Below are 72,089 nucleotides of genomic sequence, written 5' to 3' on the forward strand. Positions count from 1 at the left end.
ATGTCACTTTAAAGTCCCACTTTTCAGGTAGAGCAAGTTGGAACTTTAAGTTTGAGTCCTCCAAATCATATTCTTTGTTGACAAGGGATAAGTCATTCAGCAACTTTTGAAATCTGTCATAGATCTCAGTTAGGGACTCATTGTCCCTTGAGTCAAAGTGCTCATATTCTTGAGTAAGTACTGTCATCGTGTTCTTCTTGATAGCGGTTGTACCTTGACACTTTACTTCTAAAGCATCTCATGTCTTTTTTTTCTTACATCCAATAAATCTATTGGACATAACACTATCAAGACTGTTGTGCAGGATATGTCTGACCTTAGCATCCTTCATAATAGATGAGAGATCTTCAGGAGTATAGTCCTTCCTGTCTTTGTCTATCATCTTCTCTAGTTCTCCTGCAACAGAAACGGCTACCTTCTTTGGTTTATGAGGACCATCATAAATCCTATTTAGATATTCAGGATCTATGGCTTCCAAACACATGGCCATCCTGACTTTTCAGATTGGATATTAATGTATCTTCAGGATCGGCACCTTGATTGCTTCATACCTACTCATGTTGCTGCTAATCTGTGATGTGGCTGGGGGTGGTGGTTTTGGATCCCGTATTTCTTCTTCTTTTTCTGACATTGTTGATTGATTTTCATATCTTAAACTGTTTGTACGTTAATAGCAAGCTCTGATACCAATTGTTAGGCCCTTAATCAACTATAAAGGGGGGGGATTAATACAGTTAATACAATCAATTCGATAAAATTTCAACAGAATCAACAGTTTTTATATTAATAGATAAAAACTGATTACAAACGTACTCTCTCGAAAGGATAAACAATTATCCTTGAGAGCTGCTAGGTTATGTGAAAGATATAACAATGTTCACAATGCTTATAGCATGAACCTAATATGTGCTTTATATAGAGCACATCTATACAATGTATAAGGAATCTTATTCTATCAACAAGAAAACCTAATACAATGCTTCTGAGATAAAGTCCTTCACCGTCTTGAGTTCCTGTTTCCTTTTCCATATCAAAGATCAACTGATGTGACAAATACTGATTACATCATTCGTTGACATCATCACCCGTCGATATCATTATCCGTTGATATCATCATCCGTTGATATATAAGTTCTGATGTGAACTTCTGATAGTTTCTACTTGATATTATCAATTGCTCCTAACATTTAATATAAAAGTTCAAGTAGGTTCTTATAAATATTTTTCGGTGTTTTCTAATGTGAATTAATTATCACTGCAAATTTCATATAGCATGTTGAGTTCCAAACCCTAAACAAAAAAAACTGATTTTCTTAAAAGCAATTTACAAACTCCAAAAGAAAAATGAAAAAACACACATTCACCTCCTGTGTGCATTTCATACCTAATAAAATACGAATAACAAGAATAGCTCTTGCATCATCTATATTGAAAATATTCCTTATCTTACTAACCTTATCACTTCGAATTGAATTAGTGTACTCGATATCCACTCACGAATCTGACTTTCTCTAATTCAATGGTCTCTAAACGCCTCTATAATCTTGCCATTCCCCAGCACCCACCTAAAACCTTTCTTCAACTCCTCCTTACTAGGTAACGCAATCGCGTTGTGTCGGCTTTGAGAAGATTCAAATCCAACCCTGAATTTTTTAAACATACCTGAATCCAGAAAATACCTAAAAATGAAATCTAAACCCACCTATTGGACTTTGTATCGGATTGAATTCCGATAACACCCGAAACTCGAACATCAAATAAAAAGTTGATTTTTTTAAATAATTCAGAAAATTTTTAAAAATAAATGAATAGTTTAAATCAATTTAAAATCTCACATGCAGAATTCAGTTTTTCTTAAAATAGTTAAATATAACCTAAGACAAGAATCATGAATTTAGAACAACGAATAATAGATTAAAAATTCTCTTCAACCTTCAGCAGTAATCTAATCATTACTCAATAGATATATGGTCTTGTAATCATGAAATTAGGATATGATCGTGAAATCATGCGAGCAGTAGAGAGAATTATGTAAATACATTATTTTATTACTCTCTCTGTCCCACGCATTTCATTACGCTTTCTTTTTATGAATTTCCTTTACAATTCTCTATATTTCAAGAGTATCCAAATGTATTAAAATTTGGTAATGTAAAAATTACATGTTTCCTCTATTTTCCTCCACTATACTCACTTTATATATTAATTATTATTAGGTATTAAAATATCATAAAAGGGGAGTTGAATATAATACTCACAAATATTTCGATTTAACGCAGATCAGTAATTTATGTGCGGAATCGAAATAACACAAATAGCAAGTTCGAGGAATATATCATGTATTAAAATAAACATTGAGTTTTTCTAAGCTCTAATCAATTAAGATTCGCTACGATGATTTCAAGAGCGTGACGTTCCAATTTAGAGCTTAAAAATGAATGCTTTGAATAATAATAGCTCTTGGTGTCTATGACATAGTTATTTTCTACTTTTCACACTTTTGTGGTGACAAGTATAATAAATAAAAACTTTTCTTTTTTTAAAAGGCTACGAAAATATTAATTAGAAGGGAACACTTTGGCCTTTATAACAAAAGACCAAAGTCAAAGAACAACCATCATAGAAACTTATCACCACTGCATACCCAATTTAAAACCAACCACATAAGCTCTACACACATAACCCTACGACCTAAGGCAATTATCATGACCAACCCATGAAAATTAAGTTCTCACTAACCCAACTAATAATAGAACTAAAACTAAATAATTCATCTAATCACTACTCGACATACTATAACACTACCCTCCTACATATTTCTTGCTTTTAAATGTTGCTCCCCTCTGTTTTTTTATCAAATATTTTCTTCATATTGAAACAAGATCTTTTTTATTGATGTTCTGACGCCTGGTGCATTGTTCTGGTTCATAGGCGACTAACACAGAACTGATTATCTTGATCTCTTTACAACTCTTTAGTCAATAATGAATGTAGATGCTTCATTATTTCACTCCACTGAAATCTTGTGATCTTAAAACTCAAATCAGTACACTTCGTTATCACTGAAATCCTTCTGATATTTCATCATTCACGAGGGCTTGAACATATTAATGAAATTTTTTCATGACTCTTCTTCAGACTTCAAGCTGCAAACTTCAAGTTTTAATTTCATGTTTTGATTCTTTTATTTAACTATTCTTCTATTTTTTGGATTTTTGTGCTTCATAGTTAATATCATTTACATGTCTTTTATCCTATGTTGAGTTATAGTTACATTTATTATATATTACGTTATAAGATACTTTACAATCTCTTTTTATTTGATTGTTAGAGTTCAACGAACAAATTCTTACAGGATAACTCAAGTGACAACAAGAAAAAAGTGAATACTGAAAAACGGAAAAAAAATTAAATGCATTCTGGATCATATATACAATATCATATTTCTAAAAAATGAGAATACAAGTAAAACATATATGCAATAGCGTCCTTACAAGTGAACACCTATTAAAATTTCTTAAAAAAGGGACTTTAACTTGATCTACAAAATTAAAATTATAAATGGTGTGAACGATATACTATATTTTGATCAAAATATCAAGTCGATTGTATTGTACATTATCTCATATATTGAATCGTCATATCTTCTGCAAGCTTTTAAGTTTTTTTATTGACTTTTTAAATTGGATGTTCAAATCCATTTTTTAAAATAAAAAGTAGAACTTTCATTAACTTGATAAAGAATCAGACACATCTCCAAACATGAGAAGATTAAATCTTGGAAGATATTTAATGAATACGGAATGCTAGCCATTTCATGGGTTACTTTCTTCGCTTGCTTTATATCAAAAAAATCGATACATCAATTATAAAATAAAGGAATCATGAAAAGTCTACAATATGTTTTTCACTATAAGTTGGTTATCCACCTGTTTATGGAGAGAATGCACTATTAGTAATGAATCTGTTTCAATTTTCACTGGTTTGTGTATTTATGGTATATATATGTCAAAATGATGTAACACTTTAGCCGCGTAGGTACTCGAACTCAGGCCGAGTAATCTTATTGATCTATCTTTATAGATCATGATCCCTAAAATAGCATAGTCAAAGTCCTTAAACTTAAATATCGGTTGAAAATTATGTCAAAAAAGTCTAAACTTTTCTTTACACATGCGAAATCATCGTTTTGAAAATATTTTAAATATCGGTTCGTAAATGATGTCTATGCTCTATTTATTATTGTGACAACTAAAGTTAGCGCTTCACGCACTCCAACTGCTTTTGCTTCAAAAATCGGGACTTCTCCTTCATCTCGAATTGTCCTCCATTTAACAAACATCGTATATTCATCCGTAAGCAACAAATCAACAGAGAACAATTGTTCTCCCATGACCACTGATGCATCCGCATTCATTTTCAGATTTTCTTTTTAAGGTGACACCCACCTTTAGATTCTCTATTGTTGTTCCTTCTGGTCTGTTACGATTCTTCTTTATTTGTTACGTTTCCCTCCATTATGTAATTTGCCTGAAAAATCATTGCTTGGATGTAGTTAAACTTATAACCTTACTTTCCCGGTTTTTTTATTTCTATAGTTAAACTTATAACCGAGATTTCGACACGCATTTTAAGACTTTTATCTAATATAGTTCCATAAATTATTTTTAAGATTTTCTTTTTTTGAATAAAATCTTAATATTTGAACTTTTATTCAGAAAAAGAAAATTTTAAAAATAAGTGATATGGAAGGAAAGTAATCCGTAAAGACACAATTAATGTTGAATTAATTATGTCCTAGATTTGACTGGTCAAACCCGTGACGTCACGACCTAAAATAGGTTGTCACGGTCACGGCTCGATATAAGTTTTTAAAATCCGAGCAGACTGTGGCGGCCACAACTCAAAGTGGGTCGTGTAGCCCACGGCCAAATATTAGCTACGTGATAGGCTTGCCGAACAGGCCTGAGAATGAGGTCTATGATGACACCGACATCGTATCCAACATGGAAACGGACTTCTCCTATGAAGGATCCAGAATCCACCGTCTAGAAGAGTCATACTTACCATTTAAGTAGGAGACTTCCTAGTCTAACCCTAAACTCAACATCTATATAAAGGGCTCTCCCCTCAACCTAGAATTTTGTTTTTTGATTTTATTTTCTACAACATACACATACGTAGGCATTTTGCGAGCACAGCTAGTCCCCGCCGTCATTAAAACTCGAATATGAACAACCCTGGCATTAATTGTAATCACAACCCTATTTCTATTCCACTACTCAATAAGAGTTTTAAAATGTGTGTCAAATTTTTTTATTTCAAATATTAACAATTTAGTAAACGGAGTGAGTAGATGAAATTACCCATGGTGATTGGATGCGTTTAATATAGGACGTATCTTGTGACTTGTATTTTATACAATGACATTAATTATATTAGATCGGGGCGGATGCCCGGTTATTTATTATTTATTTTATTTAATAATAAAATTTTTGTTTGATTATATATAATTTAAAATATTAATCAAGAAAAAATTCTTAGACTTATAAAATATAGAAAATATAATAAAGATAATTATTATATATAAATATATCATTTAAATGTCTTAATATTACAGATTTTAATTATATTTATTTATGTAGCTAAATTAATCTTACACAAATATCTAAAAGTTAATACAATTTTTAATTGATTTAGAAAATATAAAATTGATGCATACTGTGCCATATTGCAAATAGGTATAAAAAGAAAAAGGAAAAATGAGTAGAGAGAATTAAAAGAGGATGTGAGTGAGAATTGATGATTCGAAAAAATTAATTAAAAAATAAGAATGAGATAGAATTAGTGAAAAGAAAGAAGTAGAATATGTGAAATAGGAGATTTAATGCAATTAAAAAATGATATTAAGTTTAGAAAAGAAAGGGATTTAGAGAGTCATTGATAAAATAAGATAGGATGATATTATTTTTAAGATAACAATATTCTCCTGAATGGATAAACATATGACAAATAATGTAGACAAAAAATATAATTAATAAGTACCTTAACAAATTAGTTTCAAAAAAAAAGTACTTTAATAAATAATATTCATGAAAAATAAAAAATTGAAAAATAATGAAGAGAGACAAAAGGGGGGAATGAGAGAAATGGGGAGGGGAAATTAGTAGAAAGATAAAAATGAATATTTCATTATTGATTATAGTAATAAAAACCAACTCCAATTGAAGTCAATGGAAGAAGAAGTGTGACGTGACTTTTTTTTTGAAGGAGAGCAGGCCATGTGTACAAATTTAATAAGATAGGACACTTGTCATTTGATTTTATTTTAGTACAGTTAGATATTAGATTAGTTTCGGGTAGATATCTGATTATATTGTAATTTTTATAAATTATATTTTAAAATAGTTTTAATATGTATTAAATAGTGCTTATGGTGCTTAGAAACAAAATAAAATTATAAATATAAGTGCTTAAAAATAGTATGACACTAATTATTATATTTTTATTAAATAGAAATTAGAAAAATAAATTGATGAATATTTAAATTAGTGAAATATAGGGAATTAGCGGAGGCTTTAAAAATGAAAAATGAGTAAGAGAGAAAACAAGTGTAAGTTAAAAATGAAAGAGGGGGAGAAATTTAAAGTCCAAAATATAATTAATTAGGGAGAAATGTTAGTGGAAGATAAGAGTATCAACTTGATATAGGTCTAACATTTTTAAATTTTATTTTAATAATAAGATTTTGTAAGATTTTCGCATATTTTTTATCTATATATATTTTTGAGATAAATCTAGGCATCATCAAATATGACGATCAATCGTAAACATGGCAAATGTGAGTTTTAGTATATATAGTGTAGTAGGCAAACTGGCAGGTTTCAAACTTGAAAATATACAAAAGCAGCACCTTGTACTTTTCTTTTTGCCAAGTAGCACAATTCATTTTTATGGGACTATTTTGCTAGTTTCTAACTATTGAGCTGAAATGGAACAAACGTATAACATAATTTGCTTCTCGCTGACCATTTGATCAACGACTGGCAAAGAGATAAAAAGCAGGAGTTGTTCATCTTCAAGAAAGAAAAAAAAAGCATCTTACGTCCATGAGAAAAATATTTGATTGCCTCATGTTTTAACATCGTACTGTGTAATTAAAGCAGTCTGCTTGGACAGCAACCTGATACTACTAAGCAATTTAATAATAATAATAATAAAAACTAAACAGAAAAATTTTTCTATACAATTTCTATTTCCCTTCTCAATTTGTTTTACAGTTCTTGAGATCAATGATGCAAAGTAATAGTGCTTAGACCTCATCCTGTAAAAAAATGGAAACTCCCCCACGGTCTACATATCTGGATTTGCCTCCTCTGCTATTACAGTTAGTGTCACTGATATATTATTTGATCGTTTTACCATGACCTTCAGGGGTTTCCCTACTTTGTCACCCAATATATCTGTAATCTGCAACATAAACCAATTTTTCAATAGCAAATCTATCATTAGCACCATTCATAGGTATCCATATTCTACAAATTTTGTTGTATCATGTTGATTCATGTCCACCAATTTCTTTATATGTTTTTTTTTATTTAATAAGCCGGTTATTAAAAGGCGGAACTCTCGACAATTTTACCAACCTGATTAATGCTCTTAACTGGAATTCCATCAAATTCAATGACGACATCACCTGGGTGAAATCCAGCACGATCAGCAGGGGAACCTGGAACCACCTGTCCAAGCAAAACTATCAAACATCTGGCAGTGTGACACCAACCAACATCATTTTTTTACGAAGTAATAATCATTTTAACCTAACAAGAAAAATATGAAAATAACTAGGGCATAACCTAGGCTTATCCTGCGAGATGGAACAAGCTCAAAATCAACCAGCAAAAAATTCAGAACTTTTCAAAAAAACAAGAAAACAGTCATCGCTACTTATACAACATTATAAGTAATGACTGGTCCATTGCTACACACTTTTGGAATTTCGTGGCCAAAGAGCTCATTGGTCATTACACTTTTTTTCTGTATGACCTGACTAAATTAACATCTTATCAATAATAGCACTACAAATTTTTGGAGTGAACATTTATCCGCGAATCAAGTAACACTGACAACTTAATTCTTAACCGATGCTCCATGAGATACATCAAGACAACACGAAGAGTACTGAAATAGTACATGCACACTATGGAGCAGAAGATAGTATTATACATCATCCTACTTAATTTTCACAGAAACAACATTCAGCCAGCTTGGTGCATGCTAACATTAACGACTATCCTCGTGATTTCATGACTTCTCAACCACAATTGATTGTCTGCAATCAATAACACATAACCTCTGATTTCAGTAATAATTTAGCTTTACCTAGCACTACTCTGGTACAAAATTTTCTAAACCACGGAAACACCTCAACTGATTTATTATATTGTACACTATGCAGTAATAATAGTAACAATAGATGTATATAGGTAATAGGTTTGGTCTCTTTCTTTTACTTTCATTGCCACAGTGTGTAAACCGGGACCAACATTTTATCAGTCCGTGTAGCATCTTAAACTAAACTATTTGACTTTTCAATTTATTCATGATGTCAAAGATACATGTCCGCTTAAGATATACTAAACTGATCATCTTTATATCTAAAAATAATTATGAATGGCATGAATCTTATATGTAGGGGAAAAAACGTCGATGTACCCATGTAAAATAGGATATTAGGGGCAATAGAGGACAATAGAACATACCACAGGTACTAGAACGCCATTGCTAACAACAGGAAATGCTGGATCTCTTTCCTTAAGTTGGGCAACAATCATATCATTAAGATCGAGCATTTTCAGCCCAATCCAAGGTCGAACAACTCTCCTGCACAAAACCGTATCCAAGAGGTTGATATCACTAAACTATACTAGAATCATTTCCTCTCTCTTTTTGGGTGTGCACGTTGAAAAAGTATCTAACCAATCGTGCATAGTATTTGTTAGTCACAAGTAATACACAATGTTAAAGAACTTCCCAAAAATCCTCAGGGTAGTTGTGTATCTGCAAAATTTAATTTTTTTTAAAAAAAGACCAAACCATATTGTCCAGGCATTTAGCTGGCTCCTTAGAAACCAACTCCAGAAATATCAATCAGCAGAATGCAATATAACTAATTAGTAATCTATGGTATCAATTGCAGAAAAGAAAGAAGTTAATCTGAGCATTGCTGGAATATTTTAATTTTTAAACATAAAAAGGAAAAATTTGACCCAATTATCTATTTATATTTTATGCAGTTTAAAGTTGAAAGATAATGCTTGCAGGTGGCTGGACAACAAAACTTGAATTCTCAATTACATAATTTTCTGAACCTCCCTTTTAACACATCAAAACGTGTGCTGGAGTAAACATGTCAGGCAACAGAATGTTTTATCATACTCGGACTCTTCATTTTACCTTCGAGTACTTGTGTCGGACACTCGACAGTCAATATTCGGACATGGGTACTCGGATTTGGACACTTATTTTAGGCTAACCGCGTCCGATACTTGGACACGTATCCATGTCGGACACTTCTAGCCGAGTCCGAGTAACATAAGTTTTATCTATACAGCTATATGACATGCTATGATGACAAGCACTCAAGTGCATGGAGTGGAAATTATACCCCTTTGTTTTGAAGTGCTCTATGATTTTAGTTACAGCATCAATAGGAACAGAAAATCCTAATCCATCGGCTGCTGCTACCTTCATTATATTAACACCAATAACTTCTCCATCAATATTGACAAGGGGTCCACCAGAATTACCCTGCAGCAATATGGTTTCTGTATTTTAGGAATAACATCCATGTATTCACCAGATAAACTCTGCATATTATTTAATAAGAACCTTAAAAACACTGGCATCGGCATCAAAGAAGTATATATAATATACAAAAATATGAATTTCACCTGATCGTAAATAACTAAGACTTTATATTATAGAATTAATGCTCAAAATTATGTAATGGAACATGTTGGACCAGAATTTCTACTTGCGTTCCTCAATCTTAACGCCCCGCCCCCCACCCCCACCCCTCAAGGAAGTAAAAAACAGAAAAACGCCCATCATAGCACTACAGTTATATTACCACATTAATTGCACAATCTGTTTGTAAGTATTCTCTTCGCATTCCTCCAATACCCAGATCACTGCTCTTACGATCAACACAACTAAAAAAAAAAAGATAAATGGGACAATTAAAATGGGCAAATGTTAATTGAAATGTTGTCAGATCTTAGTACACTACCTAATAATACCCGCAGTGATGGTATTTTGAAGTGAAAGGGGACAGCCCAGAGCTACTACCCACTCCCCAGGCCGTAGCTTCCTTGATGAACCAAGCTTTGCACAGGGAAGCGGAGTTTTAGAATTGATCTTCACAATAGCAATATCAGAATGCATATCAGCATTGACGACTGTACCCTCAAAAGTTCGACCATCTTGCAAGGTCACCTCAACCTGATAATACAAAGATGAGTTATTTTTATTCACACCAGTTCGCCCCTAAATTTATGTACACAACTAGTCTCCTACTATATTATATGCCAACAAAAGAGGGGAGCTGAAAACTCGAGGGAGCTGAACATAGGGGAATGGTTCGATATGTGAAATTAAAGTTATGATTCTTTCATATCCAAACCCGTTCACATATAAAATAAATATAAAATAAATTGCCAACTTTTTGTATGCAAGAATGCTTTTGCAAATCAATATGTCAGCATATTTAACTATGGAAATAAATTTGAGTGCGGAAATCGATCAACATCAGTTGTCTGCATAACCATCCTGCTATGCTTTTTGTAATTTAATTCAGGTTTGCGAATTATATTTTGAGACCTTGAATTTAACTCCAAGACCTCTTATGAAATACAAAAAGGCTATGAAGCAAAATGCATAATCACACAAACCTTGCCTTTTGATGAAGTACTTGATCTCTGAGAATCCACCACTACATGAGCACAAGTCAGAATTGTACCATCTTTATCTATAATAGTTCCAGAGCCCATGCTCTTTCCTACAGCAAGTCCATGATAACCTGCCAAGACAAATATCATAAGCAATCAAATAGGAAATGAGAACACAAAAACAAAAATTAGCACAGTAACTAAACTTACCACGTGGAACCGACAAATTGACTACAGCAGAACCAACCTTTGCAGCTGCATTGACAATTGTGTCTCTCCCTAAACATCCACAACAAGGTTTAGTGCCATCTCCAACATCAAAGGGGGTTGCTTTCGTTGTGTCTGCAGGTGGAGCTGATTCAGCCGAGGCAACTCTGGATAAAAGAAACGGAAAATTTCCTGCATTTGCAGTTTCAAAGATGTTATAAATTAAGCTATAATTTAAGAAATTGAAATATATGCATTGCAATAATTTTAGAATAACAAGTAACAGCAAGCAAAAGCTCTCAACTTATTTCACCCTAAGCTGAAACTACCTACAAATCATATATTCATATTCACAAAAGACTTGCAATGTACAAAAAAATCAGGGAAAAAACAAACCATATCTTGACGGGTCCAAAGATAAAAGAGACTGATGAGGAAGCATATCTTGCATAACCATCCACGACGAATATAATGTATCTCGAAACTTTACAGGCACCACAAATCGCACAGATGTCTCTACAGATCATCCCAACAAACTAAAATTAATACACGGAAAACCACATTTTCCAAGATTTCAAAAAAAACAAAAGGTGATAAAACCATAACCAAAAATTAAACCGAAAAGCACGTGTTTTTCACAGGTGCGGCGTCCCAAATTATGTGCCAATATCTTCCCTTCTAAAACTTATCCAAACTTGATTAAAAAATGGATATATAAGCTTAATAAATAAAATCACAATAATGAAGTTATTCCAGGTCACATTCGGAAACATACAGAGTCAAGCCTGTCATTCTCAAATATTACCTACAAAATTCGTGTCGGGTTTTGGGTCATGCCCGACATTGCCACTGGACTTTTTCATAACATTCCAAGAATACATAGCAGAAAAAGTAATATTAGAAGAAATGCTCACTAAAATCACTGAAATTGTTTGAGTGAATGAGGCCTGACCCAACAGCAGCCATAGCCACCAGACGAAATGGAGCTCTTCTCTGCAAAAAACCCATCAAGAATTTGATCATTGTAACTCTAAATTTGTCGAATTAAACATTTATAGTACCCTAAGGATTGGAAATTTCATAGCTTAAAAAGCTCAAATTCTTACCCTCTTTAATAATTAAATCAATGAGAAAAGCACAGATTTTTAGAAAACATACCAGAATATTAGTCATGATGAGGAAACAAATGAAGATTTTGAGATGGGTGTAGAATGATCAAAAGCCCCAAGCAGACAACACTGACTAGAAACTTCTAATTTGTATACAAACCAGACTTCTACTATACATGCCTGTGATTATCCTTTATAAAAATTATTAAGGTTTAATATAAGATTAAAATATTTATTAATAATATTAGTGATATTATTAGATATGTTGTTTTTTTAGAATATTAAAAGTTGTTAAATTCAGTTAATTTTGGTTAACAGTTATATCATTTTAATTCATATTAATGTTTTTTTTTTTTTTTTTTTTGCCAGAAAAGGAAAGATTTTATTAAACTTGCAAATCCTTCAACAATACATGAATAAAATCAGGGTGGGCATCCCCCATACCCCAAGAACGATCAGCTAAAGAACTTGAGTATCTCGCTAAGAAGTGAGCTACCATGTTCGCGGACCGTTTAACAAATTTTAAAGTCACATTACGCGACCTTAAGTCAACAAGTAGATTTTTACACTCATCTATTACGCGTCCTAGATAAGACAGATTCACAGATGAGCATCTGATGGCCTGTATTGCTCCTAGACAATCGGATTCTATGATCACTGTTGGCCAATCCTTCGACTTCACCCAACTCAATGCTTCCCGGATTCCGATAGCCTCTGCGAGCTCTGGATTTATGCTTCCTTGTCTGCAGCTCGACAAAGCACCCAACATTGACCCTGAATGATCTCTAGCCACCATAGCAAAGCTGTAAGAATTTGTATGTTCAAATAAAGCCGCATCAGTGTTTACCTTGATTGTTCCTGTCTGTGGTTGTTGCCAGCGCACATCGCCGTCTGCTTGGGTCAAGAACCCAATAGAATTATCATAAGACTTATCTTGTGCACTCTCCCAGTTATCAAGGACTTGAATTGCTGATGTTACTATCTGATCATACTCCCTTCCTTTTTGCTTCCACACTATGTCATTTCTATTTTTCCAGATGACCCAGGCTACCATAAAGATCTTATTAATCTCATTCTTACTGCTGTGCTGCAGGACCTCCGCTATCCAATCTGCTACTGTCGTATAAGCATGCATATCATAACTGTACCCCAGTTTCTGCCAACAAAGAACTGCTACTGGACAAGCGATCAGTACATGAACTGTGGTTTCCCCAGCTATATTACATACCGGACATCTGTCATCCACCATCACTCTTTTACTTATTAAAGCATCCTTAGTAGGTAAACAACCGCTAATCGATCTCCATATAAAATGTTTAACCTTTAAGGGTATTTTTAGATTCCAAAGCTTATTCCAGAAGCCAGAGTTGCTGCTTAAAAGGTTGCTTTCTAGACCGGCCCTTATTACATCATACGCACTCTTTACTGAATAAGTCCCCATCTTTTCTTTCCTCCAGAACCACGAATCATTGTCAAGTCGTCTTACTGGTATAGATAGAATCAGATTAGCATCCCTTTCAATAAATAAATCATTTATTAGGTCTACATCCCACGTGTTCTGATCCATTGCCAGGAGAGAAACAACTTTGTTACCTTGAAGAGCTTGATGGTGTGTATGAATGTACGGATCCATCTCACACGGCAACCAGGGATCGTGCTCAATGTCAACAGTAGTGCCATTACCAACTCGCCTAGCAACCCCTGCTTTTAGCATTTCCTGTGATTCAAGAACACTTCTCCAGACATAACTAGGATTGCTGCCAAGCTTAGCTGTCAAAAAACTGCCGTTGGGATAGTACCTTGCTTTGTAAATTTTACTCACCATACTCTCCTGATTTGTGATTAGCCTCCATCCTTGTTTCCCGAGAAGAGCTAAGTTGAAATCATGTAATTTTCGAAAGCCCAGGCCTCCTTCAGATTTTTTCATACACATACGATCCCAGGACATCCAGTGTATTCCTTTAGGCTTACTAGCTGAGCTTCTCCACCAGTATTTACACATGATATTCTCCAGGTCGCTACAAATCTGTTTTGGCAACAGAAAGATGCTCATTGCATAAGTTGGAAGGGCTTGAGAAACTGTCTTCAATAATATTTCTTTGCCCCCTTTCGATAAGTATTTCTTGTCCCAACCTTCTACTCTTTTCTGCATATGACTTTTTAAATAGCCAAAGATTGCATTTTTATTCCTCCCAACAGCATTAGGTAATCCCAGGTACGTAGTTCCTCCATTTGCCTCCTGAAAACCAAGAGCATTGCAGCACAGATCCTTTTCCTCTTGACCTGTATTAGCACTAAAGAAAATGGAGGATTTTTCTTTGTTTATCTTTTGCCCGGAAGCTATTTCATACATCTGTAACATACAACTAACTCGGGCTGCCATATCACCCTTAGCTTTGCAAAAGATAAAAGAATCATCGGCAAAAAATAAGTGAGATAACATTGGAGCCCTTCTAGCAACCTTGATACCTGTCAGACATCCTCGCCTTTCATTATCTCTTATTAATGCTGTAAGGCCCTCCATACACACTAGGAATAGGTACGAGGACAGTGGATCCCCCTGTCTAATCCCTCTACTTGGCACGATCGCACCAAACTCTATCCCTGAGTGAGTTATTTTATATTTGACTGAAGTAACACACTCCATGAACAGGTCTATCAATTTTCTATCAAATCCCAGTTTTTCCAACATTGCTTTCAAAAAATCCCACTCCACTCGATCGTATGCTTTACTCATATCTAATTTCAGAGCCATCCATCCTGTTTTGCCAGCCACTTTTCTTTTCATATAATGCATCACCTCATATGATATCATTATGTTATCCGAAATTAACCTCCCCGGGATAAAAGCACTTTGAGTGTCAGATATGACTCCATTAAGAATTTGTTTTAGCCTGTTCGCTAACACCTTTGAGACCACCTTATACGCCACATTACATAAGGATATAGGCCTGAGATCAGACATGCTTGTTGGATCTTGCTTTTTTGGGATTAAGATTATATTCGTGTCGGTGAGGTTGCTGTCAAATTTTCCAGTTGAGAAGAATTGCTGAGTCAAACTTACTATGTCTGTCCCTACAACTTGCCAATACTTTTGATAAAAACCTGGACTCATGCCATCCGGACCAGGAGATTTGTCCGGGTGCATACTGAAAAGAGCTGATTTAACTTCCTTGCTTTGAACTGGTTCTAACATTATTAAGTTCTGGTCTTCGTTCACTCTTTTAGACACACAATTAATCACCTCTGCCCATTCCGTGTTTGATGCTGAAAACAGGTTTGAAAAATAGTTTACCATGGTTTCCTCAAGCCCCGTGCCCCAGCCCACTGATTCTCCATCTTCATTCAACAATGTAGATATCTTATTCATTTTGCGCCTTGTTTTTGTAGCAGTATGAAAGTACTTACTGTTACAGTCACCCTCCTTTAGCCATAGTTGTTTACACCTTTGACGCCAGAAAATCTCCTGCTCACTGTATATTTCTGTTAACTTTTTAGCATTTTCCTGATACAACTTTATTGAATGACTGTCTTTTCTTCCTTTCGTAAACTGCATAATCTTTTTACATTGCTGGATCCTACTTCTGAAACTTCCCGTTATTTCCTTCCCCCATTTTTCTAACACCTCCGAAGTGAAACTGATTTTTTCAGCAAGCGACTTTCCTACATTCAACTGCCATGATTCCTGAACAATCTTACCACACATAGGGTCTCTCAGCCAGGCGTTCTCAAACCGAAATCTTTTCACTTTAATTGAGTGAGAGCTTGTGAACGGCACAAGAAGAATGGGACTGTGATCAGACGTGGATATTTTCATGTTAACCAGCTTAGCATCTTGGAACTGGTTTATAAAGCTGTCCGAGACTAAAGCTCTATCAAGTCTGATTTCCATCCAGTCATCCGTACCATAGCCCCTCTCCCAGGTGTATGGATATCCCTCTATTTCTAGATCGTGCAGACCACAATCTTCAATACATTTTTGAAAACCTTGAATAAGCCATGTCGGATACGGGCGACCTCCACGCTTATCATCTTGTCTAATAATATTATTCATGTCTCCTATTAACACCCAAGGAAGAGAGTATTGACCATATAACCTGCAGATTAGGTCCCATGTTTCCTTTCGTTTAGATCGATCAGGCTCCCCATATAGACCCGTTAATCTGTATTTGCTCCATCCTCTAGTCTCAATGATTGCGTCAATATGATTTTTGCTGTAAGAAAGCACTGTAACTTCTTGCTGATTTCTCCAAAGAAGGGATAACCCTCCACTATGACCTTGAGATTCAACCGTGAAAGCTCCTTCAAATCCTACAATATTTTTTATTTTTTCGACTCTATCTTTTTTACACAAAATCTCACTAAGGAAAACAAAGTCTGGGTTCTTTTGGAGTATGGACTCCTTAAGGAATTGTAAAGCCCATGGGGTCCCAAGCCCATGGCAATTCCAACTCAACGTACTCATAATCCTTGGCGGACCCCTTTTACAAGGCCCGCCATTTTCACGTTTTTTGGCTCGTTGATACTTGTTGGGTTTCCTGGAATATCATGCTCCATGCTTATTATATCACTCTCCCTAGAGCCCAAATCCAACTCTGTATTGTTATTTATTTCGATCACTTGGTCCAGCCCACCATCAGTCCTGCGTTTCTTGTTTTCTATAATCGTAATCCCTTTTTTAGCGGGATTTGATTGAATAGGATCATGCCTTATCTCCTCTTCATTTGAAAAAACTGCATTCCCGCCCAACCCCCTTGCTTGATTTGTGCTATTTCCTTGATTCTCTCCCTCCTCATTTATTCCCTGATTTTGTGGCGTAAAATTCTCCATTCTGTTGCTGTTCTCCGTTTCACCTGTACGTGAATTCCGATCATCTCCATTACCGTCTCGTAACCATTTAGCTCCGATCGGTTTTGTTTGCCTTCTAAAAGGTGCACGCATCCATGAGCCGTAAGGCTTTGTGATTTCTTCTTCTGGGGTGTCAAATAAACGGCTGCAGAATTTATCTGAATGTCCCATTAAACCACAAATGAAACAGAAAGTAGGGACATTTTCATACTTGAATAGAATCCAGAACCAATAGTCACTAATAAATATAAGATTAATTAAGAGTTCAACTTACGAGAACTCAAAACCAATAGTCTATCTTTATTATTATAGAAAACATGAAACATTTAAAAATTTCTGTTTTTGAGTACACAATAATTTTATTAAATTACCCTTATTTAAAAAATTTTATGCAAATAATTTTTGGTAAAATTAGTTTTTATTTTTCCTCTTTAAAAGAAGTAGGTTGAAACTGGAAAGTTAAAGTTGCAATTATCCATTACGTACATTTGTATTTTTTTCACGAAATGGAAAATAAATTATAAAATGCAAAGTTTCAAAGTATGAAAGTAAAATACATAATATCTTTTTATATTAAAGAAAAAATATTCATGTGGGCGACTCATGATCCTTCTATTTTTTTAACTTCGTACCGGAATAATTATTATCGTCAAATTTTGTAAATGGTAAGCATTACAAGTCACACGCGACAACAGTGTATTTCTCAAAGTGTTGGATAATGAAATATATTTATAATTTTAACTTGGAATGCATAGAGTTTAGAATTATATTCTTGATATAACATCAAGTATTGTTATGATATTTTAAGTGTGTTAAATATTAAACTGGTCACTGAAATGGAGACCATATATCATTTTGTTCACCAATCTCAACAAGTTATCATTCGCAGTTACTTAAGGGGTCTAATTATCAGTTTTTTCGACTTTCGATTTTAAAAATAGGTGTAAATATATTTAAAAATTAAAAAAATAAGAAATAAAATATGGCCATTAAAATTATATGTAAGTTTTTTTCTTTGATTTTATCATGAAAAAAGACAAAAAAATGTTACTTTTATTTTTAAAAAAACTTAAGTACGAGCTTTGGTAGAAAACAAAATTTATAGTACTTAATAATTTATTTGAAATGTAGTAAAAATATTACTCGAAACATCTTATACCCAAGATTGTTTTGACTTTTTAGTGATGAATATTTTGTAGTATTTCAATTTTTTTTCTTTTAGTCATTGATGATTCTAGTTATGATAGATATTTTGGGTAGATGTAATCTTTGAGTTCAAATTTTTTCGATACTAACTGTAGTTTGTGTAGGTCCAATATTTATGGGTGTATGATAATTGAAACTTGTTGTATTTGGAATCGACAATGTCTCCGTCCAACTTCATTGATATCGTATTAAAGTGTTCGTACAAGATTTTATATTCATGTCGACGATGTGTAGTTAACAATATATGTATGTCGCGTGAGATATATATTTGAGAATATTTTATAGTGAAGATCATGTTGATATAGGTCATACATGAATTGTTTTCTAGTATAGGAATTAATATAGCGTTATTTTAATCATTGACGACTTTTATTCATGAATTATTGTTAAGTGGAATTTATATCCCCTTGGAGCGCTTCATATGGTTTAAGTTGTGTTCTGGACTCAAGTATTTAGTGTTTTTGATGTGTTTTGTGTTTAGTTATTACTGAAAAGATATTTTCGATTAATTTAAAATAAAATTTAAAATTAATTTATTTTGGTATTTGCATAATTTAACATAAAATTTAAAATACGTATATACTCTCCAAATATGCATGAATTTAATTGACATAATCAAAAGTGAAAAATCATATCTAGAAAAATATTTTCAAAAATATTTTTTAAAATGTATTTATATTTTAAATATAAATACAAGAAATATTCCAATTTTCTGAAATTCAAAATATTTATTTTTAAAGGAATATACTCCAAAATAATGAGATCGTAAAAGAACTATCGGAAATATGATCTTTTTTAGGCTCTCTTGGAATATTAATAACGCAACAAGTTTGAAAAAGGAAAATCAGAACTTGGATATTCTTTAGAAGGCTCGTGCTAAATTTATTTCAAAACCAGATGTTTTTAAAAGGGATAAAATATATGTCTTTCACTCCATAATTATTTATAAATATAAAGATATATTTTTACATTCTTAGAAATTAATATTTGTTAAAGGAATATTAATATCTCATTTTATCCCCCTCCTCATATTTTTCCAAGTCATTTTCTCTCGTATCTCAAATATATTATTTATCGGAAAAATACTTTGAAATACTTAAAAATATTTCCCACACTCTCAAAATATTTTATATTTAAGGAAATATATTATAAGTATTTATTCTAGCCCAAACTGAGCCAACAAATTCTATCTGTTTTCATAAAAAATCGTTCATATTTTATTTGGAACTGAACCCTGATTTAATCATTTTAAATCCAAATAAAATACTTCCACTTTCTAGAAAATCTTGAAACTTAAGATTTGTCACTCAAATGGTATTTTCTATGCATGGTTAAAGTTTCGTAATTTTTAAGAAAGTTTTGTCCGGGTGTGATTTTTCTGGGTGTTGACCAACACTTTGACCGAGCGTTTGACAAAGCTACCTTTGACTAAAATTGACCAAAACTTGCAGATCATTATGTTATGATATTTAGGTAATTATCATATTTTTGGTTGTATTTATTAAAGTGTTTTTAAAGTTGTTATATTTAATGGTGTTAATTACTTAATTAATTAAGTAATTAATGATTAATTGAAAAAGCTAATAACCATTATTATATAATTAATAGTTGCTGGGATTTTTCTTATTTTTCCTATATGCAAGTTGCAAACAAACACACCTTATCCTCCATGTCATCAATCCACGCCACTCACTTCATCCACCATTCATTTTAAATCAATCTCAACCACTCCCTTCACCTCACTCCTTCTATAAATAAACACCCACCCCCACCATTTTTTACACAAGCTAACTGGGAAATTTTCAAGAAATATTCTCTCTACACACTCTCTAATATCCAAACCCAAATACTTTATCTCAAAAACCTTCTCTCTTACAAATATATATCATATATTCAAGGTTTTTGATCTTCAAGCTTAGTTCCACCAACCAAGCTCTATCGTCCCAAGCAAAACTCATCCACACCACTTTGTTGCCTCCCGAAAGGCTTCCCAAGTTCGACCAACAAGCCAAAATCCGGCCGAACCTCCGGCGAATTTTTTCGGCGAACTTTTTCGTTCATCTCTTAAAAGTGGTAAACCTCTTAGCTTTTGTCCGAGTCTTAACCCGACCACTCTTAATATTCATATAAGAAGCTTAGTACCACATTCTCTTCATCTCTACCAGCTCTTATATAGAATAACTTGAAGAAAAATAAATTCGTACAAGAATTATTTTCAACAAATTATACACTTCTAGCACGAAGTGATAATTTCATACAACGCTTGGTTTATATTCCTTACTAGCACCTTTTAGTGTTTCGTGAGAATTAAATTACAAAGCTAGCATTTTATTCTTTAAACTTAAACGCACTTATTTTGGCCATATATTGATATATTTGTTATAATTATTTAATTAGACTTAAGCGACTTCCCTTACTAGCACCTTTAGTGTTTCGTGGGAAAAACTTAAGTCTTATATTATGTATATATATATACATATTTATTATATTTAGTTAAAAGATTTAAGTGAATTCCCTTACCAGCACCTCTAGTATTTCGTGGGAAGATCTTGAAGCTTTTAAGTAAATATAAGTATATAAATAATCGTATAAGAATTAAGCGATTTCTCTTACTAGCACCTTCAGTGTTTCGTGGGAAAAACTTAAATCTTATATTGTATTATATATATACACATATAAACTGTGATAATATAATTTAAACTCTGCTCTTATATATTGTGTTTAAATTACGAACCTTTTATTCTCTCGACCAAATATTCTATAAGTGCAAATAGTTAAAGAATAAGTGTAACATTCTCGATTTATAAAAGTCTACACACGACTATATTAAACGAGAAATTATTTTATCAAAGATTCGAAAGCTATAACGCTTCACCAAGGACTTGATATATCTATTACTTCAGAAATAAGATATATTATTCAAAACGAAGTAATACCAAGTATACTCTAACATTCATTTAATCTAAAAAAAGGTATACATCGATATTCTTTAAGAATATTTGTTCGTCATCCAGTCTAGTTAAGTATATTACTAGTCCAAACTCTTTTTATCTATAACGAGTATTGTTTCGTAGATATTGTCTTCTTCATTTTGCAGTGAGGTGAAGTATAGTGAGGTGTTCTCGTTCTAAGACCCAAGTCCTAGACGTACTAACGAGAAGTTAGTAGTCTTCGCTCCGTGAGGAAGAGGAAAAACCCAAGACCAAATACTGAGTTCAAGACCGGAAAAAGTTTAGAAGGACAAATACTACACCAAGGTATCTACATCAACTTTGAAGAAATAACAGGGTGTTACTGTCTAAGATGGGTTGTGTAGGTTTGCACATTTATTTTGAGGTGGTAACCCGGGGTTACGCACCAAAACAGATATTTGTGGTGTTGTAAAGCTTCTCTGCCTACGTAAGGAGAAAAGTTATTTTAAGGGAAAAACTCGGGTCCTGGAGAGGAGCTCGGGGACTGGATATAGGGGTGAGCGAATCTATTAGAGGTTGCGCCATCGCGAACCAGGATAAATCTCTCGTGTGATATTTTCTTTCTTGTCTTTTATTTCCGCATATATAATCTGAATCGGTAAAATATTTAAAATGGGATAAATATTTTTAAAACGCCATAATAATTTTTAAATTGGTAATTAAGGTATTCAACCCCCCTTCTAGCTTAAAATAGCCCTTTTACGGGACCTAACAATTGGTATCAGAGCAGTGCTTTTTAACATGTTTGTTAAGTGATTTGCAGATTTACAGGCACAACAAAAAGTGATCCGAAATGGTGTATCTAAATACCATTGGTTGTGGTGAAGGTCTATCTAGCTCTCGCCCTCCTCTATTTGACGGCACCAACTTTGCAACATGGAAAACAAGGTTTCGCATCTATGCTAGATCTCAAGGAGTCAGAGTTTGGATGGCCATAGAAGATGAAGTTGTTATTCCTACCAAAACGGTTGATGACATCATCATCGAAAAGAAGGTTAGTGAATATAACACAATTGAGGAAGAAAGAATGAATATAGCTGCTAAGGCAGAAATGGTACTCACAAGTGAACTTGCTGAAAAAGAATATAAAAGAGTAAATAATTGCAAGTCAGCACAAGAAATGTGGGATAAACTAGTGGTTACTTACGAAGGAACCACTGATATAAAAGATTCTCGAATTGACACTTTGATCCAAGAATATGGGAACTTTAAAATCCAAGAAGGAGAAAATATCATCGACATGGAAATTAGATTCACTCGCATTATCGATGAACTATCTCAACTCGGAAAGTGTTATACACAAAATGAAAAGAACCGAAGAGTTCTTAAATCATTACCTCCAAGTTGGAAGGTTAAAGTAACCACAATCAAAGAAATGCACAATCTCAATGATTACAAAATAGATAAATTATTTGGAAATCTTCGTGCATACGAAGAAGATAATTTACAAGAAAAAGTCATTCCAAAAATGGAAGACAAAAAGAAAAATATGGCTTTAAAATCTAGACTAATAGATGAAGAAGAAAACAACGATGAATTAAACGAAGAAATCCAAAATCTCGATGAAAGTGAAATTGCTTTACTTACGAGACAACTACGTCGTGTGCTTTAAAGCAAAACTCAAAGATACGGAAAAGGCTTCCTTAAATCAAATAATCAATAAAGAGTTTTTAACTCTAATGGAAGGCCAAATTACTCTCAAAATTACACTCCTAACTATAAGAGTAATTTTCCGTCAATGAGCTATAATAAAGGCAAAGGTATGCAAAATACTAATGTCTATAATAATAACACTCCTACTTACACTCCTCCTAAACAAAAGGAACAAAATACGGAGGAAATACAAGAGGTGTGTTACGAATGTAAACAACCCGGTCACTTTAAATAAGAATGTCCTAAACTTATAAAAGGACGATCTCTCGTGGCCGAGAATGGGTGGGATTTAAGTGAAGATGAAGAAGCTCCGGAAGCTAGTGAAGAAATTTTGAATCTATGCTTAATGGCTATCGGGGATGCATCTACTTCAAAGGAAATCTCCACTTCAAATCAAGAGGTTTGCCTTACTACTAAGCAAGACTTGTGGTACCTTGATAGTGGATGTTCGAGACATATGACCGGTAATAAGTCACTTTTGAGCAACATTAAAAAGGTCACTGCTGGAAGTGTCACATTCGGAGATAGCAGTAAAGGTATCATTATTGGCATCGGTGATATCGGGAACGAGCACTTCAAGATATCCGACGTACAACTAGTCACGGGACTAAAGTACAACCGTCTCTCAATAAGTCAACTTTGCGATAATGGAAATAAGGTAATTTTCTATCCTACTCATTGTTCTATTCTTAAGAAAGATGGAAAATTAGTCCTTACGTGTCCTCGAGACAAAAATGTCTATACATGTGACATGAGTAAGCATGTTAATATATGCCTAATCACCTGCTATAGATGACCCTTGGTTGTGGCATCGAAGATTAGGACACGCAAACATGAAGTTGATTAAAAATATATCAACTAAAGAACATGTACGAGGAATACCAAAATTAAATCATAAAAAGGATCACATATGTGAAGTTTGTGAAATTGGCAAACAAATACGAGCCTCTCACAAAGCAAAATTTATGATATCTACCTCACGACCTCTCGAGCTTTTACACATGGATCTTATCGGTCCAGTCCCTGTACAAAGTCTCGGAGGATGTTCATATACTTTGGTAGTTGTTGATGAATATTCACGATTTACATGGACAAAATTCCTCAAAGCCAAAAGTGATGATTTTGAATCTTTTTCTTCTCTATGCAAAAGAATTCAAAACCAACAAAATAATACCATAGTCTATATAAGAACTGATCATGATAAAGAATTTGAAAATTCAAACTTTACAAGTTTTTGTGAAACTAATGGTATCACTCATAACTTTTCTGCTCCTTATACTCCTCAATCTAACGGAGTAGTTGAAAGGAAGAATAGAATATTACAAGAAATGGCAAATACAACGATAAATGAATATCGCCGTCCTAAATATTTTTGGGTCAAGGCAATTCTCACTGTATGCCATATACTAAATAGAGTCTTATTAAGACCTATAATACAAAAGACTCCACATGAGCTTTATTTTGCTAAAACTCCTAAAGTTAATTACTTTAGAGTATTTGGAAGTAAATGATATATCTTAAACTCCAAAGATTACCTTACAAAATTTGATCCAAAATCAAATGAAGGTATATTCCTTGGATATTCAATGAATAGCAAAGCTTATAGAGTATTTAATTTAAATTCTCTAGTGGTGGAAGAATCAATGAACATAGCTTTTGATGAATCAAAACCATCACTTAAATACAAAGATCTTGTAGACAAAGAAGATGTCACACAATACAATATTGAGAATATTATTCGACAATTCGAAAATATGGATTTTGGCTCATCATCCCCAACAAATCCACTAGAATTGTTAGAAACAGATATTGAACTACCTAAAGATGTTCCAAACATTAGAATTCATCCTTTGGACAATGTTCAAGGAGACTTAAGTAAAGGAGTTCAAACGCGGTCACAAGTTCAAAACGTTGTGAATCACCTTAGTTTCCTATCACAAATAGAACCTAAGACCGATAAAGAAGCTTTGTTAGACGAAGATTGGATCTCTGCAATGCAAGAAGAATTAACCCAATTCTCTCGTAGAAAAGTTTGGGAACTTGTCCCAAAACCCAAAAATACTTCCATAATTGGAACTAAATGGGTATTTGGAAATAAGTTAGATGAAAATGGAACTGTTGTTCGAAATAAAGCTAGACTGGTTGCACAAGGCTATACTCAAATGAAAGGTATAGACTTTGATGAAACATATGCACCAGTAGCACGAATTGAGTCAATTTAGATGCTATTAGCTTTTGCATGTCATAAGGATTTTAAAGTATATCAAATGGATGTAAAATCTGCATTCTTAAATGGGATACTAGAAAAAGAAGTATATGTTAAACAACCTCCCGACTTTGAAGATGCAACACATCCAGAATATGTATACAAATTATACAAAGCTCTATACGGATTAAAACAATCCCCAAGAGCCTGGTATGAAAGGTTACGCAAATTCCTGTTAGAAAATAATTTTAAAATGGGAATGGCTGATAAAACCTTATTTACAAGACAAGAAACAAATGATATCTTGCTTGTACAAATATATGTAGATGACATCATATTTGGTTCAACAAATGATGCACTATGTAAAGAATTCTCTGACTATATGAGCAAAGAATTTGAGATGAGTATGATGGGTGAATTAAATTTCTTTTTGGCATTGCAAATAAGACAACCTGACGAGGGCATTCATATTTCACAATCAAAATATTATAATGAAATGCTAAAGAAATTTGAAATTGAAAATTGCAAACCAATTTCCACACCTATGTCAACATCTGACAAACTAACGGAGGATTCCAAAGGAATTCCCGTTGACACTAAGATATATCGAGGAATGATTGGTAGCTTATTATATATTACAGCAAGTCGACCCGATATACAATATAGTATTTGCAAATGTGCTAGATTTCAAGTAGCACCAAAATAATCTCACTTATCCACGGTAAAAAAGATACTGAGATATCTTAAAGGTACCACGAATTTTGGTCGTTGGTATCTGTTATAGGGAGAATTTCATATAACAGTGTTGTGGAGGTTGACAGGCGAAACAAGGATCAAGGACGGTGTTTGAAGGCGGGGAAGGTTATGTATGGTGGTGGTTAAGCTTGTATGTTGACTCCTTAAGAAAGAATAGAGTTTTTTATTATCTATCAAGTGTCGACTCATATCTCATACAAGCGCCTACATACCCTATTTATAGGGACCAAGCCTCGCATAGTTCTTGGGGAACAAGTCACATAGGCTAGGGTTAGGGTTCTCCAACCCGTGCAACCCAAGCCCATGATAAAGTCAGGCCTTCAGCCAATTAATCACGTAAATCTCGACCGGCTCCACACGCTTCCTACAATCTCGCGGCATCTCCGCGTTTCTTCCCGTAATTGTAGGAATAACCCGTGTCAGCCCCGAAACCTACGAGCAACTCAGTCATCTATGAGTCACTTTTCATGTTGCACACAAACTCCTTTGATGCGGGCCGACCTGGTTACCTCGGCCCGCACCGCCTTGATTTTCGATTAATAAATACAATATTACCTCTGTTTTCATAAGATATGTGCTCATGGGCCCAGCCCGCGTGTGGGCACCTAAGCCCAGCTCGTGCGTAGGCACCTGAGCCTACCTCGCGTGTGGACACCTAAGCCCGGCTCGCGTATGAGAGCCCAGATGGCAAGTGTGAGCCCACCTTACATGTGTGAGCCCAGCTCGTATGTCATGAGCCCAGCTCGCATGTCATGAGCACAACCCGCATGTGCTGGCTCAAGTCACATTAATGCATGGTTCTAGACCACACACGAGAGTCCAGCTATTCAATGCACCTACAGGGACCTGTTTAGGGCCCATGACCGAAAGCGGGCATAACAACTACCCCCCAAAATTCCTGGTCGCATCTTGAGGCTAGGAATTTTTCCAGCATTAGCTTTTTATTGCCCCGCAGGCGCGAGTCCACGAGGTCGCACCAAACGGCCTCGCGTGCCTCACCTCGCATGCCTTTTTACAATCATGTGTTTGAACACATGACAACTGTTGGACAGTTGGCGTAGGGATTTGTGCCATCTCTTGAGATGGCGACACGTGTCCCTTATTCTTTCTCTCTCCTATCCCCTATAAATATGTGGGATTTCAATTCATTTCTCACATTTCCAAGAACGCTTCTCGAATTGCTGCTCATTTTGCTCAAGGATCTACCACGGCGAAAACCATCATCACCACAAGAACCGTCTACCGGCGGCGATATTCTTTGGGAACAGATTCATCAAGATCATCCTACACTTCACCTACAGGTACCCCTTTGATCCTTAATCTTCCATATTCATTCATGTTTGTTCATATGCACCATGCGAGCACACACCACCTGTTCGATGCGATGCGAGCCTGTCTGCTCATTTAGATAATTAGGTGTGATCCCGTGTGAGATGTGAGGACACTTAGGTGCGACCCCATACTTATTTTTGCTTTCTTTTTAGGGCCACACACTAATTTTCACCATCTTTTACAGATTTCGAGTACGTCTTCAGCCCGCTCCTACGGGTCATCTCACTCTTCCTCGAGCCCGGCTCGCTCCTCTGCCATCCCGGTTCGTTCTTCAGCCACTCCATCTCCATTAAATCAATATCCACCCGAGCAGCGAGGCTCAAAGGACTTCCAATGTGAGCTGACTTTCCTCTCTGGTCGTCTCAGCCAACCTATTTCCCTTGGTTTTGCTATCACCCCTCAAGGGGCCTTGAATATTTCTAGAGTTGAGAACTCGATGTGAGCAGCCGGCTCCAGCTTGCTGGATATTCACCTCGACCCTAACCCTGAAGACTACACCAGGGAGAAAAATATATATGATTGGAGGAACAGGCCTGTGGACCTCTCCAATATACTAGCTTCCCTTGGGGTGGAGGAGCTGCTAAACCGCGAGCCCGTTCCCTTGGACAAAAAGTGAGCTAAGGAGATTTTAAGAGAAATGGTTGAAGAGAGGGCGGACCGTATTAGGAAAACTGCAGCCAATGACCTCGACCCCATTCAGGTCGACTCGGAGTCTACTGACAGCGACCTGGGGAGTGCTTATTATGACACCAAGAAAGGGAAGGAACCTGTAGCCGCATAATATCCTATCTTGGGGCTCGAGGGTGAAGAAGACGGCTCGCATTGGTCTTATGACTCCCCTTAGAGTGAGGAGGTGGCAGATGTGACTAGTCAGTATAAAATCAGCAACTATAACTACGTCCCCGCGGCCTCTCCTGAGCCCTATGTGCCTCCTGCCCAGCCCGAGCTTGAGGGTGAAATTATTTTTAAAAGGCAGATCATTCCTGATGGGGAGGAGAGTTCAACTGCAATCGAGGAGGTTAAGGTGCTCGCTTGTCGCGATCTGCCCACCTCGCTTACTCAGAAACACCTGGCCGAGCATATTGAGCAGTTCCAGCTCGAGGGCCATGTTGTCTTGCCCCTGCCTCATATGAGATGTTATAGGCTCAACCATCTAGAGAATGGAGGCAGGGTGCCTCGCATGGTCTTGTCCACCTTCCTACTAAGGCTAGGAATCTCCTCTCCCCTTCACCCCTTCATCAAGGATTTTTATGAGTACTACCAGCTCGCACCCCTTCAGATCAATCCAAACGGATACCGGGCCACCCTCGCACTGTACATCATGTACCACAAATGCGGGTACCCTCCTCTGACCGTGAGGCAGCTGGGTTATTTCCTCAGTTTGAAGCATTCTCCCAACGACTTTGGGTATTTCTACTTCTCTGTCTGGCCGTGCTTCAACAAGAAGAACCTCATTCACAATGGGCCGAGCAACCCAGGAAAATGAAAGAGCCCCTACTTTTATGTCCATGAGGTGCCTCGAGTCCAGACCCACTTTTATTATAATCCATATAAGTCCTCCCTGGCCGCTCTCCTTTCTTTCACCATAGTTCTTTCTTTTAACAAAAAATGTTTTTTACTTATCTCCAGCCACCCCGCCTTGCACTGTCCTTGTGGGACAAGAAAAAATAAATGCGGACAGCCTTCTAGATCTTCCTAAGGCGGACAGGGATTTTCGAAAACTCCTTACGACCTCAAACCTGGTCTCGTGTGGGTTTTTGAAGGAAGGAGTGAGGCTGACTCCTCAAAAGAAGAAATCTAAGAAGAGGGCCAGAAAGGGTAAGAACATCACACCCGCATGTGTGAGCCTGCCTGCTCACATGTGCGAGCTCGTGTGCTCGCATATTTACATTTCCTGCATGTATCTCACTTCGCATTGCACTTTAGTTCTCTGTATTTATTATCTGCTCGTATTTTCTTCTTTCCATTGCATCTCGTCGTGACTAATATATCACTTTATTGTTTTTTTTTTCAGAAATGGCCATCTCCCCTATCCCCTTTATGGAAGAGGTAGAGCAACCTGCAGCCTCAGGTCAAGTTCAGCCCGCGGCTGCGACCATAGGGGTTCCCTCTCAAGTCCCCCCTCCAGCTCGCATGACTACTCTTACTGAGCATCACAAAGGCTCAGGGTCTTCTCTTCGGCTAAAAAGGCATCGAGGTCACAAATAGGGAAAAATCGTCGAGCCAGACCCAAAAAAAGCTGCTCCATCTGATGCCCCTCTCCCCACTTCTTCTTCTGCCAACATGGTCGCGACCACCTTTGGCCGACTCGCTCAAGCTCACATCAGGGACCAGGATATGAATAATTGGTCTTCTTCTTCTCTCATGGCCAACCAGGACGCACTGACCCGGGCCGCAGCTGAGGTATATTACCGTCAGCTGTCTAGAGCTCGAGAAATGTGAGCCCTCATCCAAACCAATATAAAGCTCGACTCTAAAGTTAAGTCTCTTCAGAGCAAGGTCGCCGAGCACGGGCTGGAAAAAGTCACGCTGGTGAATAATTATAATCAAAAGATGCTCGACTTGAATGTTGCTCACGAGAAGGCTTTAAGGGAGCAGAAGGAGACTCATGACTTGGTCGCAGAAGCATGGAAGAAGGAGAAGGATAGCCTCGAGGAGAGGGTGCTCGAGCTGGAGGGTTTAGTTTCTGTCTTGACCTCGGGTCGTGAGGCCGCCCTCGCCGATGCCAGGAACCTGGGGGCCAGGAACTTCATGAAGATCTTTATCAGTAAGGTTCCTGACTTTGATTGGGAGGCTCTTGGTGCGGGCACAACTAGGCACGCTGAAAAGCTGAAGTTAGAAATGGAAAGGAACGCTCAGATTGCTGAGGAGGCCCAGCTCGCAGCTGAGCAGGCCCGGCTCGCGGCTGATCAAGCTAGCAAGGAGGTTGAGGCTAATAAGCCTTAGATTAATTTTATTTTAGAACTAGACTTTTGACTGGGTAAGCGGGCACCCTTCTCGCCTCACATTTGTATTTGAAATATTTTGCCTTGGGGCATAACCTATCTATCTCTTGTTTGTATAAAATTCCAAGTCCTTTGGGCCTGCATTTATCTTTTATGCTAGCTGGTTTTCTTTATTTTGTGTAAACTTGCCATGCCCCTACTGACCAAAAGCTATCATAGCTCACAGCGAGCCGAGCTCATAAGCTCGCATTCATGTTCAATTAAGTAAAAATAATGATAATTTAAGTAGAGCGGGCTCGCATCATTACTAATTCACAAGTATTGTAGGTGTGCCCGCATTAGCGGGTCGTGCCTAGGGGCTCGCATCTTGTTCCTGTATCTTCTCCTCGCATCATGCGCCCCTGGCTATGTTAGAGGGTTGGGCTCCTTAGCCCGCATCTATCAGCCTACGAGCCCATGAATATGGGCTCGCATCGCAGTCGTCTCTAACTTTTAAGTTAGTTAAGGGGTTTGTGGGCGCCTCTCACTATTTTCATAGCTTTATCTTCATCTTCAATCCGCTTTTTGCTCATTACTTTTCCAAGCGGGACGGGTCCCAGCTCGTTCCATAGATTTGTTGTGAAGCGGGTCGGGGCCTGACTTAACTTGCGATTTTAACATGTTAATAAAATAGTTGTTTTGTCCTCGCATGGGCTCCCAAGGATGGGCTCCCTTGCTGGGTAATTTTAATCTATTAACAGGAGTTAAAATATAAATGGCACAAATAGATATCAATTGTTAATTCATAGATAATGGAAAGTGAAAGGAGTACATGCTTGTGGTCTCAGGGAGGCACCTATATGGCACTACCCCCCGAGACTTAGGAATATTTTAAGATAATACTAAGTCTGAGAAGAATAATATTACTGATAATACTTCCGGAGGTGTTCAGCGTTCCAGGCTCTCAGGATCAACTTATCTTACATATCATTGAGGTGGTAGGTTCCCTCCCAGAACACTGATTTTATCTTGTAGGGCCCTTCCCAATTTACCCCAAAGACTCCGTGGCTCACCACCTTGGTGTTTGGCATAACCCAGCGCAGAACCAAATCTCCCACCTTAAAAGTCCGGGCTCGAACCTTACTGTTGTAGTGCCTAGCTGTCCTCTGTTAATATGCTACTATCCTGATCTGAGCATCTTCCCGAGTTTCTTCAATCATATCCAAATAGAGTCGATGGTTGACCTCATTTGCCTCTGAGTCATAGTTTTCCCTCCAACAAGATCCTGCCCTACCTCAACGGGCACTATAGCTTCACACCCATATACCAGAGAAAAAGGGGTCTCTCTAGTTGTAGTTCGGGGAGTCAGGTTGTAAGACCACAGGACCTGGGTGAGCTCCTCTATCCATGTCCCTTTCTTCTCTTCAAGCTTAGCCTACAAGGTATTCTTAATAATTTTGTTAACAGCCTCCTTTTGCCCGTTACTTTGGGGGTGACAAACTGCACTAAAACTCTTCGAATCCCCAGCTGCTCACAAAATTCTCGTATTTCCTTGCTATCGAATTGTTTCCCGTTTTCAGATATCAACTTGTAAGGGATGCCATAGCGACACACAATAGTCCTGTGCATAAATTCCTTGAGCTTTTTTGCCGTGATAGTGGCTAGAGGCTCGGCCTTTGCCCACTTAGTGAAGTAATCCACCGCGACAACGGCATACTTGACACCTCCCTTGGCCTTCAAGAATTCTCCAATTAGATCAATTCCCCACATAGTGAAGGGCCAAGGGATCATGAGGGATGTGAGGGAATCCACGGGGCTGTTATAATAATTGGCATATCGCTGGCACTTATCACAGGCTCGGGAGAATTTAAAGGCATCTTTTTTCATTGTTGGCCAATAGTAACCTTGACGGAGGATTTTCTGAGCTAGAGAGCTACCCCTGAGTGATTGCCACAAATGCCCTCGTGTACTTTCCTTAGGATATAATTGCATTCATCCCCATCTATACACTTGACGAGGGGCACACTGAACCCTCTTCTGTATAGGACCTCATCGTATATCACATAGCGGGTTGCCTTGTATTTTATCCTCCTTGCCTCATTCTTTTCTTCTGGGAGTGAACCTTCTTTTATGTAGGCTAAGTTATGTGTCATCCACGTGGGGCCGAGGTCATCACTGAGGCTGCCCACCTCGTGCTCGGGCACACTAGGTTGCCTCTGTATGTCAAGGGGCACGACCCCTAGCAGAGTGGCCTTGTGGCGTGATCCGAGTTTAGCTAGCTCATCTGTGCCTTCATTCTACCCGCGTGGGATTAGTTCCAACCTCACCTCGTTAAACCTTGCGATTATCCTCTGAGCACACTTCAGGTAGAGCTCCGTTCTCGGCCCCTTAGCTTGATACCCCTCGTTTATCTGATATACCACAATAATGGAGTCACTAAACACATTAAAATTCTCTACCTTCATTTCCAAAGCTAGCTTGAGACCGTTGATCAGGGCCTCATATTCAGCATCATTGTTGGTTGCATGAAAGGCCAGATGGGTCACGCGTCTGATCTTGTGCGCCTCCGGGCTGATTAACTCAATTCCAGCCCCTGCACCATCCTCATTAGAGGCTCCATCCACAAATAGGATCCACCATAGGGCCCTATTTTGGTTTTCCAGCCCGACTTCTTCTGTTCTAGGTATGACAACAAGGGCTCCCGGCTCCACTTCTTGATGTGGAGAAAATTCTTGCACAAAATTGGCCAGGGATTGGCCTTTGATTGCGGTCATTGGCTTATAATCTACCTTGAATTGGCCGAGCTCAACCGTCCACTTCAGCATTCGACCAGAAGACTCCGGTTTATGCATTACTTACCTGAGAGGGTAGGAGGTTCGCACTTCTACCGCGTGTGCCTGAAAATAGGGCCTGAGCTTTCAGGAGGCCATGATCAGAACATATGCTAACTTCTCGAGGCTTGTTTACCGAGTCTCGGCGTCGGCTAGCCTTTTACTCACATAATATACCGGGAGCTGGATACCATCCTCCTCTCGAACCAATACCGCAGTTACTGCAAAGTCAGAGACGGCCAAGTATAGGACCAAAGCATCTCTTTCCTTTGGGTTGGACAACATTGGAGGGCTGTTGAGATACTTCTTTATGTTCTGAAAGGCTTCTTCACACTTTTCTGTCCACTCAAAATTCCTCCCCACTCCTTTAATCGCTTTGAAGAACTCCTGACATTTGTCAGAAGACTTTGAGACGAAGCGGTTTAAGGCAGCCACTCGCCCCGTTAAGCTTTAAACGTCATTCACCCGTCGGGGGATCTCATCTCGAGTAGGGCTCGTATCTTGGCGGGGTTGGCCTCAATGCCCCTATGGTTGATAATAAATCCCAAAAACTTCCCTGACTCGACCCCGAACACACATTTCTGTGGGTTGAGCTTCATCCTGTACTCCCTTGGGATCTGGAACATGTCCGTAGGTGACAGGCATGATCCTTTGCTTCCTTTGACTTCACAAGCATGTTATCTACATAGGCCTGCATAGTCTTCCCCAATTGATGTTTGAACATCTTGTTCACCATCCTTTGATAGGTTGCCCCTGCATTAAGGAGCCCGAACGGCATCCCGATATAATAATAGAGGCCCCGATCAGTGATGAAGAAGGTGTGCTCCTAATCTGGCCCATACATTGGGATTTAGTTATATCCCGAATAAGCATCCATAAAGCTAAGTAGTGCGTGCCCAGCTATAGAGTCAACCAGCTGGTCGATTCGGGTTAGAGGAAAACTATCCTTCGAGCAAGCTTTGTTCAGGTCGGTGAAGTCCACACATGTCCTCCATTTGCCATTGGGCTTCTTGACAAGCACGGGGTTGACCATCCACATGGGGTAGAAGGTTTCCCTTACAATCCCTGCCTCCATTAGTCTATCTACTTCTACTCTGAGGGGTTCTGCCCTCTCTCCACTAATTGGTCGTCTCTTCTGTCTGACCCTCTTCTTTTTCGGGTCCAAGTTGAGCCGGTGGCACATGACATTCGGGTCAATCCCTATCATATCAGGGTGTGACCATACAAAGACATCCAAATTTCTCCTCAAGAAGCGGGCTAGATCCTCCCTCAATTCAGGACTTAAGTTAGAGCCTATTCTAAGTACCTTGGAGGGATCATTTGGGTCTACCAAGATCGGGATTGTGTCCTCTGCGGCCCCAGCCCTCTCAACCATTGGGGGCATTCTTGGGTCTAAGTCTTCTTGAGCCTCACTAGATTCTCTCACTTTCATGATTGTTAAGCCTTCCGTATCCTCGAGCTCAGGCCGGTGAGCTCGGGCCGGATTTATCAAGCATTCGGAGGTCGTAGTGACAATGCGAGTGATTCTGTTTGGCAGATCCATAGTTGTTGTCATTTCTTCGTTTGCCCATTTCCTTTTCCTGAGTCTTGCAGCGATTTATTCTGGGCTCCCTTCTTCATCACTTGACTCTTCCACAATCCCTTCTTGTATCAACATGATGGGCTGAGAGGCTTCCATCAGCAAGGCCCCTGGGCGTGGTTCCGCCTGAATCCCCATGTGCTCGAAATAGTTCTCGGGAAACTCCTCGATTGAAACAAGGTTACAAGTCTTGTGTCCCTCAGGGCGTACTCTCTTCATGCCCTCTGCCTCTTCCATAAGGACATCGTCTTCACCCGGTTGGACCATCTTCTTTGATGCATTTTCTGACTCGGCCGCCCTGAGTGCCTGGTTGTAGCAGACCCTCGATTCATATTGATAGCTCTTCAAGAAGCCTACCCCTGTGGGGGTTGGGAATTTTACCGTCATGTGATGGATCGAGGTCACCATCCTCATTGTCCTCATAAGGGGTCTACCCACTATAACATTGTAGGCACAAGGATGATCTACAACCGTGAACATAGCGATCTGGGTGGCCGCATAGGGCTCTTCTCCTATGGAAACCGAGAGACGAATTATCCCTTTCACTCCGATTGAGTTCCCCGTGAACCCGTATAGATGTCCACCTGTCAAGGTTAATTCTCTATCCAACAATCCCAGCTTCTTGTAGGCATCATAAGTCAAAACGTCAGTCGAGCTCCCGGTATCCACCATTGCTCGGTGAACATTCACCGTCCCAATCTTCATTTTTATAACCAGGGCATCTGTATGAGGGTAATGCACCCATTTGGCATCGTTCTCCCTAAACACGATGTCATCAGCCTCCCTTTCAAAGAGCTCCAGGAGCCTTTGGCTAAGATAGCTGACGTTGGTGAGGGGCTTGTCCTTTGCTTCTCGGGCATACCTGTCCATTGCCTTCCGGCTATCTCCGCCAATGTGAGACCCGCCTAGAATAATATGAATACTTCCGGCCCATGGTACCCTCTTTTTATCTTATGGGGGTGGAGGAGGGACAATATGATAATTAGTTCTATGCCTTCGAACCTCCTTGACAACCCATTCTGTAAGCTTCCCTTGCCTTATCAATGTCTCAATTTCATCTTTCAATTGTCTGCAATCAGCTATATCGTGCCCCGTGGCCTCATGGTATGCGCAATACTTCGAAGTGTCCATCTTGTTATAGTCTGTGAGAGGGGTTTCCTTCTTGAATACCCCCTTCCCAACATAGGTAGCATATATGTGGTCGATAGAGGCTACTAGAGGGGTGTGTGTCTGCCATTTTCTGGTATAAGGTCTCCTCGAATCTTTGTTTGTCTCTTTAACTCGGGAAGACTTTTTGGGGCTTGAGCTACGCCGATACGTCTTTCTCCTCTCATCAGGGCTCGAAGACCTGTCTCTCTTATCTTGATAGTTCTCGCTAATTTTCAGCTTTCTCATCGACTTCTCTACTCTCTTAAAGGGTTCAGCTTGCTCGTAGAACTCGGCCAAGGTTCTCGGCTCACTCACCTGGAGGCTCTTCCAGAATTTCAACCCTTCTTTCAACCCTGCAATCAAGAAATTCTTGATGGTCTTCTCACCGACTTCCCTCACCTTGGGAACTTCGGCGTTGAACTAACGAAAGTATTATGCCAGGGGCTCCCCCTCTCTTTGATTGATGTTGGCCATCGTGGCCATAGGAGGTGAGTAGTGGAGGGTGTACTGGAATTGTCTGACAGTCCTCCAATTACCGACATGTCCTTATGCTAGCCGGCCCCAACTTGGAGAACCATTGTTGGGCACTACCCCTGAGTGATGCCGCGAAGAGTCTGCAGCGGGTCATCTCCGGCACCTGATAGACTTTCATCTCAGTGTTAAATTGTATAAGGTATTCCACCGGGTCGGCTTCGTCGTTGAATAGAAGGTCGGGGTTGTGTCTAAATACCCGAGGCAGGGAGGATGATCGGATGGCAGCCGTGAACGAAGAAGGGGCAGCCGAGGTCTCTTACTCTAACAACTTCTCCTTCTCTGTCACCACCCGCGTTACTCGAATGGTGTGAGCCTTGAGGTCGCTCGTGGCATTCCCCTACACCAGCTCGCACTTGTGACTCATCTTCATGATTGTCTCTGCGTCTATGTCGCTCCTCCCTCCGGGGCGGGGTGCGCTGACGTTTTCCGGGAGGGGTCGTCGCGTGCTCTCTTTTTGAGCCTCTCTGATCCACGGGCTCTTTTTCTTCTCTCTCTTTCTTGCAATTCTCTAACTTAAGCCTAAGGTCATGCTCACTTAGCTTTTTACCCACACAGTCTAGCACGCTAGTCGACCTTGCCTCAGATGAAGCTGGCTTCTGCCCCGATCTCTTAGAGATCTGGCTGCCCCACTCATCATGACCTTGGGGTATATCTTCCTTTTTATGCGATGCCTCTTTCTTCAGCTTGGTCTCAGTTTCCGCGTTATCAAAATCGTGGATCAACCTCTTTTGAGGACGTTTGCCCTTCCAGCTAAGCTGAGAGACCTTGAGGCGGCGCACCTTACGCTTGGCGTTCTGGACCGATCTTCTCTCTACCCTTGACATTCGGGCGTTGATCTGATTCATCTGATCGGCTAACCCTTCGAGATACGTCATGACCGCCTGCCCATTCACGGTTGCGATTGGCGGAGGTGGTGCCTGATTCTCTAGGGGGCGTGTGATCGACCTCGTTCTAGTCCTTCTTGCCCTCGCTTCCTGGTGTCTCCGCTTGTTTGCCTTCTTTGGTCATCTTTTCTCCCTAAGATGAAAGCCCCTCCTTCTAATGCCAATTGTTATAGGGAGAATTTCGTATAACAGTGTTGTGGAGGTTGATAGGCGGAACAAGGATCAAGGACGGTGTTTGAAGGTGGAGGAAGCTTATGTATGGTGGTGGCTGAGCTTGTATGTTGACTCCTTAAGAAAGAATAGGGTTTGTTATTCTCTATCAAGTGTCGACTCATATCTCATACAAGCGCCTACGTACCCTATTTATAGGGATCAAGCCTCACGTAGTTCTTAGGGAACAAGTCAAATAGGCTAGGGTTAGGGTTCTCCAACCCGTGCAGCCCAAGCCCATGATAAAGTCAGGCCTTCATCCAATTAGTCACGTAAATATCGACCGGCTCCACACGCTTCCTACAATCTCGCGGCATCTCTGCGTTTCTTCCCGTAATTGTAGGAATAACCCGTGTCAGCCCCAAAACCTATGAGCAACTCAGTCATCTATGAGTCACTTTCCATGTTGCACACAAAGTCCTTTGATGCGGACCGGCCTGGTCACCTCGGCCCATACCGCCTTCCTTTTCGATTAATAAATACAATGTTACCTCTGTTTTCATAAGATGTGGGCTCATGGGCCCAGCTCGCGCATGGGCACCTGAGCCCACCTCGCGTGTAGACACATGAGCCCGGCTCGCGTATGAGAGCCCAGATGGCAAGTGTGAGCCCACCTTACATGTGTGAGCCCAGCTCGCATGTCATGACCCCAGCTCGCATGTCATGAGCCCAGCCCGTATGTGCTGGCTCAAGTCACATTAATTCATAGTTTTAGCCCACAGACGAGAGTCCAAGTATTCAATGCACCTACAGGGACCTGTTTAGGGCCCATGACCGAAAGCGGGCATAACAGTATCCTAAAGAAATACCATTTCACTTGACTTGTTATTCTGATTCAGACTATGTTGGTCATTTAGTCGACAGGAAAAGTACAAGTGGTACATGTCAGTTTTGGGTGGATGTTTAGTTTCATGGTTTTCAAAGAAACAAAATTTCATATCTATATCCACCATTGAAGCTGAGTACATAGCCGCTGCCAAATGTTGTGCACAAATACTGTGGATGAAACAAACATTGGCAGACTATAACATAAAATTTGATGTAATCTCCATTTTATGTGATAATACGAGTGCGATTGATTTAAGTAAAAATCTCGTGATGCACTCTAGATCCAAACACATAGATGTGAGACATCATTTTTTACGTGATCATGTCAACAAAGGCGATATAAAAATGACTCATATTGAAACTGAGTATAACATCGCTGACATCTTTACAAAACCGTTATATTCTGACAGGTTCAATAAACTCTGTTTGGATGTAGGAATGTTGGAATATTTTAAATAAATAATATGTTCTCTAAATATATTATTTATATTATGGGAAAACATTTATATATATATATATCTATTTTAAAATAAAAAAATCTACTATCTGTTAGTTCTCTCAATAATTTAGATTTATCAATATTATTTATTGATCGGATTTTGAGAAATTAAATGGACTAAGTGCGTTGAAAAGAAAAATATTTTAAAATAGATTAAATATTATTACTCATTAAAATATCAAAATTGTCCTCTAAATATATATACATACATATATATATATAATAATTCGAAAATAGTGTTTAATTATTTTTTAAAAACAAAACTCATTTTCTATTTTATTTATTAATAAGCCCAGCCCATTTTACTAATAAATCTATATCCCTTTAAAAACTTTCGGGCCTCAAAATTTTATCCAGCCCATTGTAAAAACCCAGCCCATTTCTTATAACCCTAAAATCTAAACCGTCCATTTCTATTTCAGTTTAATCACAGCCATCCATTATATATCAAATATATACAAGTGCAAATCAGGGTTTATACTGTTCATACAGTCTCTCCTCTCGCCTCTTTCTCTCAAGAACCCTAGATGCCGCTTTCATTTTTCCGATGAGTTCATCGACTTCTTTCACTCAAAACACTATCAAACCTCAATTTTCAGATACTATACATATATTTAGCTATTTAATAAAAAATTGATTAAATCAAAGTTTAGGGTTGGGCAAATCGATCATATTTCGATTAAAACACTCGAGTTCAAATCAATTGAACTAGGATTTTGAAGCGGAATATACATACACACACTTTTATATATATATATACACACTTGTATTTGACTAAAATTGATGAATTGTTAAAACCCTAACTCGATGTTTTGAGTAATTTTTGCAGGATAAACGAAGAAGAACATATGAATGATAGATCGAGGAGAAAAAGATTGATTGGTGAAGGAATCGGCTCGACTCAGTTGAGTCAACTCGGATGAGTTACCGAGTTAACTCACTGAGTCACTCAACTCGGGGTCAGACGAGTTGAGTTAGGTGAGTATCCATGAATGCTTCAAAGCCATGGACTCAGGTATGTCGTTTAATTCGAAGTTGTTTATTGTGTAACTATGTGGATTATTCGAAATAAACTGTGTTGATGATTGAAATTTGGATTGATTGGCTGTTTGAGTTCTGATTCGATGTTTTAGTTAAATGAAACAAAGTTATTTATGGTTTACAAGATTTTAATCCATGTACATGAACTAATTTAGTGTTTATCTGAGTTATCAAATGTGTATTGAAGAAATCATTTTCATTTATTCGATTAAATTTTGATTTTGATGAATTATTTGAAGGTATCAGTGGTGTAGAAATAGATTCATATTGATTTAAAATGTTAAACTTGATTGGTGTTGGATTATTTGAAGTTATCAGTGGTATATAGATAGACTCATCTTGATTTAAATGTAGAATTCAATTTTTTTTGGATTAGTTGAGTTATCAGCGGTGTGTTGATTATATTTATCCTGACTTAACTGATTGAACTCTATTTTGTTGAATTATTTGATATATCAGTTTAAAGGATTATTTATACTTAATTAAGTGATGAATCAGGTTGTTTTTCTTTTAAAAAGTCAGGAGTCAGTTGTTGTTATTTCTGGTGTATGAGAATTTTAATAGATTAAGTTACTAAACCAATTTAACTTAAATTGAAATGATTTGCTTCAAGGCTATGGACTGGTATTGAGAAATGTGACTTAGCCTGTTATATGCTTAGTATATGATCTCAGAATGATTGTTTGAGTTAACTGGTCTGGATAGTAATTCACTAAGCAATTCAAATCCATTTCCTTGCTATAAATGAATAGGACTGCTGGAATTAACATGAACAACTGTTAATCATTTAAAAGATGTATGACTAGTCTTGTTCACTTAAAAAGGTTAAAATAAAAATGTGAATCAGGATATTAAGATTGTTTGATGATTAATTAAATGATTGTTAACATTTGTGAAATAATAATACTTATGGTATGAACTTTAAACAAATCATTGACTGTCTATCTTAAATGCTCATCTGAAATGAGATGATTTTGAGAGTCCTCTGTGATGTGTTATATATTTGAACTACTGCTTCTTGACTCTATGAATTATAACAGTTTATGCTGTCTTGATGAAATACAGTGAGAAGTATATTAATATGAAAGTTAAACTTAAGTGATTGATTGTTTTGAATAAATCAAATATGAATAACACAGTGGAATGATAATTAACTTAATGTGTAGTACTCAAAGTTTTTGCTGTGTGTTATGAATTTTGTTTCCAAGCACACTTGTTTGCTGATTTATAAGAAGAAACTATTGCATTTCTCATGTATCTTAATCTCACTCACACACAATGCCCTGCTATTAAGACCTGGCTGGGATTCCTCTTGAGAAGCCCAGCATCTGGATCACTGATGAAATGACCATTATAGAAATTAGGGGCATCTCTGCATTTTTACAAATATGTTTATGCTAAATGTATGTGCTAAATTATCTATTTGATAAGTTGTTGGCATCTTCTATCTTTGTGTTTAGAAGTTACATTGTTATTTGGTTGCTGGTGGTCATATGAATGGAAATTAAATGGTCTAAAAGAATCCAAATTCAGTCACATCAATCATGAACAGTTGAGTCTTGGTCATTTAATTCACAAGTTTACAAAGTGACTGCACCTATTTAATGAACTTTTGTCCCTTTGTATAATATCTATTCTTTTTAGCACACCTTTTTTATAAAAGGAATATATTAATGAACACTCATAGATCTTTAATGCATGCTTCATTAAATGCATTTGCACAGCCCTGAGAGTTTTATTTATTGAACTCTTTGCACAGACCTTGAATACATAAGCACTGCATATCCTCTTTCATAAATGCCTTCATATAAAAACAAATAAAAATAAAATGCAGTCAGTAGAAGTCAACATAAATTTTAAATAAAATTGGAAGTAAGTGTCTAAGTAAGACAATGTATGTGCTTTTTGTGCTTATTACTTGAGTGGCTTATTGACAACCTTGCATGAGGTCATCCATATCTGCTTTGCATTTAAGATATGTACTATGCATTTGCATGCCATAAATACACATACATATTCTTATTCTTTATTCTAAATCCACTATGCTACCACAGGAGTTCTTTGGACTCTTTATAAGACCACTGCCTTGCATGCATTATATTACACACATACACAAATATAAACTGCACTTCATTTCTTCTCTATGCATTCACATTCTTCTTGCATGGACTCTAGACACTCTCACTTTCACCTTTGGAGAACACATATGCTTCTCCCTCTCATTGATACCATTGATGGGAGATCATTAACCAACTCTCCTCATCAGTCACATGAATCACTCTTCCCAAACTATAATCATCATTATCCTCGCCATAAAAAGCAAAAACACAACAACATCACAAACCAAGCACCTTTATATCATAGCACTCATGAATACACACAAAGAGTTAGGAACTCTAACTCAAACCAAGTGATAAATGCCACTCCTCTAAACCTTGCACCACCATTACTAACACCACCCACACCTACATTGGTCAAACTGACCAATTTTGGTAAATTCAACAGAATATTGAAAAACATTCAAACTGGAATGATGATTCAAGTTGAGAAAATGGGTGAACTCTTTAAGATAATCATGGCTGCTAAATGGGACAACTTTGTGTTCTATAGAGGTAGGAACTATCATGTGCATCTCATAAGTGAATTCTATGTGAACATGAAAGTCTGTCAAAGGGAAGATGGTGTTTATTATGTTGAGTCTTATGTGCAAGGGATTAATTTGAAAGTTGATAGTAACTCTATCCATAAGGCCATGAGGTTAGGAAGTCATGCTTTGCAAAAATCATGCATCAATATTTTTGATAAGTTTGTCTTTGATCAAAAGGAGTTTGAGTTGTATGTTGGTCTCTTCTATGACGATGATGTGCCTTTGGGTCTCTGTGAGTCTAACTGGGGTATACACTTTAAACACTTCACACACACATATCAAAAACTAGCTGTCACACTTAGGGCAAACATTCTCCCTAAACCAAAACAAGATAGAGTTTTTGATTTTGTTGATCTTAAGGTAATGTTTTAACTAGTAACTAATAAGGTTGAGTTTAACTTAAGTTATGTCATAATTTTAAACATGATAAATGGGTTTTATGAAGAATACATGCCATATGCCTTGCTTATGACCTCTCTGTTTGAAATTAATCAAGTTAAACTAATCAAAACCTTTGCTAAGCAAATTGAATACTTTAATATTGAAACCATTTACCAAGATAAGGTCCCCTTGAGTGTGTGTAAGCCCCAGCCTGTGAATCTGATTAAAATGCCTAAAATAGTTAATCTTGGGAAAACCAACAATGAGATTAAAGTGCTAAAAGTGGAAATAAACAGTCTTAAAGTAATCAATCTTAAGTTGGTCAATAGGATTAATTACTTAGAAGAAAAGATTCTTAGGAAAGAGGCCTTACTTGAGGATTCTGAAGCAACCTTAAGAAGGCATATGAGTGAGGAGGCAATTGAACCTATGAGAGTTGGTAAGAAGGCTGATGAGCTTGTTTGTGTTGGTAAGGGGAAGGATAAGGTTGCTGGTGTTGGTCAGAAGGACGATAAGTTTGTTTGTTTTGCAAATATTATTGTGCTACCTAATTTGTGTGAGACAGATGGAAATCTGGGTTTTATTGATGTTAACAAATCTCCTGTCAAGGAGTAATCTTTTCTGTGTTACTTTTTTCTGCTGCTTGATGGCCAGGCATTATTTGTATTTCATTTTTGATGTTTCAATTTCTTTAAGTTATGTTTCCAGTTTGGTTGTTGGTTGGTAATGTTTCTTAAGTTCAGTTCTTTTGCTTTAAGAACTGTTGATTGGTATGCTGTGATATAGTCTGATCATTACTATTTTTCTTGAATTTGAAAAACTGTTGTTGGCATTCTGTTACATCTGTATGAATTTTAGTTGGTTGATTTTAACAGATATCTAGCTCAAATTGTGTTATATATGAACACTATGGCATGTTCTTAAAATTTAAATCAGGAGTATAAATTTGTTATTAGAATATAAACTCACTCTTGCATGTTCTCAGGTTTATCACTTTCCGTCAAAAATTGAATCCTAACATGTTTAGTTCTATAATAACTAAAGTCAGATATTTAAACAGTAAAATATCTATCAAAGTTTTGTTACTTTGCAGTAATAATTTTGATAAACCCCGAAATTTGTTTTTTTGCTAGTTGTATAAGCTATACATTGTGCATAATGGAAAATATATATGCAGGTTTTGATACTTTCAGCATCACTGTGGAACATCAGCAGATCAAATAGTTTGAGTATTATGAACCGTTTAAAAGATTAGTATCAAACTTTTTTGATTGTATAAACTAAACAGTTATGCAAAACTGTTATATTATTTGATGTGCACTAACTTACTAACTCACTAACTACTAACCCAGATGATGTTGCAATGAAAACATCCAGATTTTTAAAAGATCTCAAATTTGACTAAAAATTAGCAAACTTGATGATCAGATAAGAAACAAGTTCTTTTTTAAACTTACTCGAATGATATTCACAGTTTGTATTTAACTCAAAAGGAAACCAAGAAGTCTATTATACAGAATAGAAATCTCTAGTTCAAATAAAACTTGTATAAAATTGAAAGAACAGAATTTTCTCTAAAGGGTACTGGTATAAATTAAAATGGACAAGGCATATGAAAACTGGTATTTAAAAATAAAAATGATTAAAACATCAACTATAATAGCAATTTCACTTGGCACTTTGGATTAAAATCATAAATAAATTCCTCATTTGAATTAAAATCAAAAATAGATTGAGAAGAAAAATTACCTATCAAACAATTTCGAGTACATCCAGTTTTGACACTTAAAAAAAATTAGTCCTATTTACATAGGAACAAGATTAAAATGATAATCGAAGTATGTATTTTATCTCAAGTATTTACAAAAATTGTTGAATTATGTTAAAAGGGAAGAAAGGAAGAGTTTTTAAGGGAAGCAGGAGTTAGAAAAATGGTGATATCTTAAAATCAAACTTATAACTTCTTCACACTTTCACTAAAATGAAAATTTTTTGTTAAAAAAAAGGTCATAATACATCAAGGGGAAGCCATTTCTATACTATTTTGACTATTCTCTTTGATATTATCCAAATAAAAGGGGAAAAAGAAATTAGACCCCCAATTTAAAAATTTCAAAATATTCTTGCTAAAATGACATAAAATCTACATCAGAATGTATTTTTCTGATAAGCTGTTCAGTTTTGCAGGAATTAAATTCAAAGGATATTTAACAAGACTTTCTATGTTATATATTTATGTGAAAAATATTTTTCAAAATACATGCATACATTTAGGGGAAGCACACACTTAGAAAATTTTAAAGATTATATTTTATTTGGAAAATACCAAAAAGGGGAAGATTGAAAGGACATCTTCGATTAATTATTTACTTTGGTATTTGCATAATTTAACATAAAATTTAAAACACCTTTGAAAGGCATATGTCATAGCCTACTCGTTTATTCGAGTATTTAACTCAACTCAAATAAGAATGTAATAAGTAAATAGTGGATCAATCATCAGAGAGATCTCACAAAGTAACATATGTCAAAGATCAAAGAAACATTGTTCATCTGCAGACTTGAAGATTCACTGGAAGAAGTTCAAGAATTTGATCATGCCTCAGTGATGTAAATCAAGATCGTGGATTTAATCAAGTGACAGAGATCTCGTCAAGGTATCAATGTATTACAAGGATTCAATCAGAATATCAAAGTCAAGACATGAAGAAACGTCACGGAAGTTAGTCACTCATGAACCAGACAGTACATCGAGTGTCAGCATTGAAGTGGCGGAATTGATTCATAAGTCTCAGTGACTTTCAGAAGATTGTCAGAAGAATGGATGCTGCTCAGCGTTAGTATTAATTCTCTATTAATTAATTAAGTCATATAATTTAATTAAGAAAATAAATTATATCTGCAAAGATTAATTTATTGATTAATTGAATTAAATTGATTAATTAATTTAGAATTAATATTAAGGATTTACAGAATTTTAATTGATTAAAATCTGTTTTAATTCTAAAAAGACAACTGATTGTACTAGTATGACAATCGGTATGACAATTGATAGTCATACCGAAAGTCATGCTAATTCAGTTGATTGTCTTGATAGAATTATTATTTAGATTAAAATCACTTATTAATTCAGTAAGACAATTTCATTTGTACTACTATGACAATCGGTATGACAATCAATAGTCATACCGAAAGTCTTGCTAGATCATTTTTAATTGTCTTGCTAGTTGTAAATATTGTCCTACCGAAAGTCTCACTAGCTTAAATGATTGTCATTCCAATTCATTTTTCGGCTGTGTTGTTTAAAAAGAAGCAGAAGACAAGTTCATTCATCATCAATCAAACAGATCACAATATACAAGAACAAAAAGAAAAAGCAGCAGACAAATATTACATCTCATCTGCAACTTCAAGATTAATTTCTAGATTGTAAAGTTAAAGCCAATCAACTAGAAATACTTATCTTGTTCTTGTGTATCTATCTAGCGGATTAAAATCCCTAGAACTTAATCTCAAATCGCATTTAGCATTTGATCTTTTAATTACAAAAATAGAAAAAGTTCATGTCGAATTTATTCTAGATTTGTAATAATTGATTTGAGATTAATCCCTTGTAACCGATACCGTAGTTGTAACACCTTTCAAGTTTAATAAAAGTTTTATTTAACTTGAATTTTGTTTCACAAGTTTATTCCGCATTTTATTCGACTAAACGGTATTGTTTGCATTCAACCCCCCCTTTTACAAACAAATTGGGACCTAACAATTGGTATCAGAGCCTTCTGATTAACGTACAAATCTAGATCCTAGACTTTTGTGTTTCTTTCACTTCTTGAATTTTTTATTCACTCAAAAAAAAAAATTCATAATGACTACACAAAAAGTTGGAACCGTTAAAATTCCACTTTTCGATAAAGAAAATTATGTTATGTGGAAGAAGAAGATGCTACTGTTTTTACAGGTTGCTAATCCCAAATATTTGCAAGTGTTGAAGAAGGGTCCAAAAATTCCTATGGTTATGGAACCAGAGGTAATAGAAAATGATGTGGTGATCACCAAAGCGAGAACTTATGTGAAGGATCCTGAGGACTTCTCTCCTGCTGAAATAGAAGAAGCTTCCCTGGATGCTAGCCTTCAATTAATCTTAGTAGATTCCCTTAATCCCCTGATGAATAGACATGTGATGAATTGTAAAGATTCCAAACATATCTGGGAAACTATTGAGATTATTAATGAAGGCACAGAGGAAGTTAGGGAAAACAAACTAGAAATCCTAACCTCTGAATATGAATATTTTAAATCAAATCCAGGAGAAGGAATCACTGAAGTGTTTGAGAGGTACAATGCATTGATCAACAACCTGAACATTAATGGTAAATACTATTCCATCAGGGAGGTCAACAAAAAGTTCCTTTTAACACTGCCAACTCATCTCGAACATAGAATCACTGCCATAAGAGAAGCAAGAGATCTGAGTGAGATTTCTTTGGAAAGGCTCTATGGTGTGTTAAAGACTTATGAGTTGGAGCAGATTCAGCAGAAGGAAGTTTACGGGAAAGGAAGAGTGGTCAGCACGTCTACTGCTCTAGTAGCTGATGAACAACAACAACAACCACAATATCAACAACAATCTCAACAGTCAGAAAGAATGGTACAGTCTTCCAAGGTTGAAGATAATGTGATAGTAGCAGAATTTGATTCTCCTACTACAAATCAATCAGGAGATGATTATTATTCTTTGGAAGAACTGGAGCAATTGGAGGATGAGTCAATGGCCCTGATTGTCAAGAGATTCTCAAATGTCAGATTCAAAAGGAATCCCAAGTTCAAGTACAAGTCCAACTACAACAGATTCCAGAAAGGTGGATCTTCATCCTCTAACACCAGCAGTGGTGGGTATAAAACAGGGATGGTTGATCGAAGCACCATTCGATGCTTCAACTGTAATGAGTTGGGACACTTTGCCACAGAATGCAGGAAGCCAAAACAAGCTAGGAAGAACTCTTACGATTCTAATCAGAAGAGTAAATCTGAAAGGGCGTACCTGGCAAAGGGAAGAAGCTGGGATGATACTGACAGTGAAGATGAAGAAGTTGGGAATCTTGCTCTCATGGCTAGTAATGCAAGCACCTCATCGTCAAGAAAAGAGGTAAAACTTTCTGATGCTGAAATGGTTTATCATCTAAGAGGTAACTTAGATTGTGCTCGTCGTGATAATGAATTGTTAAATCAACAAATCAAAGACCTTGAGAAAGAGGTCAATAAATTAAGACTTGTGCATATTAATCAAGATAAACTAAAAGAACAAGTATCTTTTCTAGAGAATAGAGTTGACTGTTATAGACAACTCGAAACTATTCTCAAAGACAAGATCACAGGTCTTGAGGCTAAGGTTAAAGCTTACTTTAATTCTTGTTCGAAATCCAAAGAGTTTTACAATAAGCAAGCTGTTAATCAAACACATGGAATAGGTTATGATTACAATGCTGCTATTGGAAAATTAGGCATAAACTCCCCTCCTCATGTATGTGCTAAAGGCAGGGAAGTACCACATGTGCTTAAGGGTGTTGATGAACCCCTCTATAAAGAATCAATTGCTGAACCATTTGATGAGACCTCTTTTATTATTCAAGAAGAAATCCGTGCTGAAGATAATGCTTATGAGAAAGCTGTCTCCAAGTCAAGTGTGTCAAAAGTTCCAGTCAAGGTTGTGAAAGCAACTGAGACTAACTCAGACATACATGAGTTGGATAGAACAGATGCCATGTCTACCATGCATAAGTTGCCTATTGTTAATCCTTCTGATAAAGCATGTGGTGTTCCTGATTGTATGTCTTGTGCTTTTAATATGTTGTTTGCTTATTTTAATGGTAAGCATGTTTCTAATGATAAGACTACTCCTCGTCAGCATGTGAATAATAGAAAGCATGATAGGTCTAAGACTGCTAGTCCTCCTAAAGCTAGAAAGGAGACATTTGTGCCTAAGCCTAACCAGAAATTTGTCAAGGCTGTTCACAAGGTCAAATGTTCAGTCATTGAGAACGTTGAGAATATTAAAATTAAGAATGTTGTTTTGCCTGATAAAGGCCAATTTTACAAGTATGCCGGACCCAGCCAAGCTTGGGTTCCGAAGAAGTTCTAATCCATTTGTATTGCAGGGCATTAAACAGGTACAACCGGTAGTGTGGATTCTTGACAGCGGATCGTCAAGACATATGACCGGAGATAGAGCCCTGCTATCAAATGTGATTGAGAAAGCTGGCCCAGTGGTTACCTTTGGAGATAACAGCAAAGGTTTAACGGAGGGATATGGCTGTTTGCAAGCTGGAAATGTTATCATTGAAAATGTATATGTTGTGCAAGGACTTGAACACAATCTGCTTAGCATTAGTCAGTTCTGTGACAACGGCTATAATGTTTTATTCGACAAGCTGAAGTGTCAAATTCTGCACAAGAAAAGTGAAAAACCCTCCTTAATGGGAATCCGGAAAGGAAATCTGTTCGTAGCTGACATGAACTCTGGAAGCAATCTTGAAGTCAATTGTTTCTATGCAAAGGCATCGTCAGATGAGAGTTGGCTATGGCACAAGAGACTTTCCCATCTCAATTTCAAAACAATGAATTCTCTTGTCAAAAGAGAATTGGTAAGAGGTCTGCCTCAGCTGGAATTCTCTCCAGAAGGACTATGTGAGGCTTGCCAGAAAGGAAAGTCAAAGAAAGCAAGTCACAAAGGCACTGACACATCTTCCATAACTGGTGTTCTGCAATTATTGCACATGGATTTATTTGGTCCAGTTAATATCCTTTCTATGTCAAAGAAGTGTTACTGTCTTGTGATAGTTGATGACTATTCCAAGTATACGTGGGTTTTATTTCTTCACTCTAAGGATGAAACACCACAAGTTGTGATTGATCATATCAAGATGATTGAGTTAGATTCTAACGTCCCTGTTAGAGCAATAAGGTCAGATAATGGGACAGAATTCAGAAATACACTTCTCAATGGATTATGTACAGACAAAGGGATTACCAGACAATTTTCAGCTCCTAGAACCCCTCAGCAAAATGGAGTGGTAGAAAGGAAGAATCGTACATTGATTGAAGCTGCAAGAACGATGTTAAATGAATCAGGTCTTCCAATGTACTTTTGGGCTGAAGCTGTCAATACTGCATGTTATACTCAGAATCGAACTCTAATCAACAAAGACTTCATGAAAACTCCTTATGAGATTTTGAATGAACAGAAACCTTCTATCAAATACTTTCATGTATTTGGTGCCAGATGCTTCGTGCTCAAGGATGGAGATGATCGTCGTGGTAAGTTCGAGGCAAAGGCATATGAGGGTATTTTTGTTGGATATGGAAGAAGATCATATAGAGTGTATATCATTGATCAATATAAAGTAACTGAAAGTGTCAATGTTACATTTGATGACACTAAACTCCCTAGTATCCAAACTGAAGATCCTTCTGAGAAACTGAAGTTTGATGATACGTCAGATTCAGAATCAGAACATGGTCAAGAACCTGAGGTTGTTGCTGGTGAAGAACCTGTTAATCCTAATGATACTCAAGGTAATAGTGATGGAAACTTTGGCAACAATGGAGATACCACTGCTACTGACGGAGAATCTTCAAGCCAACATGGCAACAACTCAGGGGGAGATGCTGAAGGATCATCTAGTAGGACACAACATCACAATGAATTTCAAGGCGAATCATCAAGATCACATCTTCCAAGACAGACAGTCTGGAATAAAGCTCACCCTTTTGAGTTGATTATTGGTGATCCAGATGTTGGAGTCAGAACTAGACGTGCTACTCAAAATGAGTGTCTGTTCTCAGGATTTCTTTCTGAGATGGAACCTAAGAAAATTGAAGAAGCACTGTCTGATCCAGATTGGGTGATTGCTATGCAAGATGAACTCAATCAGTTTGAAAGTCAACAAGTCTGGAAACTGGTACCTAGGCCTGTACACAAGAAAGCTGTTGGTACTAGGTGGGTATTCAGGAATAAACTAGATGAAGATGGTGTGGTTACAAGAAACAAGGCAAGACTGGTAGCTAAAGGGTATTCTCAAGCTGAAGGCATTGATTATGATGAAACCTATGCTCCAGTGGCTAGACTTGAGGCCATCAGAATATTTCTGGCATTCGCAGCATTTTCAAACTTTAAAGTTTATCAAATGGATGTCAAGAGCGCCTTTCTGAATGGAAAGCTGGATGAAGAGGTATATGTAGAGCAACCTCCTGGTTTTGAAGATCCAGATCATTTGGATTTTGTCTTCTTTCTTTTCAAGGCTATCTATGGGCTAAAATAGTCTCCAAGAAAATGGTATGACACTCTCTCTGAATTTCTTATTGAAAATAGCTTTATTAGAGGTGTCATAGACAAAACTCTCTTCTCTAAAAAACATAAGAATGATACTATATTAGTCCAAGTCTATGTGGATGATATAATATTTGGGTCTACTAATGATAATCTCTGTAAGAGATTTGCTAAGTTAATGCACAGCAAGTTTGAAATGAGCATGATGGGAGAGCTGAAGTTCTTTCTTGGATTACAAGTAAATCAAAGGTTAGATGGAACATTTATTTGTCAATCCAAGTATCTCAAAGAACTCCTCAAAAAGTACAATCTAGAGGATTCTGCATCAGCAAGGACTCCATCAACTACAGCTGTCAAGCTTGGACCATGTGAAAACTCCATTAAGGTAGATGTCACAAGCTACAGAGGTATGATTGGCTCGTTACTCTATCTTACTGCAAGTAGACCAGATATTATGTATGCTACATGCTTATGTGCAAGGTTCCAAGCGGATCCTAGAGATATTCATCTCGTTGCTGTTAAACGAATCTTAAGATATCTTAAGGGAACACCAAATCTAGGTATTTGGTACCCTAAAGAATCTGGTTTTAACCTTGTTGGATATACAGATTCAGATTATGCAGGAAGTGTTGTTGATAGGAAAAGCACCTCAGGAAGTTGTCAATTCCTAGGAAGCAGGCTAGTCTCATGGTACAGCAAGAAACAGCAAACAGTTTCCAACTCAACGGCCGAGGTTGAATATATTGCTGCTGGAAGCTGCTGTGCTCAGATCTTGTGGATTAGGAACCAACTACGAGACTATGGCTCTGTATTGAACAAGATTCCTATTTTATGTGACAACACAAGTGCAATAGCCATCACCAACAACCCTGTACAGCACTCGAGGACAAAACACATTGACATCAGGTATCATTTTATTAGAGAGCACGTCATGAATGGTACTGTTGAACTATTTTTTGTTCCAACAGAAGAACAAATAGCAGATATTTTCACTAAACCACTTGACGAATCCACATTTACCAGATTAGTTGGTAAATTGGGCATGTTGAATAGTTTTAGTGATTAATTTAGTTAATATCTGAAATCTGTTCTTGAATGAATTTACAAATGAATTTATCATAAATGAAAAATTCATTTGCAAATTTATTTTATCATTTTTATCATATCTCTTGCTTATTTCTATGTAATATATATTATCTTGTCTATTTTTATTTTCCCTTCTTGTTAATTTAAAATATCTCAGAATATTTTATTTCCTCTAAAAATATTTTTCTATGAATTTTATTTGCTAAAATTCAAGAGAAATCTATTTTTGGAATAAAAATAATAAATTCTGATATATTGTCTTTGTTTCTATAAATATTATAAGTCTGTATTTCAGTTTTACTATTTTGTAAATATTTTCTAATATTTTTACTAAGTTAAATAAGTATTTTTAAATTTATAAATGTGTGTGTTTCTGTGTTTATTGCTGGTATGACAATCGGCAAGACAATTGAAATTGTCTTGCTGAAAGTCATTTCAGTGTAAATTATGTTAATTATGTTCTTCAGTATAGTTTTATACTGGCAAGACAATCGGTATGACTATTGGATTGTCTTGCCAGTTATAAACCATATAGATAATTATTTTCATTTTATTATTATACTGGTATGACAATCGGTATGACTATCAGATTGTCATACCAGTTATAATTTTAATATTTATTCTGTTATTTCTTTTCCTTCTTTTTGCCTGGTATGACAATCGGTATGACAATCCCGGATTGTCATACCAGCTGTAATATAAAGGCGTGTGTTTGTGTGTTTTTAAAACCATTTTCAGCAGTTCATCTTTTCTTTCAAAAATTCGAACAGTTTCTTCAGTTTTCTCTCTTCTCTCTCTTCGAACTCAAATCTGTTTTGTTTCTTCCTTGCTCGAGTTTTTACTCAGCACACAAAATCATCACTTTGTGATATATACATACAAGTATATATATAAAGAGATGCTGTTGGATTTTTCTTAAATAAAAACAAAAACAATAAAAATCAGTTTGCCCCTTCAAATTCCATTTGTGTTGGTTGATTTTGAAACTTTTTTTTGTTTTATTTTTATTTCTGATTTGTGTCGTTTGGCTTGTGTCATCTGGATTTGTGAGTTATAGATTTTAACGAGATACATTCCTGTCTAAATTTTTCGATTATAATTAATTTAATTCGAATTATTAAATTAATTTAATTAATTCGAATTTTCTTAATATTATTCTTAAAATTCTGAAAGTGTGTGTCTTTTTATTATTTTAAAATGGCTCTCAATTTCCAACTTGTCGCGCATAATCAGGTTGGTTATTTTAATCCGGAAAAATGTGATGTTGAAAAATTTAAGCCTTGGATTAGATTTTTAAATGACCATTCGATTGTTAGCTCTGCTATTAAATCAAATGTGATTTTAAATATCGATCTTCTTAGACTGATTTGCACAACCTCTACTGTGGCCGATGATTCAAAATCTTTTTCATTCACCGTGGCAAACACACAGTATGTAGTTGATGAAACAGTCGTCAATCATGCGCTAAATTTTCCACTTGACAATTTCTATAATTTACCCTCTGAAAATGATATCACAAATTTTTTCCATGCTATTCACTATCAGGGGGTGATCAATTTAACCAAACTTTCTAAATCAAATTTGGTGTCTGAATGGGATATTTTCTTCGATACACTTTCCAAAGTGTTTGCCAACTACACAAAATCTAATTTTCATAACATCACTTCCACTCTGCAGTATATTGGTCTTGCGGTTATTTTTAATCAAAGGATCAATTTTGGCAAACTACTTTTTCCCATTCTCTTGAGACGTCTAACTTCTGCTTTACGTGATCATTCTACAAATCGTAGGGTATCATGTTACTATGCTCGTTTTCTCATGCTTATAGCAGATCATCTACTCACCCCTGAACACAAAGCTCTTTTTGCTAACTCTGCTGTAACTGAACCCCCTCCAGTTAGCAAAAAGATTTACACTCGCCAAGACACAACCTTCAAATTCATGCAAGTTCCAGTACTTGTATCTGCTTTCATGGCCAATTATATTCCCTTACCTATTTTCAATCTTCCCGGCCATGAACAGCAACCTCAACCTCCAGTGGTTCAAGCCATCCAGGCTCTTCCATTACAGGTAGTAATTCCTCACTCTCACTCTCTTCCTACTTCTGTTGACAGACCCCCAGTGGTTGATAGGGCTGACCATGAAGTTGTAGAACCACAGCTTCAATCCCAGGTCATAGAGCCAAACACAGCGTCTCATTCTATCTCAACCTCTCCCCCACTGTCTAAAATGTTACCCAGGAGATTACTAGGAAGTAGTACATTGTTAAATATGAGTGAACCCTCAGCTCTGCCTCCTCCTAAGAAAAGAAGAACATATTCTGAGGCATCTGAAAGCCCATCCTTGTCCTCTCAACAGGACATGGACTTTGAAATGGCCAATGAACAGTTACTAGAGGCATTCTCTCAACAGGATGCATCTATTGAAATTCGCCATAGGGCCATGGCATCTTGTACTGATTCAAGCACAATTCCATTACTCACAATGGAACCATACACTTCCCCAGATCATACTCAGGACACACAGCGAGGAGTGCACGTAGAGTCGGTTACAGTGCCTGCCATAGTTACGGCAGAAGAGCAGTCACATGCTTCAGAGGGAAAATCTGACTCTCCGCCATCTTTAATAGAGTCATTTTCTCCCCTCCCAGATCCAACACCTCTGGCTCCCTTATGGGATTCTCCACTCGCAGATTTATCTGGAGAAAGTGGAGGGCAACTCGGTCAATCTATCCTTGAAGCAATTTAGACATCTATTCCAAAAGATTTGATAGGTTTGACTGAGGATCGGGACTCGCGAATTCCCATTGCACCACCACTGACCTCTCTTGAAGAGGCTAGGGTGATTTTTAATGCAGCTACACAAGAACAGCAACTGGAAGACTCCTCACGAGCAATTATATTGAGAGAAACACATGCACGTGAGATGAGTGAACCAAACACGAGTGAAATTCAGGTGAGAGCACACACAGACACTGATACTGTAAACCTGTTAGCTCAGATTGCTGCCCTAAAAGAAGAACTTGCTAAAAGCCAAGCTGAAGCTCAAGCATTCAAAGCACAAGTGGTTGAACGGTCTTCTTCTTCCACCTCTGTCAACAATCAGCTTGCAATCATAAGGAATGACATCTCAGATCTAAAGACCACTGTAATACCAAAGCTCAATTCTATTCAGGACACTCCAAATTTATCAGCTGATGACATATCTAACTTCTGCTCTCTACACACAAGAATGACTTCTCTTGAAGACCTCGTTGAGATGAATCATTCACTGGACTCCTCAAGATTTCTAAAGATAGAAACGGGCATGGAACATCTCAATGAAGGGATGAAGCACTTATATTTCATGATCAAGAATTCTCATTGCCCTAATGAAGAACAAATAGCTTATTTTGAAGGACCGTCTGGTGGAGGATCAGGCTCTGGAGGTGATAGAGGTTCCAAAGGAAAGTCAGTAGAGGATCCCTCAACTAAGGGGGAGAAAAAAGGGAGTAGTGCCAAAGGGAAGGAAAAAGATACCTCTGCTGGAGATAAAGGAAAGGCTGATGATGTCTACTACAGTGGAGAACAGGATGACTTTGACATTTTTGACATTCCCACTGAACCAGTTCAGGAAGATAAAGATGGGTTATTTGAAGCTGAAGAGGAAAGTGATTTTGAAGATTGGGAAGAGGAAGTTACAGTGGATCCTAGGTTTGAGAAAGAATTTCAGAAAGAGCAGTCAGAGATGCTAAGAAAAGAAGCTGAACTCAAGAAGGTCTCTCAGATCATTGACAGGAGGAAAGACATACAAAGAACAGAAACTCTTCAAAAGCAACGTCTTCATGACATTAAGGCTCAAGAAAGGAGAAGAGATGTCAGACTAAAGATTGGTGAAAAATGGGATGAAGCTAGGAGAGTACTTGATATGCCTCAGCTGAGCACTAACAATGATAGGCAGTTCTTACATCTTCTTGACAAGCTGGAAATCTCAAATCCTAACAATGACATGTACATGAATGCTATCAAGACTGAAGTCTCAAGGATCACAGCTGCTTTTGATAGATCCCTAAATGAGATGAGCATTTTTGTATATTGTCAGAGTGAAGGATCATTCAAGGTGTCACTTCATCTATTTGAGAATCGTTCTTTGTCAGAGATTTGGGTTCTTTTAAACAAAGTCAAGAGAAGCTCAGAATTGAATGAAGTTCTTCGAGAAAGGCTTAAAGAGTTTGCCAGCAGGGCTAGTCCTCAAGTGGTCAACAATCCTCATCAAGTGAGATTCTTTAAGTCTGACTGTCTTCAAATCTGTCAGCTAGATGTACAATCTCTTAAAGACTACTCAGCTAAGCATTTGGTCTGGATGGAACATCATTTGAGAACTGCTGGATATTCATCCATGTTGAAGACTCAAGCTGCTGACTTGATTCAAGCTTATTGTGAAAAGAATGTTAAAAGGTACAATCAACTCAAGAATAAGCTGAAGTCAGTTGGAGTTCAACCAGTCAGACCATCAAGCTTCACTTCAGAAAAGGATCGTGTCTTTGACAAGGAATTGCTTCAAGATTTAGAAGAAGGTGAAGTCAGAAGAGAAGACAACTGAAGTCAATTAGCTCAAAACTCAATGTAATATGATTAGAGCTTTATGAATCAAGATAGACTAATGTAGTTATATGTTCAGGCTAGAGGAACATCTATCTTGTATTCACTTGTAAATTTCATTTGGAATCTGGAAAATGTTAAATATAATCCAGAACTTTTCTGCTATTTACTTTACATTACTGTTTATATCTTTTTCTTATTTGTTAGTTGAGTTATCCTCTAGGTATTTGTTGTTATTGTCTAACAAGCAAATAGGGGGAGATTGAAAGGCATATGTCATAGCCTACTCGTTTATTCGAGTATTTAACTCAACTCAAATAAGAATGTAATAAGTAAATAGTGGATCAATCATCAGAGAGATCTCACAAAGTAACATATGTCAAAGATCAAAGAAACATTGTTCATCTGCAGACTTGAAGATTCACTGGAAGAAGTTCAAGAATTTGATCATGCCTCAGTGATGTAAATCAAGATCGTGGATTTAATCAAGTGACAGAGATCTCGTCAAGGTATCAATGTATTACAAGGATTCAATCAGAATATCAAAGTCAAGACATGAAGAAACGTCACGGAAGTTAGTCACTCATGAACCAGACAGTACATCGAGTGTCAGCATTGAAGTGGCGGAATTGATTCATAAGTCTCAGTGACTTTCAGAAGATTGTCAGAAGAATGGATGCTGCTCAGCGTTAGTATTAATTCTCTATTAATTAATTAAGTCATATAATTTAATTAAGAAAATAAATTATATCTGCAAAGATTAATTTATTGATTAATTGAATTAAATTGATTAATTAATTTAGAATTAATATTAAGGATTTACAGAATTTTAATTGATTAAAATCTGTTTTAATTCTAAAAAGACAACTGATTGTACTAGTATGACAATCGGTATGACAATTGATAGTCATACCGAAAGTCATGCTAATTCAGTTGATTGTCTTGATAGAATTATTATTTAGATTAAAATCACTTATTAATTCAGTAAGATAATTTCATCTGTACTACTATGACAATCGGTATGATAATCAATAGTCATACCGAAAGTCTTGCTATATCATTTTTAATTGTCTTGCTAGTTGTAAACATTGTCCTACCGAAAGTCTCACTAGCTTAAATGATTGTCATTCCAATTCATTTTTCGGCTGTGTTGTTTAAAAAGAAGCAGAAGACAAGTTCATTCATCATCAATCAAACAGATCACAATATACAAGAATAAAAAGAAAAAGCAGCAGACAAATATTACATCTCATCTGCAACTTCAAGATTAATTTCTAGATTGTAAAGTTAAAGCCAATCAACTAGAAATACTTATCTTGTTCTTGTGTATCTATCTAGCGGATTAAAATCCCTAGAACTTAATCTCAAATCGCATTTAGCATTTGATCTTTTAATTACAAAAATAGAAAAAGTTCATGTCGAATTTATTCTAGATTTGTAATAATTGATTTGAGATTAATCCCTTGTAACCGATACCGTAGTTGTAACACCTTTCAAGTTTAATAAAAATTTTATTTAACTTGAATTTTGTTTCACAAGTTTATTCCGCATTTTATTCGACTAAACGGTATTGTTTGCATTCAACCCCCCCTTCTACAAACAAATTGGGACCTAACAACCTTTATCCTCTCCAAATAGGAATGAATTTAATTGACATAATCAAAAGTGAAAATCCATATCTAGCAAAATATTTTCAAAAATATTTTTCAAAATATATTTATATTTTAAATATAAATACAAGAGATATTCAAATTTGCTGAAATTCAAAATATTTATTTTTAAAGGAATATACTCCAAAGCAATGAGATCGTAAAAGAACTATCGAAAATATGATATTTCTTAGGCTCTCTTGCAATATTAATACGGCAACAAGTTTAAAAAATGAATATCAGAACTTGGATATTCTTTAGAAGGCTCGTGCTAAATTTATTTCAAAAACAGATATTTTTAAAAGGGATAAAATATATATCTTTCACTCCATAAATATTTATAAATCCAAAGATATATTTTTACACTCTTAGAAATTAATATTTGTTAAAGGAATATTAATATCTCATTTTATTCCCCTCCTCATATTTTTCCAAGTCATTCTCTCTCATATCTCAAATATATTTTTTATTGGAGAAAATACTTTTAAATACCTAAAATTATTTCCCACACTCTCAAAATATTTTATATTTAAGGAAATATATTCTAAGTATTTATTCTATCCCAAACTAAACCAACAAAGTCTATCTACTTTCATAAAAGATCGTTCTATTTTATTTGAAATCGAACCCTGATTTAATCGTTTTAAATCCAAAAAAAATACTTCCACTTGCTATAAAATCTTGAAACATAAGATTTATCATTTAAATTGTATTTTATATGCATGGTTAAAGTTTCGTAATTTTTAAGAAAGTTTTGTCCGGGTGTGATTTTTCTGGGTGTTGACCAAGACTTTGACCAAGCGTTTGACCAAGCTACCTTTGATTAAAATTGACAAAAACTTGCAGATCATCATTTTATGATATTTAGGTAATTATCATATTTTTGGTTATATTTATTAAAGGGTTTTTTAAAGTCGTTATATTTAATGGTGCTAATTACTTGATTAATTACGTAATTAATGATTAATTGAAAACGCTAATAACCATTATTATATAATTAATAGTTGCTGAGATTTTTCTTGTTTGTCCTATATACAAGTTGCAAACAAACACACCTTATCCTCTATGTCGTCAATCCATGCCACTCTCTTCATCCACCATTCATTTTAACTCAATCTCAACCACTCCCTTCACCTAACTCTTTCAATAAATAAACACCCGCCCCCAACATTTTTTAAACAAGCTAAGAGCTAATTAATTGCTGGGAATTTTCAAGAAATATTCTCTCTACACACTCTCTAATATTCAAACCTAAATACTTCATCTCAAAAACATTCTCTCTTACATATATATATATATCATATATTCAAGGTTTTTCATCTTCAAGCTTAGTTCCACCAATTAAGCTCTATCGTCCCAAGAAAAGCTCATCCACACCACTTTCTTACCTCTCGAAGGGCTGCCCAAGTTCGACCAACAAGCCAAAATCCGGCGAATTTTACCGGTGAACTTTTTCGTTCATCTCTTAAAAGTGGTAAACCTCTTAGCTTTTGTCCGAGTCTTAACCGACCACTCTTAATATTCATATAAGAAGCTTAGTACCACATTCACTTCATCTCTTCTCTTCATCTCTACAAGCTCTTATATAGAATAACTTGAAGAAAAACAAATCTGTACCAGGATTATTTTCAACAAATTATACACTTCTAGCATGAAGTGATAATTTCATACAACATTTGGTTTATATTCCTTACTAGCACCTTTAATGTTTCGTGAAAATTAAATTACAAAGCTAGCATTTTATTCTTTAAACTTAAACATACTTATTTTGGCCATATATTGATATATTTGTTATAATTGTTTAACAAGACTTAAGCGACTTCCCTTACTAGCACCTTTATTGTTTCGTGGGAAAAACTAAAGGCTTATATTATATATATCTATATATACACATATTTATTATATTTAGTTAAAAGATTTAAGTGAATTCCCTTACCAGCACCTCTAGTGTTCGTGGGAAGATCTTGAAGCTTTTAAGTAAATATAAGTATATAAATAATCGTATAAGAATTTAGCGATTTCTCTTACTAGCACCTTCAGTGTTTCTTGGGAAAAACTTAAAGCTTATATTGTATTATATATACACATATAAACGTTGCTAATATAATTTAAACTCTGCTCTTATATATTATGATATATTGTGTTTAAATTACGCACCTTTTATTCTCTTGTCCAAATATTCTATAAGTGCAAATAGTTAAAGAATAAGTGTAACGTTATTGATTTATAAAAGTCTACACACGACTATATTAAACGAGAAATTATTTTATGAAAGATCTGAAAGCTATAACGCTTCACCAAGGACTTGATATATTTATTACTTCGAAAATAAGATATATTATTCAAAATGAAGTAATACCAAGTATACTTTAACATTCATTTAATCTAAAGAAAAGTATACATTAATATTCTTTTAACAATGTTTGTTCGTCATCCGGTCTAGTTAAGTATATTACAAGTCCAAACTCTTTTTATCTATAACGGTATTATTTCGTAGATATTGTATTCTTTGTTTTGCAGTGAGGTGAAGTATAGTGAGGTGATTGTCGTTCTAAGACCCAAGTCCTAGACGTACTAACGGGAAGTTAGTAGTCTTCGCACCGTGAGGAAGAGGAAAGACCCAAGACCAACTACTGAGATCCAAGACCGGCAAAAGCTTAGAAGGACAAAGACTACACCAAGGGTTCTACATCAACTTTGAAGAAATAACAGGGTGTTATCGTCTAAGATAGGTTGTGTAGGTTTGCACAATTATTTTGAGGTGGTACCCGGAGTTACGCACGAAGACAAATATTTGTGGGGTTGTAAAGGCTTCTCCGCCTACGTAAGGAGCAAGGTTATTTTAAGGGAAAAACTCGGGTCCCGAAGAGGAGCTCGGAGACTGGACGTAGGGGTGAGCGAATCTATTAGAGGTTGCGCCATCACGAACCAGGATAAATCTCGCGTATGATATTTTTTTTCCTTGTCTTTTATTTCCGCATATATAATCTGTATCGGTAAAATATTTAAAATGGGATAAATATTTTTAAAATGCCATAATAATTTTTAAATTGGTAATTAAGCTATTTAACTCCCCTTCTAGCTTAAAATAGCCCTTTTACGGACCTAACAGTTACAAAGCATTAGTCGGAGGAGGAATTGAGCTTTACAATGATTTTATTCTAATAAGAGGTCTGGAATGGAGTTGCGGAAGATCGCACGAAGATTGGAGCGCCAAAGCAAGAAACTACAGAAATTTTCCATAGAGCAGGAGCGCCCGCGCCCAAAGGAGCGCGCTCGCGCCAGTGATGTCAGGGAAGGAGCGCGCCCGCGCTAGGAAGGAGCGCGCCCGCGCTAGGAAGGAGCGCGCCCGCGCTAGGAAGGAGCGCGCCAGTGATTGCGAATGAGAGGGGTTTCTTACCCACGGCGAAGGATGGGAAGCTTTTGGAGATGATTGTTGAGATGGGTTGGCAGACATTTTGTGACGCACCCACTCCGGTCCCGATGAGCATTGTACGGGAATTCTATGCGAATGCTAAGGTGGACAAGAATGGGTTCTCTGTTGTTCATGGGTTGACGGAGGATTATCATCCCGATGTTATTCGAAGGGTCTTAAATCAACCCGAGAGAAAATCGACAGCTGAGGATTGGGTGAGCAAGACTAGGGAAGATTTGGATCTTGATTATATTTTGGCTGAGTTGTGTGTTCCAGGGACAAATTGGAAGTACAAGGCGGGCATGAATGATTCACTTACTTTTCCTGCTTCATGTATGAACAGGTATGTTAGGGCTTGGAACCTGTTTGTGTGTGCCAATATTATGCCATCTTCGCATTCACACGAGGTTACTGTGGATCGTGCTATTCTGCTATGGGGGATTTTGAATGAAGAGTATGTGGATCTCGGCTATGTGATTCATCAGAGTATGCTGCGCTTTTTGCGAGGAGGGACCACGGGGGCGATTCTTCATGCCTCCATTGTTACGAAGTTGTGTTCTTCGGTTGGTGTTCGGTGGCCCGAGCATGAGCAGCTACAGATGCCGATTGCTCCCATTGATAGTTCGACGATTACGGTGATGTAAAAGTGGTATGGCGGTAAAGCCGATGAGAAGGGCTTGGGTTATTCATATGATCATCTACTGGGTGGCCAGCTAGCTGATCAGACTTATGCAGGGGGCTCTTCCCAGGAACTTCAGGCATCTACTAGATCCTCTTGTGGAGCTGCTAGATCTTCTCGTGCTCAGCAGACAAGGGATAGTTCTGGACTTGGAGATGCGCAGTATAGGCGATTGACTAAGCGCATGGATGCGATGCACGACATGCATAGTCATTTTGCTACAGATTTGACACAGGCTTTGGGTACTGCTTTCCGGGCCACTGGTGTCTAGGTCGATTGGTCTGTCTTTGGAGCTGATTCTGTGTACCCGCCACTTGATACTCCACCCGAGGAGGGTGATCCTACCGACAATTAGGTATGCCTTGTATCCTTATTATTACCTTGAATTAGGACATTGAAAATTTTAAGTTTGGGGTGATAATGTAAGGATTAGTAGTGTGTGTTGTGTTCATATAGATTCATATTACATGTATAGTTGTAGTTTATTCATATTTTTGCATGTTTGTTCATTTAGTTCATATTATTTGTTTGCATATGTGTTTGTATGTGAGTCCATGTAGTTGTATTTACATGCATATAACATGGATGAGTTGTTTCTGATTGATTGGTTGGTGTTGATTTGAGTGTAGTGATGTCTAATAAAGGGATGATTAAGTCCTTTTGAATTGATTTGCATGCCCATAAACAAGTTTCTTTCACAAGTCTTATAGGTTGCTTTTGAACTAGATCATGATCATACTTGTTTGTTTGTTGGAATTTAATCAATTGGTGATATTTAGAGTTTTGGCTATTCTTTTAATGATGTAGGAACACTAATTTTTAAACTAGGGAAAAACATGGATTTCATTGCTTGTTGTGAATAAAGACAGGCATCAAATGGCTAGTAGCCGGCTCATATTTTTATGAGTAGTCTAGGTTTGAATGAGATGGGGTGAAACGCACTCATTCAGAAATCATTTAAGGAAAAAAAAGAAAAAGAAAGAAAAAAAGGAAAAAGAAAGAAAGAAAAAAGTATGTGTTTATGCAGAATTGACCAAGAGTGAGCTCTTTAATACTCGAGTTATTAAGTTCTAGGGGACTTTGTGCCTAGTGACCTAAGGCTTGTATAGTCTGGGATCTGCTAACCTAACGCTCGCTACATGGGTATTATTCTATAAGTCTTTTGGGACCTCATTCATTGCACGGTCAAATAAGCATTTGTGTTTGATGTGTTTCATTAAAATAGCATGAATCCTTGTATAACTCTCGTAAAATTGAGGTGTTGTGCATCATTATGTGTTTAACGTTCATTCTATTTATAAACTTGTGATTATTTTGGCAAAAAATGGGATATGATTATTGATATAGTATTGGGAGTATATATGTTAAGCATCGCACGCATATTTCTGGTTTGTAAGTTGGTTTATGGGATTTAGTTGAACTCTGTTTTGAGTAATTGCATTCTTAGCGACATTTGCTCATTGATTATTACGATTATTCCGAGGGGATCATTGCATTGTCATTTAGTTGCATATTCATATTAGTTACAGTCATGCATTCGTTGTGTTTGTATCGTTGAGTCTGATTATGCTTGAGGAAAAGCATCGATTTAAGTTTGGGGGTGTGTTAAGTGGAATTTATATCCACTTGGAACGCTTCATATCCGCTTAAGGCGGTGTTCTGGACTTAAGTATTTGGTGTTTTTGATGTGTTTTGTGTTTAGTTGTTACAGGGCATTAGTCGGAGGTGGAATTGAGCTTTACAATGATTTTATGCTAATAAGAGGTCAGGAATGGAGTTGCGGAAGATCGCATAAAGATTGGAGCGCCAAAGCAAGAAATTACAGAAATTTTCCAGAGAGTAGGTGCGCCCGCACCCAAAGGAGCGCGCCCGCGCCAGTGATGTCAGGGAAGGAGCGCGCCCGCGCCATACTTCTACTGCAAAATCCTGTTTCTACTCTGATTTGAAGATTTGGAGAGTCCAGGTGATCCAGGGGCCTATTTATGACGATAAGAAGATGTTTTTAATAAGAAAGAAGCGAGGGAGAACATTACGAAGACCTAGAGAGCACACGAGACGGCTAAGGGGAAGAAGATTTAGTTTCATACTTTTATATTCTTCAATTTAGGCGATACTTTTGGATGCTTGTTTTTTGATTTGTTCTAAACCCTAGTACCTATATATTATCTCGTAGTATTTTGAACTTATTTAGTATCATGGTTTCATTGGAACCCATGGTGACGATGTGTTCGGTCATGAACTAATCATTTTCATGGAGTTCTAGCTGATTTATTTATGGATTTCAATAGTTGATTATTCTAAATCTTTAATGTATGGTGATTTATGATTTCCTAGTTTGGTTGTGCTTATTCGTTTTTGATGTGTAGCTAACATCTAAGATTGTTTGTTAATCTCTATTGAAGAGACAGTGAATATAGAGGTTTAGAACTTTCCATGCTAGCATAGGTTTATGTATGAATTGACATGCATGATTCGTACTATAATTTTAACCATCTTACACACCCTATGTAATCACAATAGACAACTTGGTCTTAAACCATTATGTTTTCAAATTCTATAGACATATAGGGTCTAAGCATAATTGGTGTCTATTTGGCTTCTATCTTAATTGTGGATGCTTAGTAGTAGGGTATACGTATATAGAAAGATAGCGTATACTAATTTTTTGTTATATGATTAGTTATCATCATCATCGTATATTGTTGATAAAGACATAAACTTTGAATGAAGTATTTAATGAAGTTAGAATCCCATGTTTTATTCTCATATAAGTAATTCACTTTTAATCTCTTAGTTAATGCATGCTAGTATAATCTCTTAAGTAGTTAATCAACTCAAATTTGTTACTTGTCTTAGCTGTGAACGATAATCATACATTGTTGCATAAGTGCATAATCTGAATTTAACCTAAACCAGTCTATGTGGGAACGAACTTGACTTAAATCTTATACTATTTGTGATCACGTACGCTTGCGTGTATTTTCGCGTGTGTTTTAGTGCGTACAATTATCTCAACCTTTCTCCATATACTAATTCAATAATATTATTTATTTATTTTTCAAAATTATTTTATAAAATTTGACTTAATTCTATAATTATTTGTCATGATTTATAAACTTATAAATCCTTTTAGAATTTTATGAAGTAATTCTATGACATTTGTCGTGATTAATCTGATTATATTTCTATAAATATTGTAGAATGGATCCTATCAAAAAATATAACTTAGTGTATTCATATATATATATATATATATATATTAGTTAATTTAAATTAAATATATGTTGATGGTAATAAATTCGGATAAAATATATCTATTGAACTATTTAATATATTCCATCGTAAATGTATAATACTTTATTCAATTTGATTTACCCTACTTCATATTGTGTGTATATAACAAATATTATATATATGTTAATTAAAATATATATTATATAATAGTATGATACAAGGTAGCAAATGTAAAAGAAATATATAATTATAAGTTATTAGTAAGTCTTAACCATGGGTGAGAATCGTGCGGTTTGGGTGGTTTCAAGACTCAAAACCAAACCAAATATTTCGGTTTCCTAAAATTTTAATCTGAACCAAACCGTTAAGTAAATAAAATTAAACTAATTCGGTCCATATAAAACAGTTTGGTTCGGTTTAAACCATTTCACATCAATATCAAAAGGGAGCTTATATGTTCACACCCTTAATTTATAGGTGCACACCCTTTACTGAAATCGAGATCAAATTATCCTTATTGTGCATGAAAAGATGATGGAGTTAACTATGTACATAAGGGAATTTTGGTCTAAATGTCAACAAAGGGTGTGCACATATAAACGAATGTTGTGCATATATCAGCTCCATATTAAAATTTTACCACAAAATTAAACTTAAAATTGAGCTTGAAAAACAAGAATCGAAAATTTGAATTATATTATGAATTTATATTTTAACTTTTAATCATATTTTAAGTATGATGTAAAAAATACAAGAACATGACAAATAAAACTAGAGGCAATAAATCAATAAAAATGCGATTAGTAAATCTTTAATGAATAAAAATAAAAAAGAATGATTACATAATATATGCATTAAAATTAAAATCTCAATATTTTTATATAAGTCTTTATATTGATACTTTTATATGTTTAATCTTTTACTTATTTTGTACATTATAAATTACTTTTATTATTATATATTACTCACACATATATATTAATAATTTAATATAAATATTGGTTTCAGTTCGGTTAATTCGGTCGGTTTGGAGGTAAAAACTGAAAATGTACTGAAAATATTCGATTTTTTAATTTCTAAACCACTATCGAACCAAACCGTTAATAAACCGAAAATATCAGTTTGGATGGTTTGGATCGGGCGGCTTCGGTCGATTTGGAGAATTCTGGCTCATCCCTAGTCTTAATAATTGAAATACCAAATATTTATTCGTTTAAATACACACAAGCATACTTAATATGTGTTTGATTAACAACACATATGGTTTTTAGTAGTATAGTGGTTAGAGCACTTGCAAAGCAATTGTAAGACCTAGGTTCGATTCCTTCGAAAAACATCTTTTTCCAATAAATAACACATACAAAGGTAAAATAGTAATTTTAATGAGAATAAAAAATCTCATGAATTGTATCACCATATTCTCCTACTATATATAGAAGAAATGATATCTCTCTCACCTACGATGTGTTTGATGTTTAGCTTCCATCAAAGAAAATGGGGAGCGACAAATATTTATTTCAGATGTGTTTGATGTTTAGCTTCCATCAAAGCAAATGGTGAGCGATAAACATTTATTTCAGACTTTGTATTATTATATTTGATATTGAAGTCAAAACTTCTATAAATTTAAATTATAATTCATATTGATGTGTATATTATTCTAATTAATACCAAAGTCAACTAAATCTACTAATTTAATTTTTCTTCAATGATTTTTTATAACAATATTTACCATAATAAACAATTTTAATTATTATATAGATATTATAGGTATATATATCGATATTATAAAATTAATTTATCAAAATATAATCGACTAGCTAAAACAAAATGATATATACTATTTATCCTGAGATATATATTTTTCATACTCTTATAGTTTAAGTTTGTGGAAAATGTGTTGACCTTTTTTTGATTATTTAGCCAAAAAAGAAAGTCAAAAATCTTAAAAAGGTGAACAATATCGCCATCAGACTAAGAACTCGTTCATGTTCAGTAAATCAAGTTGTAGGGAAAACAGAGGTATATGAATTTATTTTATTTTATTTGATTCCTTCAAGTGAGATTAGATTTAAAATATATGCATCCGAATATGGTTGTGTTTCAGTTTTTTTTCTAAAAATTGTGCTTTGAAAAATTAATGCCTTCCTTATTATTTTTTGGTATTTTTTGTAAGGCTACTGATATAAAAATATTACCACCTCCTCATCCACTACCAGCTCCCCCACCACTTCCTCTTGATCTTACACAGTTACAAAGGCCTCCTGCAAATGAAATGCAGAAACGTAAAAAGGATGCGGAGCAAAGGCGTGTCGATGTTGATGATAATTTTGAAGGCAATAACATCCAAACTGTTGTGGATAGTATCTTTGAAATAGGTTTGTTTTAAATAATAGGTACCGGTTGATAATTGGATTTTAATTCTACTTGGAACGCTTCATTTTAAGCTTAAATTGGTGTTTTGGACTCAAGTATCTAGTATATTTGATGTGTTTTTATGTTTTTGCATTGCAGGCATTAGTTGGAGGAAGAAAGAAGTTTTTCAAGGAATTATGCTGAAAAGAGATCATAATTGGAAGTCTATGACATTCTCAAGTTAAAGAGATTCTCGTTATCTTCGTGTGGGCAGTTGAATGGCATAATTCTGACGAGCAGAACTTAAGATACGGCCAAAAGAAGAATTATCAGAAAATCACCAGAAGGCTGGTGCGCCCGCGCCCCAGAAATCATCAAACCCGCGCGCCTGCGCCCGAAAGCCACGTGCCCGCGCCCTATTTCTACCCCAGAATCCTGATTTTAGTAGATATTGAAGATTTGGAGAGTCCAGGTCCATCCAGGGCCTATATAAATCAATAAAAAGACATTTTTAATAACAAGGAGCCAAGGGAGAGCATTGAGAAGATTTATGTATGAATTGAAGATTTAAAACTTGCCATACTAACATATGTTTATGTATGAATTGACATGCAAATTCGTGGGTAATTTTAACCATCTTATTCACCCTATATAATCACGATAGATAACTTGCTCTTAAACCATTATGTTTTCAATCTTTATCGACATATAGGGACTAACATAATTGGTGTCTATTCAACGTTTATCTTAATTGTGGATGTTTGATAGTTGGGTATATGTATAATGAAAGTTAGTGAATACTAATTTCGTGTTATTTGATTAGTTGTCATCGCCATCACATGCTAGGGTTAAAGACATCAACTTTGAATGAAGTATTTAATGAAGTTAGAATCCCATGTTTATTCTCATATAAGTAATTCAATCTTTATTCTCTTAGTTAATGTTATTTAGTATAATCTCTTAGTTAAATCAAAACTCAAATTGGTACTTGTCTTAGCATTGAACGATAACCATACATTGTTGCATAAGTGCATAATATGAAATTAACCTAAACCAGTCCATGTGGGAACGAACTTGACTTTATCTTATACTACTTATGATCGCGTACACTTGTGTGTATTTTCACGTTTGAATTACAGTGAACAAGTTTTTGGTGCGGCTGCTAGGGACTCGGTGTTAAATTTAGTTTATGTGCTTGTCATCAGTGCTCGTTAAAGTTCACCGACTCGGATTATTTTCTTACAAGGTTACTTTAGTCGTGTGTTTCAGGTACTCTAGTTTTTATTGCAATGGGAGAACCAGCAGCAGATACGAAAGCTTTGATGGATTATTCTCAACCGAAAATCAATGACATTCAGTCTAGCATTATTAGAACAACCATTGCTACTAATACCTTTGAAATCAAGTCTAGCACGATTCAAATGGTACATAATTCAGTCCAGTTTGGGGGTTCTCCAACGGAAGATCCAAATATACACATCAGGGATTTCATAGAGATCTGTGACACCTTCAGGTTCAATAGTATGTCTGAGGATACAGTGAAACTGAGACTGTTCCCATACTCTATGAGGGACAAGGCTAAGAGCTGGTTACACTCTCTACCAACTATTTTGATAACTACTTGGGAATATCTTGCTCAAAAGTTTCTCACTATATTCTTCCCTATGGCAAAAATAGCTACAATTAGGAATGCTCTTACTCAGTTTGTGCAGCAATCAGAGGAATCGCTAGGTGAAGCTTGGGAGCGGTATAAGGAGATTCTTAGGAAGTATCCTCATCATGGAATGATTGACTGGATGGTGATCAATTGTTTTTATAATGGTTTGGGAGCAAAGTCAAGACCTATGCTCGATGCAGCATCAGGTGGAGCCTTATGGACTAAGAGCTATGAGGAAGTTTATGATCTAAATGAGATGATGGCCGCTAATGAATATCAGAATCCAACTCAAAGGCTACCACAAGGCAAGGTAGCATGAATTCTGGAGGTGGATACAACTACGGCTATCACTGCTCAGCTAAAGGCGTTGTCTATGAAGATCGATTCTCTGGCTAACTATGGTGTTAATCAGATAACCAGTGTTTGTGAGCTGTGTGCAGGTTCGTATGCGATGAAGCAATGCGCTATATCTAGTGAATCAGCTCAGTTTGTGAGCAACTTTCAGATATCGCAGCAACCAGTTCCAGACACTTATCATCCTGACAACTGGAATCATCCTAACTTCAGCTAGAGCAACAATCAGAATGCAATGCAACACCTGTTTCAGCAGTTTGGAAACAAGCAATTCAATCCTCCTGGTTTTCAACAACAATTTGCACCAAGACAACAACTCCAACTTCAACAACAAACTCATGGAGGTGCATGTCAATCTTCGAATGAAAAATATGAATTGGAGGAGTTTAGGCTTATGTGCAAAAACCAGGCTTTTTTATGCAAAAGCCAGGTTGTTTCTATCAAGACTCTGGAGAACCAAATAGGGCAAATTGCTAACGCATTATTAAATCGACCACCAAGAACGCTTCCTAGTGATACAGAAGTCAATCCAGGAAATAGGGAAGTTAAAGAACAGGTGAACGCCATCACGTTGAGGTCTGGAAAGGTCGCAAGCCCCCAAATTTAGCAAGACGAAGAGACTGAAAATTATGTCCAGAATGCAGGTGCGTCTGCACCCTTGCCAATTCCAGAAAATGAGATTATAACTGAAAAGGTTGTGCAGAAGGATGCCGAGGTGGAACCAAAGAAGAAAGTTGTTACAAACAATCCTCCCGAGGGTAATACAATGGATAAACAAGTCTATTCACCTCCTCCATATCCTAAAAGACTTTAGAAGCATAAGTTAGATTAGAAATTTGCCAAGTTTCTGAAAGTTTTCAAGAAGTTGCACATCAACATACCATTTGCTGAAGCTCTAGAACAACTGCCGAGCTATGCGAATTTCATGAAAGGTATTCTCTCGCGGAAGGTGAAGCTTGAGGAGTTGGAAACCGTTGCTTTAACGGAGGAGTGCAGTGTTGTGCTGCAATAGAAGTTGCCTCCGAAGCTTAAAGATCCTGGAAGTTTCACTATTCCTTGTACTATTAGAAACTTGTCATTCGACAAATGCTTGTGTGATTTGGGAGCTAGCATCAATCTGATGCCCTTGTCTATATTCAAGAAGCTTGGTCTACCTGATCTAAAACCAACATACATGTCATTACAACTAGCTGATCATTCCATCGCTTATCCGTGAGGAATAGTGGAGGATGTCTTGGTTAAGGTGGACAATCTCATCTTCCCTGCTGATTTTATAATTCTGGACTTTGAGGAAGATAAGAAGATTCCCATTATCTTGGGGAGACCATTCTTAGCTACTGGCCGAACTCTGATTGATGTGCATAAAGGGAGAGCTTATAATGAGGATTCTAAATCTGGAAGTCACCTCTAATGTGTTCAAAGCACCAAAATTCTCAACTGATGAAGAGGAATGCTTTAAAGTAGAGATGGTCGATTCTGTAGTGAATTCGGAACTTGAGCAAGTGCTAAGGTTTGATACTTTAGAGAGTGCCTTCACGGGGAAATCTGATAGTGAAGATGAAGAAGGGGCAGAGCAACTGCAGTATTTGAATGCTTCTCCGTGGAAGAGGAAGTTGGATATGCCATTCGATTCTCTTGGGTTAGCAGAGCTGAAAATTTCTCAGGAGCGTCTCGAGCCGTATATTGAAGAAGCACCCACACTTGGGCTCAAACCGCTGCCTGATCATTTGAGTTATGCATTTTTAGGTGCACCCCCTGAAAAGGGGTTGGAATACATCTATGATAATCTAAAGGGTGAGCGGCCGGTTCCTCTCATGCTTACAGAGAGTCCCTTTCATGCACCACAGACAGTTGATAGGTTTGGTCTTGGTGTGCACAGATTAGAAGGTTGGTTCGGCGTATTGAGGCCATGCATGACATCCACCAACATTTTTCTAAAGATTTGACACACGCTCTCAGTACTGTTTTCCGAGACACTGGTGTCGAGGTTGATTGGACACCTGATC

General features: G+C 36.4%; 2 protein-coding genes and 1 non-coding gene across 4 annotated transcripts; all 3 read right to left on the reverse strand.

Moving 5' to 3' along the window:
* Nucleotides 1-7,106: 7,106 nt before the first annotated feature.
* LOC141698513 (putative protease Do-like 14) lies at nt 7,107-12,451 on the reverse strand. Of its 2 annotated transcripts, XM_074503217.1 has the most exons (11): nt 12,315-12,451; nt 12,071-12,149; nt 11,553-11,672; nt 11,160-11,348; nt 10,953-11,080; nt 10,292-10,503; nt 10,133-10,214; nt 9,668-9,810; nt 8,763-8,883; nt 7,647-7,739; nt 7,107-7,470 (listed from the first exon to the last, which is right to left on the reverse strand). In XM_074503217.1, the coding sequence occupies exons 1-11, from the start codon at nt 12,327-12,329 to the stop codon at nt 7,354-7,356; spliced, it is 1,299 nt and encodes a 432-aa protein (XP_074359318.1). In that variant the 5' UTR covers nt 12,330-12,451; the 3' UTR covers nt 7,107-7,353. The 2 variants fall into 2 exon arrangements, with proteins under 2 accessions (XP_074359318.1, XP_074359319.1); XM_074503218.1 differs by lacking the exon at nt 12,315-12,451 and having other exon boundaries at nt 11,962-12,087.
* Nucleotides 12,452-32,087: 19,636 nt separating this feature from the next.
* LOC141695533 (uncharacterized) lies at nt 32,088-33,014 on the reverse strand. The gene is made up of 2 exons (XM_074499772.1): nt 32,490-33,014; nt 32,088-32,378 (listed from the first exon to the last, which is right to left on the reverse strand). Exons 1-2 carry the CDS (start codon nt 33,012-33,014, stop codon nt 32,088-32,090), a joined length of 816 nt encoding a protein of 271 aa, XP_074355873.1.
* A 36,737-nt stretch (nt 33,015-69,751) lies between these two features.
* On the reverse strand, nt 69,752-69,858 carry LOC141699547 (small nucleolar RNA R71). The gene has a single exon (XR_012565999.1). It is a non-coding gene; the product is annotated as a small nucleolar RNA R71 (small nucleolar RNA).
* Between the last annotated feature and the right edge of the window lie 2,231 nt (nt 69,859-72,089).

The sequence above is a fragment of the Apium graveolens genome, chromosome 11, assembly GCF_009905375.1.
Source record: "Apium graveolens cultivar Ventura chromosome 11, ASM990537v1, whole genome shotgun sequence".
Taxonomy (NCBI): Eukaryota; Viridiplantae; Streptophyta; class Magnoliopsida; order Apiales; family Apiaceae; genus Apium; species Apium graveolens.

What these genes read in the sequence shown, in the direction of transcription:
- LOC141698513 (XM_074503217.1), bottom strand. An exon ending in ATCACTGCGGGTATTATTAG is followed by an intron (nt 10,215 to 10,291) that starts GTAGTGTACTAA and finishes TTTTTTTTTTAG; the next exon opens with TTGTGTTGATCGTAAGAGCA. An exon ending in ATGGCGTTCTAGTACCTGTG is followed by an intron (nt 7,740 to 8,762) that starts GTATGTTCTATT and finishes TTGCTTGGACAG; the next exon opens with GTGGTTCCAGGTTCCCCTGC.
- LOC141695533 (XM_074499772.1), bottom strand. Translation starts at nt 33,014, where the DNA reads ATGCATAAACCGGAGTCTTCTGGTCGAATGCTGAAGTGGACGGTTGAG. An exon ending in TAATCGCAAGGTTTAACGAG is followed by an intron (nt 32,379 to 32,489) that starts GTGAGGTTGGAA and finishes CTTGACATACAG; the next exon opens with AGGCAACCTAGTGTGCCCGA.